General features: G+C 39.2%; 2 protein-coding genes and 1 pseudogene across 6 annotated transcripts; 1 reads left to right on the forward strand and 2 right to left on the reverse strand.

The window, feature by feature from the left end:
* Positions 1 to 2,769: 2,769 nt before the first annotated feature.
* Positions 2,770 to 7,318, reverse strand: LOC117556704 (annotated as a pseudogene).
* Positions 7,319 to 17,564: 10,246 nt separating this feature from the next.
* On the forward strand, positions 17,565 to 22,987 carry LOC117556712 (zinc finger and BTB domain-containing protein 20-like). Of its 2 annotated transcripts, XM_034232208.1 has the most exons (3): positions 17,565 to 17,699; positions 18,224 to 18,363; positions 18,499 to 22,987. In XM_034232208.1, the coding sequence occupies exons 1-3, from the start codon at positions 17,694 to 17,696 to the stop codon at positions 18,716 to 18,718; spliced, it is 366 nt and encodes a 121-aa protein (XP_034088099.1). In that variant the 5' UTR covers positions 17,565 to 17,693; the 3' UTR covers positions 18,719 to 22,987. The 2 variants fall into 2 exon arrangements, with proteins under 2 accessions (XP_034088099.1, XP_034088098.1); XM_034232207.1 differs by lacking the exon at positions 17,565 to 17,699 and having other exon boundaries at positions 17,932 to 18,363.
* Positions 22,988 to 34,079: 11,092 nt separating this feature from the next.
* On the reverse strand, positions 34,080 to 54,140 carry LOC117556698 (phosphatidate phosphatase LPIN1-like). Of its 4 annotated transcripts, none has more exons than XM_034232183.1 (24): positions 53,974 to 54,140; positions 51,551 to 51,745; positions 49,984 to 50,079; positions 47,142 to 47,238; positions 46,840 to 47,056; positions 45,162 to 45,236; positions 44,891 to 44,989; positions 44,564 to 44,672; positions 43,930 to 44,158; positions 43,418 to 43,570; positions 43,222 to 43,315; positions 42,543 to 42,757; positions 42,180 to 42,273; positions 41,687 to 41,756; positions 41,047 to 41,133; positions 40,146 to 40,238; positions 39,585 to 39,649; positions 39,351 to 39,489; positions 38,521 to 38,669; positions 38,233 to 38,319; positions 37,850 to 38,002; positions 37,456 to 37,570; positions 37,204 to 37,307; positions 34,080 to 37,085 (listed from the first exon to the last, which is right to left on the reverse strand). In XM_034232183.1, exons 2-24 carry the CDS (start codon positions 51,740 to 51,742, stop codon positions 36,917 to 36,919), a joined length of 2,901 nt encoding a protein of 966 aa, XP_034088074.1. In that variant the 5' UTR covers positions 51,743 to 51,745; positions 53,974 to 54,140; the 3' UTR covers positions 34,080 to 36,916. The 4 variants fall into 4 exon arrangements, with proteins under 4 accessions (XP_034088074.1, XP_034088073.1, XP_034088075.1 ...); XM_034232182.1 differs by having other exon boundaries at positions 51,551 to 51,751; XM_034232184.1 differs by lacking the exon at positions 45,162 to 45,236 and having other exon boundaries at positions 51,551 to 51,751.
* Between the last annotated feature and the right edge of the window lie 8,113 nt (positions 54,141 to 62,253).

The following is a 62,253-nucleotide window of genomic DNA, read 5'->3' on the forward strand; positions in this document are numbered from 1 at the left end:
TGATCAAAAATACTACCGAGGGAAGATATTTTCGTTTGGAGGGGAAGCTCGCGAGTGTGTGTGTGTATACGTGTGCGTGTGAGTGTGTGTGCTTGTGTAATTTTGCGTTTGTGTGTATTGTGTTTGTTTCCCGGGGAAAACACTCACGAGAAACACCGGCTGTTGTTTTGCCTGCCGTTCTCCGCTTGTAATTATGCCGAAGCTTCAAAGTTGTATTTATCATCTGAATTTGCCGAAACAAGTTTAATATTCTGAAAGCCAAGACTTTGTTTAATTGAAATCAGATGAAAACAAACTGTAACGGACCCTGCAGTGTTATCTATGATTACTATACTCTTACATTCATAATTTCAGCTGAGTGAGGGGGGGGGGGGGGGGGGGGGGGGGGCGGCGCTGCGGAAGAGCAGATTGCGAGTGAGAAATAAATAGGAAATAAAAGTTTCATATTCTGAAAGCCAAGACTTTGTTTGTTTAAAATCAAACAAAACACCCGAACCCCGAAAAAAATAGTTTTTTTTACGTAAATCCACGTTTATTTTGAGAGATTCTGCTCTGACAACTAAGCTAAACTTTTACCTGTTAAGATTGTGCACGGCACAACAGAAAGTTACAGTAATTTTCAATGGACTTTTTTCTGTGAAGAACCCAGAGAGGGTTATTTGGTTATTATTTATTTCATAAATAGTGTTATTTATTTAATTAATAGTGTTATTATTTATTTCCTGATTTTTTTTTGTGAAGATCCCGGAAAGGGTTATTAATATTTAGGTTATGTGTGGCTTTCTAGAAAACAATAAATGTTTACGTTTAGACACCCATGCGATCGTCACACTTTTTCTGTTACAAACTGACCCGGCCCCCATCAGAGAAGGGAAAAGTTATGTGGCCCTCACAGGAAAAAGTTTGGGGACCCCTGCCCTAAAGGTTTGATACAAAATAATAAGAAAAGCTTCACATGTGGCAAAAAGTGTAAAAGTGTTTTACTAATGAACAATTATGAAACTCCTGACAGGCCGACTGACTGCGAACGAGGAAACGCATAGGACACACTCCGCCATCTAGTGGACGTTTTATGAGTGTGTTCACATGCAATAAAAAGTTACATTTATCTGTTTGACCTGTAGTGTTGGAATTTAACAAAGTACATTTCCTCAACTTGGGGGCAAAATCAAACCAAAACCAGATAGACCAGAGAGACCAGAAAGCTGTTTAAATGACTTGACATTCATACATTTTCTTTTCTGTTCTGCCTTTAATAATAGAAAACAGGGACAAACAATTAATATTTGTTCCAGAACAAAAATCGCCACCTGGTAGAACCAGTGCTGCTCTATTTTCAATATACAATATGCCCCAAGGCCAACAAGATACTCTGACACTTTTGAATGTTCGCCAATCTAATTAGAATTACTGCTCCACTTCTGCTTGTCTGCTGCTACCGTGTGTGTTTTTTCAAGGGTGTTAATTGTACGGGATAAGGTTGTACAGTGTCATGCCAAATAATTGAAAATAGCAGTCAACACATATCATGACTACAATGTTCTGGATGTGAGAGTCAAATAGAGAGTGTGAGATGAAGATGATGTTACATTTGTAAAAATGGAACTGGGACAAGAGATAAACAGCTGGAGCTTTGTACTGGAAGTGTTACAAAAGGTTGGTAGAGTATGTAGTCAGCTGGGTATAGCACGATGCTTTTTTTAGCATCCTATGCAGTGTATTTTCTATCTGAGGTGCCATATGTAAATTTTTAGCATTGGATCTTATGATCTTTGAGGACTAATAAGGTACACTATTTTGTCATGACATTTCATCAATGTTTACTGTGGGTTTCAATTCAGAAAGTCAGTTGAAATGTATCAAATAAAGGCTTTTAGGACACGTTTTAATCATACATGCTTCTAGGGATGGCTCTGGTTATCAATTGGCTCGTCCCTTTCGTCCATCTGTGCAATTGTACAATATATTTCCTTGACGTATTGGTACAGAAATTCATGGTGCCCAGGGGATGAATCTGATGTTCTCCTAATTTTTACACTAATACCTAATATAGTTTAGAGTGATATATCCCTTATCTTTTGGGTGTATGACCATGCATGCACTTTGTTGTAGAAATAGTTATTTGCATCTCTAATGATTGCCTGACTACTCTTCTAGTGCCATCCTTAGGTCAACATTTCAATTTTCTATCAAATAAATAAATTTTAAGAATACTGTGCGCTACACAGATATATGCTTACTTGACTTAAGACTTCTAGGCATGTTTCTCCCTAGTTAATTTTGTTTTTCTATTCCCTTGTGCTGTTCTCAAAGGTCATACAGCATGTTCAGAGTACTCAACAACATCAAACACATTGAGTGTGTGTGTGTGTGTGTGTGTGTGTGTGTGTGTAGTGTGTGTGTGTGTGTGGCCTAGCATTACTATACTTGTGGGGACCTAAATCTGTTTACACAGTCACGTGTGGGGACTCGCCTCCCTTATGGGGACAAATTGGAGGTCCCCATAAGGGGAATCATTAATTTTAGGGTGAAGACTTGGTTAGGTTTAGGGTTAGGGTAAGGTTAAGCGTTAGGGTTAGGCATGTGTTGGTTATGGTTAAGGTTAGGATAAGTCTCCAGTAAATGCATGTAAGTCAATGTAATGTCCCCTGAAGTGATGTATACATGGTATGTGTGTGTGTGTATTCAGACACACATCTTTAAAAAATTGTCATGATTCCCATGAGAAGATGTCAAATAAATGAAATGTTTACCATCAAATAGTTTTACTGCGGAAACAAATAACCTTTATTTGTCCCACAGAGGGGAAATGTACATTGTTACAGCAGGTAGGTAAGAGCCAAAGATAGCTTAATATGTGAGTTGTACATGTCTGATGAACTTTGCGTGTGAAACGTAAGAACAAGTCTGGGCAATGTGAGCGCTAAAAACAACATTAAGCAATCAATCATTTTTAAAGTCGGATCTTTTGACATTTTCTTTATTTGTTTATTTGTCATACACTGTTGTTGTTACTGTAAAGGCTACTGGGCACTTCATATATCTAAGCTAGAAAGGTATGAATGTGGTAAGTCTAGAAAGACATGATCAGAACAATGTAAGTATGGCTACACTTGACTGCAATAAATACTTCTGCTTAGCAGGAAACAGACCGTATGCAAATCTTATCAGGATGTGTTAAATAATGCAATAAAAATTGCCTTACATCCTGCCTCTCCCTTGTGCTCTACATTTTATCAACAATGCCTCAATATAATTTAAAAAAGGACGAAGTTAACACAAAAAATGAATGCAAAAAAAGTCAGAGCTAAACACTGTGATAGCCGCTGTCTGTGATGATTGGCATTGACTGGTCAGCAGGGATCACAGGAAGAAACTGTGTTTGGAGCGTGGAGGGACACTGGACATTGTTAATGCAACCTGAAGCAAGGGGTCCTAAGAAGCCTTGAAGGATCTTGGGGAATGCTTCCTCTGGATATGTGTTTAAATGTTCCTCTTTCTCACCTCTTTTCTCCTCTGTAAACAAATGACCAGGCTGCTCCACCAGACTCTGAAATGGCTGGTAGTCGTTGTATACTGGAGGGAGGCTCTGCAAGCCTGCAGGCACACCGCCGTAGAAGGGGTTTTCATCACATATTATCACCCCTTCAGTTTTTTCAACTAGCTTTGTTGCATCATGGACGGCCTCATCAAAGCCCTCACCGTCAGATTTAACTCCGGACACATGATCGCATGACGCATTTGTGTCGGTTCCACTAGACACTGAGGACAAACTGGAGTCTTCAGCATGCGGAACACCCAAAGAATCTGTATTGTTCTGCTGGTATGACATGTCGATTGGCATAAGAGCTGAATCCCCTGGTGGTAACTTAAAAAGTGGACAAGCCAGTGCCTGTTGGTGAACACGGGGTACAATGTCACCCGAACTATGAAGGTATTCAGAGTCAGAAAGAATTTCAGCCTTGACATCAGAGCCATCGAAGTTGGGAAGTAGGCTGCAATAGGTTTGATTGTCAAAGCAATATGATCCAACACTTGTGTCATCAGCTCTGACACCACAGGGTTTGTAGGGAGAGGAGGGCAAACCAAGTCTTTGTTTGGTTCTGTGAGCAGATTGGTAGTCAAAGGTGACATCGGGCGTATATCAGGGAAGGCCAAAAAAAGGGCATCCTGAACTCTGGCTATAATGTCAGTGGGTTCTGCATTAGCATAACTAAGACAAGAAGAGCCCATGCTGATTCCATTGCTTTGCTGAGGGCTCCCACTGCTTATGTCTTTCATTGAACCCTCCGACCTGAATACAGAGAAATGGGTTACTTAAACTGCCAATATAACCATAGAAATCTTGAAGGAAATATTGCTATTGCAGCCACACTAACCATGTGCTGTCCTCTGGATCGGGGGGAGTCTACCCAGACAGAGGAGAGGATCGGCGGGGCAGGCTTCAAGACCTGAAACAAGGATGATAAAAGCAATTCGAAATATAGATATGGAACTTTTCTGATCGAGCTTTATCTGTTAACCTTGCAGCCAAATATACTTATTGGTTCCTTCACATTTTTAAACGTGAAATTAAAGCCATTTTGAAGCCTTTCAAGGTGAATTTTCAAGCTTTTTCAGCACCTTTCTGCTATTGTTAAATACAAATGTATATACAGTAAATACAGTATACTGATTAGTACACTTCTTTATGACTTAAAGTCCTGTGATTTAAACAACCACATTTTTTTGTGTGACATCATTCTAAAAAGGGTGGAAAATATCAATTCACCTGATACTACAATAATCCATTGAAAAACCTTTTCTTGCCATTTTTTTGGGGGTCAAACCATATTTGCAGCTGACTCAAATAAAAACTCTAATTCAAGCTTTTTTCCAACCTTGAAAACACCACATAAACTGATACTCCTATATTGCCATTGCCAAGATTTCCAGCACATGTAGATACATTGTACATTATTTTAAATAATGAGTAATTTAATATAATAATTGCAACTGCCATCAGATTTCAAAGAATGAGTAACGGATGGTAGTGTTTTCAGTTTTCAGATTTTGGCACAGATCACTTTGTAACTCACCTCTTGCTCACTTGAATGCATAAGCAGTAGTTTGGATTTGGACATTTAGCAACTATGTCCGACCACTTTGTTTTGAGCCTAAAATTGCACAAACAAATAAACACATCACAAACATGACACAACACAACACAACACGAGTACAGTGTAAGGCTTTCAAAAAACGTACAACAACACAATATCTTTTTTTCTGTATGACTTACTTTATATAACAGCCATACATAGCAGCGCTGATGAGGACAGCAGCAACACTGAGGCTGATGATGATGGCCACGGTTGGGAGAGCTGATGCTAGAATTGATTAGAGTTATTAGAGTTGCCGTATGTAGTTGTCAAATATGGCGGACCATCTCGCACATGCGCAGTGCAGATCGGGCAGGGGGGCAGATCGGGTAGTGACTGTGTCCTCGTACACAGCTTTGAAAAAACGTGTATGAAGTTTAGATATGACTGACTCCATATGTGTACAGATTACATGCAGCAGATAGATAAACTAAAGAGGCTCTTGTTCGCCTGTAAATCTGCCCTGGCCGTGTGTTTTTTGTGACAGTATACACAATGTGGGAAGATTTCAACTGTTAATACCCAGCAGCTGTAAGCATTATCACATCTTTAAAGTGTCTTATTATTCAAGACTTATTTCTGTTTCAGTGACTGCATCTCATTACAGAAATGCTAATGGGCCTAACATCCACCAGTAATGTTCACACACTCACATTCTGTACACACATGCACAAATATGGCAAATGTCCTGTGTTCTGTGCAACTAAAACAAAGAGTAAGACTTTATTTTGACTTGTTGTAACACGTTAAAGGCTGAAAGTACAATAGTAGAGCGCAGCATCTCTAACTGCCACTGGGTGTAGAGAATGTGGATGGTTGCAATTAGTGTGCTCGATATTATAGTGGAACAACACAGAAGAAAACACAGAGTAAGTAGAGGTCCAGTTTGGCTAATAAATCCATGAGATATCACACAAAAAGCACTGCACAGCTGTTCAAATGCCTTGCTTTTCATTTCAATGAGACCGCTGAGTTTGCAGTGGGGGCCCAAAGTGGACGGCTTCTTCGATAAATGTTTACCCTTTTTTTTGGAGTGCAATGCAATAAAACTCCGACGCACAATACCAAAATAGGGCATGCAAGAGCACATCCCTGGAAGAAGATTGTTAAAAGGAAAATAGCTGGTAGATCCTGGGGGAAAACCCAAGACAAGGAAGGCATTCTGTTTTCACAAAAAAAATAACAACAATGAATTCCGACATAAGCATCATAAGCATCATTCTATGACTTCACAGTCATAGAAATCTCAAAAATACGATTTTTCCTTTTTGACAAAAACCAACAAAGATCTAATGTAACAGATGTAGCTGCTGTGTGCTTGAGTAGCAGTTTGGTAGCACCCTTGCTGGAGTAATTAAGCTATTGTGGTTCAAGTGACTTTTTTGGTGGATGCGCTATAAATCATACCCATTCTTTCATACTTCAAACTGCATTTAAATACGTAAAATTGCATCATAACAACAATATGTTCATTATTTCGGAACATATTTCAATAAACATAAAATACAGGTTCCAGTTGAGATTGTGAAGGTTTAAGAGTCCAATATTTCAAATTACAAGTCAAATCCAGCCAGATAATCACATATTTCACCTAACAAAATAAATATGAATATGCTGAAGGTATCACATCTAAGAAATATGAGGTTTAATCAGGCTTATAAAGAAATGACAACACTTACGGGTTGTGAATTCCCACTCCTTACTGCTGTCGCTGAACTTGTTATACGTGACGCTTTCCACGCTGACTTCATATTTCGTATTTGGCTCCAAGGGTCCACCAAGTATCTAATAGTAATAGTCTCCACCAAGTTGACTTGGTTTGAAAGGTTTAGAACGTTGCTAAGGAGAAATAAGGAAGACACAAAAAGATAGCTTTTATAGTTCCTTTAACTAAACGGCAACCTGACATAATTCAAATACCACAGGAAAGTCTACTTCTCCAGGGAAAATGTTCACCTATACGGTCCATATGACATTGCTCCTACCTCTTCTTTGTCTCCTTTTTTATGGTAAGTCACTATAGAATTCAAGCTGTTACTGAACCATTCTGTGTGATCATAGTTTGTCTTCCACTTGACTTGAAAATTCCCATTGGATTCATTCACAGAGACGATTGTTGGGGTTTGGGCTTTACTGTTGAAGAATGGAGATAAGAAAAGTAAGGGTAGGTTATTTCCCATCCTCAACCCAGTTAACATTCATTCACTGCTTTTCTGAATCAGTATATTTCTGAGAAATACAGATTAGATTTATGGGAAATCTACTTACTGGTTTCTATGACGTCAATGATTTTGGACCCCATGATTTTGTTTCCTTTCCAGCTGTCGCATTATGAGTCTCCCCCGATACGAACTTCATTTGAATAGAGCAACAACACGGTCCAGCATCACACGGTTCGAACATGCACAGATGCTTTCTGTGGAATACAACATAACATAGATTATGTTCTGAACCTAAAATGGGTCCCTAAAAGTTGCATATTATACAGGATTTTATTTATCTATGAAAAATCTAAATAGCCAATTCTAAAGAATAGATTATTATTTTTGGACAAAAACATTTAAATCTGACAAGAAAGAGCAAGGTGAAGACCTGATCACAAGCTATATTAAGAAAGCCTCTTCCTGCATTAGAAAAGTAGGCAGTTTAAACCCACAAAGCTAATAGAATATTGATCAAGCATCAGGAAGAATAAACACTGACTTTGTAAAATATAATAAGCCGATTTAGTATGTATGATTGCTACAAAAACATTAAATAAAAGCTTCAAAGAATAAGAGTAAAACAGATGCTGAGGCAATATTTAAAAGATGTCACACTCATTTCACATTAGTCTGGAGCAGAGGTGGGAAGTGACGAAGTACATTTACTCAAGTCCTGTACTTAAGTACAATTTTGAGATACTTGTACTTTACTTGAGTATTCCCATATGGTACTTTGTACTTCTACCCCACTACGATTCAGAGGTAAATATTGTACTTTTACTCCACTACATTCATTTAATACCTTTAGTTACTTTGCAGATTTGGATTAATGATGTAAATATAATCAACACTTAACTCAAACTTTAGTTACACCTGGAGTAAATTCACATACCCTGCAGTATTCAAAGTGATTAACACTAGCTGCCCCTTTACCAGCTTTGATAACACTTTAGTGCATCAATAATTATAATCAAAACATAAAATATATATTATTCTAAAATGTACCTCTCTGCATATGAGTACTTTAAGTGTATGTTGATGATAATACTTTTCTACTTTTACTTGAGTGACATTTGATTGCAGGACTTTTACTTCTAACAGAGTAGTTCCTACACTCTGGTACTTTTTGTTTTACTCAAGTTCAAGAACTGAGTACTTCTCCCACCTCTGGTCAGGGGTCGTTAGTTTAATCAATAATAGGGTGTCCTTGAGGAAGAGGGTTGGGAACCACTGCTCTATGAATCTTGAATCGTAATCGGCACTATTGATATTGCTCAGAAACCGATAGTGTAAATAAATGAACTAGCTTTGTAGTAGAACCCTATTGTTTACATTGCAGGGGTGAACAATTAAAAATAACATCTCACTTGTCCCAGAAGTTATTCTTTAGAATCATATGGTATTCAGTGCAGTTTTGAGCTTCAAGTTGGCAAAACATACATTCATCGTAGTCGTTGGTACAGTTTAAGAGTCAGTCCTGAAACATACATAAACACCAATACATTAGTTATGAGAATTATGTATTGCATATAGAATATAAAACACTGTCCAATATACGTACCAGAGAGAGCTGTTGCAATATTCCCTAAAATGAACAGGACAGAAGGCATCCTGTCGCGAGCTCGCCTGAATCAAAACACAATAGCAGCGTTATTTTAATGATAGGATTATTGAAGTAACAACTTCTTAAAGTCCACATACCTGTTTGGCTCCATTTAGAAACGATGTATTCCACTTCTATTCAAAAACACTAAACCAACTCAGCAGCACCGACCCCATTTCGTGGGAACGTGCTGCGTGTTTGCATGTAATGAGTCTCAAAGGCTTCCTCATATGGAAAGCTGTTACGGGAAATGTTGCGCCATGATTCAGAGGAAATTCATCCCCACTCCCATTTCCTCGAAGAGTTGACAGTGAGCAACTCACTCTCTTCGGACGACATCTGATTTGTGTGGTAGAGGACTACTTTAAATGGAGCATTCATTGGTATTTGATGTGGTTTCACGAGGAGAAGTTAGTTTTAATGGTAGGATATTGGACAAACATTCACTCCGGTCTTTTACTAGGATCACAGCCGACTGTCTGCAGTTAGAGGACGGTCCGTGTACTTTTTGTCAGTTTGATTTTTTCGTTTTAAACAAAAGCCAAAAAACGGAAATACAGCCTTGTTCCGTTTTTTTCGTTTTTTATTTAAAACGAAAATACGGGAAACCAAAGCCGTTTTTCCGTTGTTGTTGTCTGAATAAAAAGACCGATAACGAGAAAACCTCATTAAAAAAAGGTAAGTGTACGTTTTGTTAGTTTGATTTTATCGTTTGAACCAAAAAATGAGAAAAATGAAAATACCAGCCTTTTTTTGTTTTAAATCAAAAAGAAAAAACGTGAAACCAAAGCCGTTTTCTTGTTTAGTTGTCTGAATCAAAAACGGATAACAAGATAAAAACGGTCTGATTTTGGTTTTTGATAACAACTTCATTCAATGTTCCGTTTTGTATGAAGAATGAAGAAAAGCAGTCCACTTGACCGGAAGTTAAAGAACATATTTCAAAATAAAAGACACGAGGCTATAATGGCAATGCTGTAAAAGACCCATAAGTCTGACGACCTTGGCCCCCCTGCTTCCGGCACCCATGCTGACGAGGATACGTTTATTTCTGCATTCACATGCAGATATGCGTTTATAGAGGATTAATACAAGTAGCAAGCTCTGGGCATATTGTATTCCTTGACTTCCGGTTTGTACTGTGTTGGCAAATCCAGTGTCCAGCTTGTCGCTGTGTGACAACGTCATGTTTGTTGCATACCTGCAAGATTTACCTGTGACAAATGTCAGCGATGTGAACAGAACTGTCACCCTACTTTCACCTGCACCAGCAGCAAGCGGGAGAACAATATATCATACAGTCGACCCCTAAAACAGTTCACACAGTAATGGAACAGTTGTTAAGCATTATTTGTCCAAACTAGTCTACATTATGAATTTGATGTTTGTCTAAACTGCTAAGAAGCTGACAGCTCAGTTAGAACAGAAAGACATGCAGGCCATAATCACTAGACGCTCAAAAGAGGAATGTGTGTGTAGGCTTACATGAACTGAATTGAAACATTGTCCATTAGTTGATTAATAAACAAGACATTCAAGTCAAAGTTTTAGGCATTTTCATTTGTAGCACGCTGTAAATATGGACTATGAATGAACACATGCAATGTGGAAACACACAAATAGGTTTATTCTCAATACTCATAACAGTATCAGACACAATGACTTTACTGAGAGTGAAGATGACATGAACATAGTTACTGTATGGTACTGAAGACAACATACAGTATATTGCATTTACCTCTTCCTCTAACTCTCTCTCCAATATTGGCCTCCATTGTTGTGCACAACAAAGTGTTCAAGCTCAGGTTTCTAAGTGATATCATTTTAACATGTGCATTCTGGGTGCAGGGTTAGTAGGGCTAACCCATATCTGTTCAATAGATGAAAGGCAACTTGAGTTTAATAATTGTGCCAAAAGTACCAGTTTGTGTCTTGGTAATTGCACAAAGCTGTAATAGGCCACAAATAATCAAATTTTTCTAAAAACACAGCAGCAAAACCTATTTATTCCACACAAAAATGAAGGCCCACCTGAAAAAAAATCGCTATTTTTAGCATTAAATAATGTACACTTAAACTGATATAGCTTTTTTGGTGGAGAAAATAAATGTTGCTTTTGCCCACGTCCTCAGCAGTACATGGCTCTGCTGTGCCGGGGCTCCTGTATGTTTCTCCACACGACTACTGTAGGTAGTACACTGATTATGGATATATACCACACACTACCCCACTTCAAAAGACCAGAACTATCCCGTGTGTAGTTTTAGTATTTGAATTACAATGACATTATTCTCAGACTTGCCATAGTTCTTGGTTGTACCACCTGCTGCTCTGCTCTGTACAGCTGAGTACTGGGGACCCACTGGGAGTCATGTGACTGGAGCAGGAGAGTAACACACGTCACACCTGCAGCCATGATGCTCCAGCTCAATGGGGGTCGAGTCTTTCAGCCCCACCTGTAAGAAGAGAAACAAAATAAATACGTATTCAGTTTGCTTTGTATTATTTCTTTTTGGGTAACATTTTGGTTTAATAACATTGTGCTATTTTAAGGAGTAAATAAGTCATATATTTGTTCCTAAATGTTTTCTATACTTACAACTTCTTATACATACTGATATGAATTGATTTACTTGTATACTATGAACGAAGAAAAATGACTCTTTAACAACAGAACAGGAACAAAACACAACTGTGACCTCTGTGCAGCACACACAGACCAGTCAGTCCACTTCTGGGGAGTAGCTAGTACCCTTGTGCTAGTTATATTAAAGTTGATGTTTTACTATTGGCTGTGTCTAACCTGTCTGAAATGAGCCAAATCCCCAGGAACATGTTGAGCCAGACGGTAACTAAGACAGTATCACTTCATCCTGACCTCACTGTGGGGCCTGTCCTCATGGACCTGTAGCATAACACCCCTGACACTAAAATACAAGTATGTTCATTAAGAATGCACATACTGTCCCTCCTCTGTCTTTCAATGTAGTCAAACTTGTTGAAGAAAAACAATAAGTTTAACAGTACAGAAATAAAAGCTTAATTACTCACCCTCCTAATTGTAGATGTAACTTCACAAGTACAACTTGAAACATTTTCTCCCGCTTGCTGCTGGGTGCAGGTGAAAGCAGGTCGACATTTTCTGTTTACATCGCTGACATTTGTCACAGGTAAATCTTGTAGGTATATCACAACAAACATGACGTTGTCACACAGCGACAAGCTGGAACACTGGATTGACCAAATAATTACACACTCTTATTTACATTTGACACGTTATTCAAAAACCGACAGCCTGTGTGTTGTTTGCAAAAACACTGCCACTGAAATACCACACTCAATTATCAAGCCCTGCACCCAGAATGCACATGTTCAAAGCCATGTAACCAATTAGATCACTTAGAAAACCTGAGCTTGAACACTTTGTTGTGCACAACAATGGAGGCCACTTTTGGAGGAGAGTTAGAGGAAGAGGTAAATGCATATATACTGTATTTTGTCTTCACTACCATACAGTAACTATATGTTCATGTCATCTTCACTCTCAGTAAAAGTCATTGTGTCTGATACTGTTATGAGTATTGAGAATAAACCTATTTGTGTGTTTCCACATTGCATGTGTTCATTCATAGTCCATATTTACAGCGTGCTACAAATGAAAATGCCTAAAACTTTGACTTGAATGTCTTGTTTATTAATCAACTAATGGACAATGTTTCAATTCAGTTCATGTAAGCCTACACACACATTCCTCTTTGAGCGTCGAGGTGATTATGGCCTGCATGTCTTTCTGTTCTAACTCAGCTGTCAGCTCCTTACTGTCCTAATGTGCACAATGTAGTGACTGTTTTTTTTGTCTTTTGTTTTCTTAGTTATGTTCTCTGTATTTTATATGTTTGTGTTATGTGTAACGTTGCTGGCCTTTCTTGGCCAGGTCAGCATTGCAAATGAGATTAATCTCAATGCTTTATCTGGTTAAATAAAGGTTAAATAAAAAATAAATAAAAATAAAAATTAGCAGTGTTTATACAAACATCAAATTCATAATGTTGGACAAATTAACACAACTGTTCCATTTACTGTGTGAACTGTTTTAGGGGTCGACTGTATGATATAGTCATTCTCCCCGCTTGCTGCTGGGTGCAGGTTGAAAAGTAGGCGATAGTTCTTATCTTATCTCTGCAGGTATGCAACAAACATGACGCTGTCACCAGTCTATGGTTGTCACACAACGGCAAGCTGGACAGACCGGAAACCGGAAGTCAGCTAAATAAAGCTATGCACAGTGCTTGCATACTTGTATTGATCTCTATAAATGCATATCTGCATGTGAATGCAGAGATAAACTATCCTCGTCAGACTTCTGGGTTCCAGGATTTAACTTTTACAGCATATCCTCGTGTCTTTCTATTTTGAAATATGTTCTTTAACTTCCGGTCCACCGGACTGCCTTTACTTCATTCTTCAATACAAACGGAAAATTGAATGAAGTTTGTTATCAAAAACCAAAATCAGACCGTTTTTTTTTAATTAGGTCTCTTGTTATCCTGTTTTTTGATTCAGACAACATAAACAGGAAAACGGCTTTGGTTTCCCGTTTTTTTCGTTTTTGATTTAAAACGAAACAAGGCTGGTATTTTCGTTTTTTGGTTTCAAACGTTAAATCAAACTAACAAAACGTACAGACTTTTTTTGGTCAGGTTTTCTCGTTATCCGTGTTTTATTCAGACAACAACAACGGAAAAACGGCTTTGGTTTTCCGTTTTTTTCGTTTTAAATCAAAAACGAAAAAACGGAAAAAGGCTGGTATTTTCGTTTTTTGGCTTTTGGTTTAAACGAAAATCAAACTGACAAAAAGTACACGGACCGAGGGACGATTAGTTCATAACCGATCACAGTGTTTTTTGTTTACATATGATAGGGACCATGAATATATTATGTTTAAATGTAATAAAACCACTATTATTCTAAATATATTCGTGCTCATTAATAGTTAACTTTTATTCTCACAGCTCCCATGTGATCCAGTGACTCCAAATCCGTTAGCAGATATCAGACACATCTCTTTTTCATTTTTGGCCCAAAGTCTATTTGATTTGAACAAAAAAAAAACACACTTTTTGTATTTAGACTATCTTTCCGAAAGCTATAATCTTGTGCCCCATAGACTCCAAATCAATGCTGGGATTAATATGGTAAGGTTTTTATTGCATAGGCTATTGCTTACACATTTACTGCATGGGTGAATGTATAGTTTTGTATGCTTCAGTTGCTAGTTTCGAAAATGGATAGTTTATTAAATTGACCAGATTGCTCCCACCTCAAACAGGAAAACACTCACTAATTGTTGTACCTTGAGAATGATTAGATTAGATACCCTAAAGGTTTGATACAAAATAATAAGAAAAGCTTCACATGTGGCAAAAAGTGTAAAGTGTTTTACTATATGAACAATTATGAAACTCCTGACAGGCCGACTGACTGCTAACGAGGAAACGCATAGGACACACTCCGCCATCTAGTGGACGTTTTATGAGTGTGTTCACATGCAATAAAAAGTTACATTTATCTGTTTGACCTGTAGTGTTGGAATTTAACAAAGTACATTTCCTCAACTTGGGGGCAAAATCAACCAAAACCAGATAGACCAGAGAGACCAGAAAGCTGTTTACATGACTTGACATTCATACATTTTCTTTTCTGTTCTGCCTTATAATAATAGAAAACAGGACAAACAATTAATATTTGTTCCAGAACAAAATCGCCACCTGGTAGAACCAGTGCTGCTCTATTTTCAATATACAATATGCCCAAGGCCCAACAAGATACTCTGACACTTTTGAATGTTCGCCAATCTAATTAGAATTACTGCTCCACTTTCTTGCTTGTCTGCTGCTACCGTGTGTGTTTTTTCAAGGGTGTTAATTGTAACGGGATAAGGTTGTACAGTGTCATGCCCAATAATTAAAATAGGCAGTCAACACATATCATGACTACAATGTTCTGGATGTGAGAGTCAAATAGAGAGTGTGAGATGAAGATGATGTTACATTGGTAAAAATGGAACTGGGACAAGAGATAAACAGCTGGAGCTTTGTACTGGAAGGTTACAAAAGGTTGGTAGAGTATGTAGTCAGCTGGGTATAGCACGATGCTTGTTTTAGCATCCTATGCAGTGTATTTTCTATCTGAGGTGCCATATGTACATTTTTAGCATTGGATCTTATGATCTTTGAGGACTAATAAGGTACACTATTGTGTCATGACATTTCATCAATGTTTACTGTGGGTTTCAATTCAGAAAGTCAGTTTGAAATGTATCAAATAAAGGCTTTTAGGACACGTTTTAATCATACATGCTTCTAGGGATGGCTCTGGTGATCAATTGGCTCGTCCCTTTCGTCCATCTGTGCAATTGTACAAATATATTTCCTTGACGTATTGGTACAGAAATTCATGGTGCCCAGGGGATGAATCTGATGTTCTCCTAATTTTTACACTAATACCTAATATAGTTTAGAGTGATATATCCCTTATCTTTGGGTGTATGACCATGCATGCACTTTGTTGTAGAAATAGTATTTGCATCTCTAATGATTGCCTGACTACTCTTCTAGTGCCATCCTTAGGTCAACATTTTCAATTTTCTATCAAATAAATAAATTGTAATAATACTGTGCGCTACACAGATATATGCTTACTTGACTTAAAGACTCTAGGCATGTTTCTCCCTAGTTAATTTGTGTTTTTCTATTCCCTTGTGCTGTTCTCAAAGGTCATACAGCATGTTCAGAGTACTCAACAACATCAACACATTGAGTTGTGTGTGTGTGTGTGTGTGTGTGGTGTGTGTGTGTGTGGGTGTGTGTGGTGTGTTGTGTGTGTGTGTGTGTGTGTGTGTGTGTGTGTGTGTGGTGTGTGTGTGTTGTGTGTATGCCAGAGAATGCTGGCTTCAGTTGCTTCACTAATAAAATATAATTAAATATAACCTTGAGTGTCAGTTCATGTGCTTTTGATATACAAAGTGCTGATTGTACAATGTCCCCATTGGGATTTTATAAGATTTGAATGTAAGGGCTGACCTATGATGTAGTGCTTGAAGAAAATAACGCCTCACACCTCAGTGTGCAACTAGTACAGTACGTGAGCTTTGTCACATATCACTCTATGAATGGTGTCACTCAAAGCCACCATTGTTGAGCACACATGTTTGGGTGTGCGTGTCAGTCATTATTGCTTAATAATAGTACATTATTTTTGTTTTACTGAGGGACAGGGGTGGGCAGTGACATCCACATGCGGAGCAGCAGGAATCAAACCCTGTATGTTGCGGTACAATTACGTATTCTTTACCACCTACATTATAACCCAGCATCTCACTACATGTTCAAATAGCTAAAGCACTATAATAGATACTAGTACAATGATAACACTATAGTGTGTTGCATTTACAACTATGGTCAACATAAAGCAAAAATAGTGGTTGTGAATTATATTCCATTTCAGTATTAAACATTAGAACTACATTGAGTTGAGTCTCTTAAATTATTTCATTTGAATGATACAGCATTTTAATTTGGTACCAAATTAGGTCAGTTGTGTGCTGAGTTATTATTTTGTTATATATATATATGCAACGTAATGCGTAATGGTTCACTATGTGATGTGTGCTGCAGTAGCATTTCCATTGCACAGTGCCAAGGAAAATGTACTACTGAGCAGTGGAGAGCGAACGTGTGGTGGTAACATTAGAGTACCGTAGAGATTAAGAGGCGTAACAAGCACATGGTGTGAAGGGTGGAGAAATGGCTTAGTATGGAGTTGTCAACAAAGTGTAGGCCAGGGGCCGGCTCCAAGTCCTGACGCTGGAGGAGCGTCATGTGTAGAAGTAAAGAACATAGAACTGTTTGGATCACAGATTTCTTCTTCAGTGCATCTGCAATGGCGTGTGTGTAACTCTAACAGTGCAGTGGCAGACTCCAGTGGTAAATCAAAGCTCACAATTTAAAGCTTTGATAACAGATTCAGTATTGTATGCTTTGTCAACAGTGGGTTGATGGATCTAAAGTTATCTAAAGATAATTAAGTCTTTTTTTTTTATTAAGTATGAATGACAGGCTCTGTTATGTTTCTATTTTTTTTCAAAACTAAATTAATTTTGATGTTTTTTTTAAATCGCTTCCCTGTTACTAACAAAAAACAACATTGGCCATTAAATATATATAAAAAAAGAGTTTTGCCCATTTTATACTAATGCACCAGTGATTACAATGGTCTGGCCTCCTAGAAGCAATTATATGCATTTTTTCTTGTTGTTCTGAGTTTGTATCTTTATGGGGGGTTTTGCACTAATTGTAAGTAGCTTTTATAAAAGCTACATGAAATGTATTGTTATGTAATATGCTGTGTAATGTAATCGTGATGTGATTGGAAATATTGGCTCTGTGTGCTACAGTTCTGTGGTTTCCTGTTGGTTTTCTGGGGGCCGGTCTCAGTCCCCCTCCATATTGGGTCATGGAGAATGTGACGTTAGACTCCATTACTCCTTATCGGCACCTGACCCTCCGCGTCACACTGAGCTTCCAATATGAAAGGCGTGTGATTATTTTCCGAATGAGACCGCGTGCGCATAGTAGACTGGGAGTATATAGCCTCCATAGAGGTTATTTTCCTCATTCAACTGCAAGCAATAGCTGAGAGCACACAGAGAGCCTTGCTGGAGGTTTGTTGCTCCTCTTCCCATATAACATGCAGGTAAGAAGACCTTCATTTATACCTGGTGTACATGTCTTTATTAATTGTATGACTTATCTGACTTTCACTAAAAAGTGTGCCAATAAATTGTCATGATTTTTTGGGGTGGGAAATATATATTTTTGAAATTAGTTATTTATTATACGTTTGTATACATTTATTGAAAGTTATGCTTATTGAAAACCTAAAAAAATGAATGTCTCCAAGTGATTTAAGGTGTTTTGAAAGACTACTAGTGTGCTTGTTCGATAAGTTGTGAGCAAGTTATGTTCATGTGGCAGAAATAAGAACATAAGGCTTTAAGTGGGATCATACAGTGCCTTCCAAAGTCTTAACACCTGTTTAAGCTATGAGTGGCCCGCCATGTTGCATGAGAAGTCAGAGACAGTAAAGCAGTCAGACAAAAAACTAAGTCTCATCACAACACAGGAAAGAATCAAGTTTATTTTAGCTTTTTCTGTGCCATTCTCCAGTTTAATGTTTTCATCTAAGCTGCAACAACCACTGCGCTCTGTACTCTGCAGGCGGCACCCTGTGCCTGGGGAGCCAGTATCCATGCAGCATCGCTGTTAACAAGTCTGAACCTCCAAAGAGAACAAGGTCAGTTCTGTGATGTCGTGCTCAGACCAAAACAGGACCCGGGTGAACTCTACCCGGCACACAGGTGAGCAACATAAACAGACAAACAAACACATCATGGCAAAACATATTATAAATTCATGTTATTTTGGATGTTATATGTCCAGATGTTCATGATTTTATGCAGCATTACACAAATCCTTATTCTTTGCGCCCCCAGGTGTGTCCTGGCAGCTTCTAGTCCAGTGTTGGCTTCTATCTTGCTCTCTACTGGCGCCCTGGTGGAACTGCAGGCTCTGTGTCTGTCTGACTCCGTACTGCCACTTCTTTACACTTCATTTATACCGGGGATCTGCCATACTCTCGCAGCCAGCACCAGCATCACAACCTGCTCACTGCTGCCTGCTACCTTCAGATGGATGGTCTGCAGGAGGCTCTAAAGGCTAGGCAACAGACTGAGGCAGAAGCCGGAAATAATGCAAATGTATCCACTGGAACCCTTATTAAGTATCTGCCAGAGGATCATCCGTATTCAGCCAATGTGGGCACATGCAATGACATAGATCCATGTAGAAGTAGCAGTAACAATGGTACAAATCACTGTAGCAGAAACAATACAAGCTCTTTGAGGAAGGTAAATACCTGTCATAGTATATATGAAAGCACTGAGAGCAGTGTCAACACAGGCAACTGCAGACAAGAACCTCAGGATTTGAGTCTAAGTATCCCTTGCATAGTTGAAGTGCTTCGGGAGTCAGGAGACGACAAAGAGGTGCAAAAGGATCAGTTTCATTCAGGTCATTCAGCTGGCTCTGTAAAGCCAAAGCCATGGCATGGGAGCACAGATGGGGAGCTAGAGAGGACAGTTGAGGACAGGAGGAGGTCGAATAAACTCTGCACTTCTGAGGAGAAAGAGGAGGAGACAAGTAGAAAAGAGAAGAAACAGGGACTGTGTTTGACATTTCCAAGTAAAGCAGAAGACACGCAAACTAACAGAAAAGAAGACACAACTCAGATACGTCACTCTCCCCTGCTTCATTTCTCAACCTCCCATCTTAAGGACAACGTTTCGCCCTCACAGTGCTCCTCATCATCCTCTTCCTCATCACCACCTCCATGCTCTGGGTGTGTGCCTGTTATCCGTCACAGCAGTCGAGCAGCTATGCTCCAGCTGGAAGAAGAGGCACCAATGCCCCCTTACCATCTAGTATTCCAGGCCTCAGCCGGCTCCAGCAGGGCCCCTTACTCTCGGTCAGGAAGCACAGACAGTGACAACATCGATGAGGGTATTACCTCCACACACGGGAATCTTCATGGGGCACAAAATCAGGCTTACATAAACAATAAAGACCACATTGGGGCACAGAGTTGGGATTACAAGGAAACTTCAGATCAGTCTGACACCCTCAAACAGGATTACAACATTAGCAATACATATCATTTAACAGGACAGAATAGTGAACAGATGAGCATTACAGATCCTAATGATCCTCATTGTGTTTCAGTTAATACAAAATACATTAAACGTATTAGGGATGATTCACAGAACATGGATTGCAGCAATTTCACCAGAGAGTTAAAGTATAACATGTGTGATACTTTCGAGGATTTCCCCTCCAAACATCAGCGAATGGATTGCTCTGATTACCAAAATGTCTGGATGGCCAATGCAGCAGAGGAACAATCCATTCAGTCACAAGATCTGAGGAATAAAGTCCCACTTCCTGTACTGGACTCAGACACAGGAAGTGATTCCCTCTGGGAAGATGTGTGTACCCAGGAAGATGTGAACGAGGAACACAGTCAGGAGGAATGTGAGACAGTCAACAGAAACACAGCCAAGATGGACAAGAGATACAATGTCCTTCAGCTTGTCTCCCGGACACATCAATCATGTTTGGATGATGTCACTGGCGGTCTCTCCAGCTTTGATTGTCCCACATCTGTAGAACCACAAAATATGCGAGGCATTGATATCAAAGAGCCGCCCTTCACCTTAACAATGCCTGCTGCTCAGAACATGTCTGACCCAACATACAGTGTTGTGGGGCCTTCATACCATGGACACCTTGAGTATCACTGCCTACCAGAGGAGGAAAGACACTTATCACACCAATACTCTGCTCGCAAACACTCCCACCATCCCGATCATTCATACCCGTCCAGTGATGAGGAGGAGGCTGGGACTTTTGCCAGTCAAGGCTACAAGTCTCTGAGGCAGCACTTTGCAACAAGGACTACTGACCAGATTCTACTGCTAGACATTAGCGCCAAACCTGCCGAGTTCCTATTTGCTAATGCATTACGCCAAAAGGAAACATTTGGAAACGGGTTTAGGAAGAATAATAGAGAGCAATTAAGTGAAGCAACATCTGTAGCAGGTGTTGACTCTAAATATTGGGCTGGAGAAACAAGTGTTAAAAAAAGTAAATCTGTTGGTAAAGACCGAAGCAGGCCAAAGATTGAGGTTATACATAAATCTGCGGTTGAAAAGAGGGTTTCCAAACATAAAGATGGTGATAACAAGACTCCTGCCATAACAATTTGCTCACCTCCTAATGGGCAAGACTCGATGTCATCAATATTGTCTGTCTGTATACCTTCTTCCCGGTCAGCCAGTATGCCAACAACTATATCTGCTCGAGTATCTAACCCTGTTCAGCACCCTTTCCAGTGCTCTCTGTGCGAGCGCTCCTTCAGTCAGCGCGGCTCACTAAACAGACATGTGCGGAGCCACCTTGGAGTCCGGCCCTTCCCCTGCCCCCGCTGCCCTATGACTTTTTCCCGCCAGTACCGTGTCACAGAGCACATGCGTGTTCACCAGCGCTGTGTCCTCCTGAGTGACTTTTGAAGGCACCCTGCTTCTTAGAGGACAGGCCTCAAAAGGGAAATGTCTTTTCCTGTATGTAGGCCCGTATGGAGCCCACACTTTTACTTATACTTATTTTGCAAATGTAAGGATATCTTTGCCCTCCAAAGGCTAACGATGAGAGTAAACAGTGGTCATGTGCAGTGAAATAACATTGTTCATACTAAGTAATGGGAAAAGGGGAATTTAAAATACTTTTTGACACAACATGTCATGTTATGAAGAACAACCAATCTCAACCAGCAGATAAATGCAGTAAATATCAGTCATTTGTAAATATGGAGGAGCACCTTCACTTTAGTGCAGGGCTACCCAGAGGTTTAAGATCGAGTGTCCAGTTTTTACTCTATATTAATTTATGAGCACCTTTGCTAAAATGTCACACGATCATTAATATCCTCTGATCTCGTGTCTGGAAGAGCTAAGGGTGTATGGTTAGCTGGCTATGTTCGCTGAGCGACATCAGAACCTGCATCAGCACCCTTGAATATGGAACAAGAGTAGCCGTCCAACGCATGACTGACATGCCTTGCCTTTTTCATAACCAGGCGATAAAATACAGGCCCCGTGTTTGGCCCCAGGAGTGATGTGTAGACCGGTTCTTTTCAAAGTATCATGCACTTTGAGTTGGTACATCAAATCAAATAAAATCAAATCAAGTTTTATTTATATAGCACATTTATAAACGATTTTTGGTCGAGCCAAAGTGCGGTACATAAAATAAAAATAGCCTACAGTAGAGACACTTTACAGCAAATACAACAGCACAGATTGTTACATGGAAATATATCGAACCTTTACAGTTCTTTCTGCATAATCTGACGTTGGTTTTTCTGTGACAGTCCGCGACAGTACATTCATGTTTGTCTGCTAGTGTTCCCGACCCATAAAAGTTATCTTCAATGCATAACTGTTAGAACATTATTTGTTTGTCCATTATTACACTGTCAATATCCCAAAGATAGCTGCTAGATTGTGACCATAGCAGGTACAGAGCAATTTCTCTGCAATGCGAAAACAATGTTACAATGTGAGTGAGTGTGTGTGTGTGTGTGTGTGTGTGTGTGTGTGTGTGTGTGTGTGTGTGTGTGTGTGTGTGTGTGTGTGTGTGTGTGTGTGTGTGTGTGTGTGTGTGTGTGTGGTGTGTGTGTGTGTGTGAGTAGGTAGGTGGTAGTGCATGTGATTACAATAGTTTACGATATGTTATCCTGTTTTTGCCAACTTTTTATCTTTTGTCAATGCTAATTATTTATCAGATTTACATTACATTTACATTTGACTTTGAGTTCAACAGTGTGTGTATTTACATTGCACTATGTTGTAATTAATCATGAGGTTTTGTTTTATAGACAGCTACTATTTATTTATAACTTACAGGTTGAAAAGTTACAAAGCCTTTTGTTATTGCGTGTCACATGCGTCTTGAATGTAACTCATACTCCCTGTTTACACCAAGTGGAGGATGTCAGACCTATTACCTAATTCTCCTTCAGATTTTGCATTTTATGCAGGTCCTTTTAACCTTTGTTTCATGGGAGCCAAAGTGTGTGTAATACAGAAGGGATTCTTACTGTTCATATATTTCATCGGTGTGTCTGATGAATGTGTCTTTATGATAAATGGTGTTTGGTTTTACAAAAAAGCTACATACACTATCTAATGTCGCTGCAACATTATGAACGTTTTATGGCATGTATGTTTTATGTGTTAATTTATTCTGTATTTAAACTGTGAAATACTCATTTTCTGATATGCGGACATTAATAATTGTTTATGCTTCTAACCCTAGTGTACACACACTCTTAAAACATATATATATATATATATATATATATATATATATATATATATATATATTATATGTAACATATATAAAGAGATTTTCATTTGTTTTGGTGAAATTAACCATTATTTAAATGAAAATGAAAATGTTTTAAGCAAACTTAAAGTGACAGCTACACAGGAAGGGTACAGACAATTTATGATTTGAATCACACTTGCCTTCATATAACTTAATTTATGAGTGTAATGTCTTACATGCTGTCCTCTGTAAGTGCTGACTGGGGGTACTTAAAGCTGCTGCTGCTGAAACGTGAGCTGACATTGTGAGAAACATCGTCAAGGACAGCCTTGTGGTTCTGTGCAGCTTCTGTCTTGTTCATGCCAAAATCTTCTGTAAGGGATGTGTTAAGATAATTAAAAAAATAGAGAACAGTTTACAAGTGGCGACATGTTTATGGCTTGAGTTGTTGACATACATTTTCATTTTCAGATGTTACCACTGTGTTGTTGTTTGAATAAAAACTCTCTCTATAAACTTGACATCTCTTTGTGTTACTCTCTGGTAACAATGCAATCCTATAGCTGCCAAACATGAATAAATACTCACTTTCTATTGAGCCGTCATGTCTGCGGCTCTAAAATGATTAAGCATTAATGAAGAATTAAGGTTTCAATCAAAGACTTTTAAACCTTTGCTTCTGTGAGAAACCTTGAATAGTGATAAGTATGCAATACTTTTTCTAATATGATGAGTCTTTTTTTTTAATATATACACTATTAGAATTTCTGAAATATTTGGATACAAAGCATATAAAGTCATGTTGGAGAAGAATAACAGCTTCTCAACACAAAATATGTTCTAAATAATGGCATACAACTGATACATCAAGTATCAGTAAATGGTCTATAAACCATTGATAAAGATAACTAGACACATCATATCAAATGTGGTACAAATGAGCAAATATTGACCATTGATTTATGTGTTTTTTGAGAAACTAAAACAGCCCACACAAACTTTCTTTAACCATCTCAGAGAGACATTGGTTTGACTCAGACCTTTGTCCTGTGGCATACAAGTGCAAATACAATGTGCTGACAGGCAGAACCCAGAGTTAGTATCAGTTAATTGCCTGAGCAGTGAAAGTAAAACATCAATGCTATCACCCTGTTGAATCTGGTGGCAAATGTTCAAACAAATGAAATACAATGCTCACAGGGTGGTGGAAGTAGTAATATATCACACAAATACATATACTCACATGTCTGTATTTCATTCTATATAGCCAACAAAGAATTAGAAATGCTATTTTGCAATCGTAAATCCTATTGTGCAGTTCTTATTGCTTCTCTCTGACATGTATCCTGCTTCAGACGTTCCTCTTATTCTTGTTATTCCACTGGTGCTTCAGCCTGTGCAGCAGTCATCACTATCATAGCCTAAAGAGAAGAGAAAGAAGAGAACTGTAACGGTGGCCTACTCATGTTGGGGCAATTCTGTTTAGGCTCATTAAATATTGTAAGACATTCTCAGCACAGTGTGTAATGTGTACAAAAGTACTTCTAATGTATTTTCTTTTTACCTCACTCTTTGTGGAACGCAGGGCGGACACGGCCAGACATGACATTACTATCAAAGTCACTGCACCCACAATACTGTAGAACAGGAAGATTATGTCCACATACAGTTCCATGTCCTGGAAAAAGCACACGTACACACATGAGAAACACATTAAGAAACACACAACTGAATCAAGTTGCGCACCAGATTAAAATGCATTAAATCTTAAAATGTTTACACATTTATAGCAATATAGATGTGTGTGTGTAGTGCTAGATCGTATACCTCCTGGGTTTTAGGCAGCGGAAGTGACGTAATCGTGGATGAGAAGTCGGCAACTTTTGTATTAAAAGTTTAATGTTTACCCTAAATAGAGGAGAGTTCCGCTCACGCACGTCTTGTCACAAATATGAGGTTCATTAATGAATAATGAGATCATACTCTCTATAACAACATTAAAATGTGTGAAATATACTTACATTTCAATAATAATGGTTTGATTATTAAATAATAACTTACAGTTCTTATTTGTGTTGCATTTGTGGCAGTGCTTGAATTGGAATGAAAAAGGTGCCAGTACTCTAAAATCAGCAACTTTTTCAAGTCAATTTTATATATACAGCCCACAAACAAGAATTTGGCTACTATAATGCTGGTGGGTTTGTCTCTTTACTACTGTATATTTTAGAAAGGTTCACTGTACTTAACATTTTTTATGATAGGCAGCGGATATGGCTAAAGCTCAGTAAGGTCAATATTAACTGAAAATATAGCAATCAAAGTCTAGATCTTCTGCTGAAGACACATGAAGCAGAGACCTTTCAGGTGAGAGCCCCTCTGGTGGTGTTCAACATTAATGACAAGGAAACAAAGCTCTGGTCAGAAGCATTTTTTATAAAAAGCTTTAACAAAATTAAGTATTTCTGTACATTTTGAATGCAATCTAACTTTCCAACTCAGAAAACGAAAAAGTGCCAAAAGTCTTCTCACATGGCTGAGCTGCTTTGCAATATACTTCACCACTGAAGAATACAAATATGTATAAAGTAAACTATGATGCAATCTAACTTTCCAACTCAGAAAAATGATAAAGAGCATGAACAAAGAACATGTAAAAACAAATGCAAAATTTGCACAATCTAAAATGAGAAACTGTAACTGCAAGTAACAAAGTCTGAGCCATGGTAAAGAGTTACATTGAACACCAAGCTGATCAGATAACTCCCTGGTTGGTCTGAAGTCCTTCTATCTCCAGGATCTGTACAAATCGGCACATTATGCCAAAAGTCTTCTCACTGGGTGAGCTGCTTTGCAATATACTTCACATTGTTAGAAAAGGCTCCAGAAGGCCTTGGGGACATCAGTATCAGGGGCTGGAGCTGGACAGGCTCTTTCATCAGCACTTCTCCTTCCCTTTGCCAGCCAGGACCTCACATACTGTTCCGGATTGAACTGTCCTAGTGATGGTCCATTACATTTAATGAAAACCAGGCTGGACAGTCGGCTGACAGAGAGAGCATTCCTTTTTGCAGTAAGGATATCGTTCATGCAGCTGAATGCCCGCTCACACTCACTAGTGGAGACAGCGATGGTTCGGACTGCTTTCAGTAGAGGCTCCATGGCAGCAGGTGTACGGGATGCCCTGGTTTCCTTGTATTCGCGAAAGCCCTGAACAGTCTCTCTTCTGTCCACTTTCAGCACTTCGCACAAACGTAGCACCTCTACGTCCCCATACTGTACGTCTAACTCCTCTTCAGGCCAACTTCCAGGATGGATAACTTTCATGTCCTGGATTAGCTGATTGTCCCGGGCCTCCCGGCCATGTAATGGGATTTCTCTTGTGCTGACATGAGAGGAGGTTGTGGAAGTCATTCTGTGTCTCAGATTCTCTACCATACTGCGGAAAAACTGACCTGCATGAATCTGTACAAGCCTGCCATTCTCACGCAGGGCAACACCCTAGAAGGACTTCTCAGCTAGAGCTGTATGAACTGTAGTCATGTGTGGGCCAGGCATGGTGACCATGGATTCAAAAACTCGTATTTCTCGAGTTAAGAGCCTATCTGCTGTAGGCAGTGTCATCTCTCTTTTTTGGAGTTGCCGAGAGAGGTCGCTGAGCTCTGTGAGCGCATCGTACATCAGTCCCAGATTGCTGACAAACGTTGCAGATGTGAGCACATCATCCAGGCCCTTGTACTTTGCTCTGTCTCTGGAATCCCTGCTCGTGTCGTTTGCAGCATTTGTGAAGTGATCATGAAGCACTCGGTAGTTTTCCCAGACTGCTCTGACGCTCCTTTCACTTGAAGCCACCCAGCGGATGGACAAAACACGCCCTATCACCAGGAGACGCTGTCCGACTGCTTGCGCACACTGCGCTAACTGCCTCTGATTTTTGGGGGAGGCATGGAACAAGGAATAGAGTTTGTCAAAAAAGATCTGGAAATGATTGAGCCCTGAGACCTCCTTGACCACATCCCCAACTGCCAGCTCTAGACGATGATTGGAGCAGTGCCACACAAACAGGCTTGGGAATTTACTACACAACTGGGTAGCAACGCCTGTTCTCTTCCCTAGCATGACTGAAGCCCCATCACATGCAAAAGAAACGAAACACTGACCTAAAAAGTCCTCGTTAAAATCTCTTCCAAGACACTCCATTAACGCCTTTGTGATGTCATCAGCCGTTGTTCCATCCAACTCGATCAGCTCCCAAAAAAACGTTTCGGGCTCAGCATCAGCTAATGCTGAGCGTAGACACACAACAAGCACCGTTTTACCACTAATAGTGGTAGATTCATCGACCAAAACACAGAGTTTTCTTTGGTTTTCTGTAATGTCTTTTGCCATTTTTTTCTTCAGCTCATGAGCTATGTGGTCGATGATTTCGCCACAGGTTTTATTGGAGTGCAAAACCCTGCCCACGTTCAGCCCATTCAGTTTCTGTACATTCAAATCAATTGGCATGTCTGTGAATGGCCCGCTATGTTTGCCAATTGTATATGCCGTTCGAAAAACTCTGATAGTGGTGTCTAATTCAGATTTATGCATAGACTGCACTTGATGTTGAATAGTTTCACGTGAAGCAGATGTAAGGATGTCAGCAGCTTTTACATGGGCTTGTGATTCTTTATGTTCTTTGATTTTTTTTCTCAGGCTAGCTTGTTGTTTGCCCTTGTCAACACCGAAATGAGACACTGCACACTCACCCCATTCAGTTGACAGTTTCAGTCCTTGTCCAGTGTGTATTCCCAAAGATTTGACATCTCTGCATATCCGACATCCTAGCTTCTTATCTTTAAGAAGGAGCCATGCATTGGTCTTGCAAAAATATTGCACCTGGTCCGTTGTCCAGCAGTCAGGTGCATCGCTTTGCCCGGTGTTGGTGGTGGCAGTTGCGCCAGCAGCAGCTAACGTTAGAGGCTCTGGAGGAGGCGGCGGAGCTAGTGCTAATGCTAATGCACTAGAACTTGGAGCAGGAGGATCAACCAAAGAAAGCTCCCCATCAGACACAATTTCCAACACAGGCACAGCATTCTCTGTATTTGAAGTTTCTTCCGGCGACAACCGCTGTCTTTTTGCACTTTTATTAATCCACGCTAACATTTTAGAAATGCTAATTTGTGACGTGACTTGCTTTCCTTCTCTCGGGGGCGTGCCTGCTCTGTTCTATCACTCTACATAGACACCCACTGGGTGGGAGTTGCACTGCATAAACACAACACACGTGCATCTAGGTATGTAAATTGTAAAGCATTAAAACATGGTTTTACTAACAGTTTTCAGTATGTTGTTACTTCGGCATTATTATTATTATTATTATTTTGAAACGTGTATTACTATTAAATCACGGTCAAATAGGTTAATTTTGACATAGTCGTTTCCACCACAGTATTTACATGGAGAAGATAAGCCCCGCCCCCTCTCCAGCACGTTCTGTTTGAATGACAGGAGTAAACAGCTGACAGCCGCTGTGAAACTCCAGCGGTTAGAGCGATGAGAATGTCCGTTCGGCACCTCATGACGCATCTACTGAGTACCGGGCGGCTGTATATATATATATGGATGTATAATAAGAACGGCGGGAGAGTGTTGAGTACTGGCACGGTGCATGAGTACCGGAGTACCGCCAGCATGCCGGTACTGAGCAAGAAGTGCCGGTACTCCATGGGTCAGAACCAGAAGTACCGGTACTGCGTACCGGTGAGTACCGGCCCAATTCCAGCACTGATTTGTGGATAAAACCCAAAGAACATTTAGGATATATAAATACTGGTCAGATATCCACCAGATCTTTTAGTGATTTTTGTCTCTCTTGGAGAAATGAAATTGCAACATCAAATACAAAAGTTAATCTGAAACAAACTCAAATACCATAATGAAATCAATCCACAAATTATGGTTGTTATTATAACTTAAATGTTATACCACAAATACACAACCGAAAATAATACATTTAATATGCTCGTCTCTTGTCCTGGGTGGCAGATTACGTCACTTCCGCCGCCTAAAACCCAGGAGGGGATCTAGCCGCTGCTGCACTAGCTAATGCTACATTAGCAAAAGGTGCAGCGGGCTTCAAACACGTTCCCCTCAACTGGTTTCAACCAAGCACTTAATTCAATGTTTTCAAACCAAATATGGTTGATAGCAATATAAATGCAGGCCTAGTGTTCATTATAATTGTAGTGCTAATGTTGATTCCTTTTTCAATGTAATGTTAATAATTGCCTTAAAATTCAGATAAAAAAAGGACACCCCAATATTCAAAACTACCAATAATGACAAAAATAATAATTACCGCAAAAGATGAACTTGAATATGTATCATTCTCGTGGTTATACTGGTGTCTGTGGTCGTAGGTGCTAGCTATCGTGGGCACAATGTGCAGGGTAGTCCAACACGCCAGCAGTATGCTCACAATACTGAGAGCCAGCGATATGGTTACCTGTATATAAACACAACCAGAGGGAGAAAGAGGAGGAAGAAACACATGTTGGCAGTATATGGACAACATGAAGGAAAATCAATGATATCAATTCTTATTAATCGTTCAAAAAGACTACCATATCAGATATAAATGATCTTTCTAAGCATTTTTGGGGTCAATATCATTTGTCTGTTATATTTTGTATAGGCACAGGAAAATAGAAAGTTCTGTTTTGTTTAAAAATACAAAATACATCTTACTGTTTTCTTGGTTGGAATGTGCTCTGTCACAATATACAGAGTCCCACATATGGCGAACTACAAGAAAGAGAACAAAATACATATTTTATTTTCCATCTCTTTAAGGATAGGCTATGCATTAGATTTGAATTAGAAAAACTAAGACAAAGCTTATTTTCGAGGCTTAAATATTAAAGTGAATACAAATTACTCTCAGCCTGTGATCAATTCTTAAACAAATGTCAATAATTGCTGGTTTCTTTATTTTACTAGTTTGCTTCGTCAGTAAAGGAATCCATAAAGCCCTATGATTCATCGATTGGATCTCTTATCTTGCTACAAACCAGTGTTCCCAGTATGAAGTCAGGCTGGATGGCTGTCCTCATGGAGTATTCTGGTTTGGTCGTGAGGGAAACATTGAACAAGGACAAGCCCAAGACCAGCACCATGATCTAAGAGAGAATAAAAAACAACTTCAAGCATGACCCCTGTTTTATTTTTGATCTGTTTTAGCATCAGTAGTGACCCTCAAATGTTAGTCCTTTGGAAAGTACTTGTGTATAGAAATATTTGACAGAGCATAGTGTGAGCATTAGGGAGTGTGTGTGTGTGTGTGTGTGTGTGTGTGTGTGTGTGTGTGTGTGTGTGTGTGTGTGTGTGTGTGTGTGTGTGTGTGTGTGTGTGTGTGTGTGTGTGTGTGTGTGTGTGTGTGTGTGTCTCACGCCAACAGTCTTTGGTTGCCTCTTAATGAAGCGGTGTAAAGGTTTGCTGCCCCCCACTGTGGTGCTTTGAAGACCTGCATTAGTTCCTCCTGGTTCACTCACACGAAACAGCTCCACAGACATCTTACGGACAAACTGAGAGAACGAGTGAAAATCTTTACAGATATCAATTATGATGGACACGTTTATTCTGGTTCTTATCCATGCTTTGGGAAAATGCTGATAATAGATTTGCCCTCCCTCACGAATGTACTTTGTAAAGTTTCAGTTTATCCTTTTTTGTCAAGATAAGTGCTATAAATCCAAGATTTACTAACGCTTGTTTTCGTCACTTGATAAGCATAGCTGAAATGTGTGTTTCTTTCACAAAATATTGACACACTGTATTTTGTACTTATCATAGGAACCAGCAAACCATGAAGTTCTCAATTCTGAATCAATGAGGACGGTTATTTAAATGTTTTATTTACATTTTAAAATATATTTATGTCTGCCTTTTTAGGTTGAAATGATTTCTTCCTCTTTCCACAAAAAGTAGAACAAAATGTTTGTGTGTAGTACATTCTAATCTACACTGAATGTCAACATCACAGTGTACTCACACATGGTATTAATTTAACATGCAACAATGGCCCTATGAAGCTCTGACAGCAGAACATATAATGGCTGATTCTCATGAAATATCTGTGTCATGTTCAACTTTAAAATGGACTAAATAATACAAATTAACTCTCCAGATCAAGAATGAAGTTCCCACGGAAAAAACACCTACTGAGTTAATGACGCAACAGCAAAACAAGTCGTAAAATGTTTGGGATTAAAGCCAACTGCCAGCTGCAAACATCAACAAGTCATAAATCCTGATGTTGACAACAAGCAATCATGCACTGAGTAGACTGCCAAGGAAAAAGTTGCCGCTGAAGTTGCAGAGATTGAAAAGTACGAGTTAAAAGTATTACGATGTTAAAGTGTCAAATCTCATCAAAACTGTTAGAAACAAAATATATACTTGAGAACAAAAGTAGTCAGACCTTGTGTCGTCCTTTGGTCGGTTGTGCAGCTCAGTGCTGGCTCTTGTAAAGATGCACATCGTGTTCACATCTGGATCAGCGTAAAGGGGAGTGGTGGAAGATCGGTTCATTTTGAACACGAACATTCCTCTGTCAGATGGGCTTGTTTTAACTCATGACTAAGAGTTTAGTTGTTCAATGCCCTATATCAAGATTTATTTCATTTATCATTTATAAGATTAACTTTCTTAACTGACACCATTCAAAAAGAAAAAGCACAAATCACTTCGCTGATCGGTCATTTCAGTGTGGTTCAGTTAAAAAAATTGTAAACAATTACTATGTTGTCCCTTAGATTTTTTCTAAGCTAAACTATTACATAATAAAGGCAGATCAGTATCTTCTGAACAGATCACAAGACTAAGAAGTATATCCCAGAGCCGACAGAGGTCTTTGCCTCTGGCCCGAAGACCAGGGTGAGACAAATATGTCTCAAAATGATTATGCAGTTGAGTGAACTTTTCCTTATTTTCTTAGTCTATCCACACATGAAAATTGGACGCCTCGAGAAGTGTTTGTAGGTTACACAATTCTGACAAAAACAAAGTAAACTTTGTGCACGTGTGTTTACCCTGCACTACAACACTGTTGTAAACATCTGTCCTTCTTTATTTGCTAAAATAACTGATGCTGTACTTTTTGTTGGCAGAGAAGTCTCTTATTTTAATTTTAAACTTAATTTTCAATTTAGTGTTTACTTTTACACACAAACTCAATGTATCTGTAATGCTAATGTGAGAAGTTAACTGCTATTGGAGGCATTTTGACATGCTGTTTCCTAGAGTAAACATCACTAGGAATGTGGTTAATTGTTTTGTGGGCCAAAATCTTCTTTTAAGAAACAAAGAAACAACAGCATGAACAACGCTTTCCTAACATGCAACAAAATGGTTGAATCCTAAAAAGGATCTGAACTTCCTTTCACTGATGGGGGGGGGCTCGGTTCACATAGGGTCATTAGGGGCCTGAAATGGAGAAGCAAAAGGAATGTGATGAAATAGTTTAAGGGAGAGAAGGAAAAAAAAAAGGAGGAGATGTCACAGATGTGTACTTTCGTCCAGCTCCATCCATTAAAGGGAAATACAAAGGACAGAGAAGGAAAAGAAGAAGTGGGGGGTGGGAGAAGACAGGAGACCATTACAATCAACACTTTACATTAAAGCACTCATGAAGTTTTTTCAATTAAAAGTTTTAAAAAACAAGTTATTTTACCACTGCAATGCTATTTAAAAGTCTATTGTTGCACACATTAATAAATTAATAATGATAAATTATTACCGAATGACGAGTAAAACATCTAGTAAGATTGCATCGAGATATACAGTTTAATTACAACAGATGGTTCATAGTTAATAATTAGATTGAACTACCTACGTAAACATTATTTGTATAGCTAATTAAAGTTGCAACTGATTACTTTAATACCTAAATAAATGGCATACTTTGTAAAGCCTCTATACATGTTAATTAGATGAACACTTATCAATGTTTACAAATGTGGAAACCATCTATAAACATTATGCATTACGATGTTTTACAAATTATTTTTTGAAGGTTTACATAATGCATGCAGCAAGGTTGACAGTGTGCAGAGCTCTTAATAATGTGTCTTCTAAACCAGTGGTTCTCAACTGGTGTTTTCAGCATACAATATTAATTAATGTACAGTGCATATATCCTTTATATCCCTTTTTCTAAAGTATGCTTTAAAAAAAGGTTTAATGAGATGATTTTTAGAAATACTAACATATAAACTACGCATTCTGGTACACTCTGAGAAGAAAATAAATAAATCTATACTACCCGACATATTAATAATATTTTATGCCATTGTTTGTTTTTCACTTTGTTCTGACAGCTGAACTTGTCTGTGTGAATTGTGGGTAGGGTAGATAGCCCCCATTGTTCTGTGACCTGTCAATCATCAAACCGGGGGTCATATTTCAATTATGTGTTCATTTGTATCTGAAGTTGTACCCATGGATGTATAAAGAATAGTTCTACCGCAAAGTTATTCTCCGTGGGGACTTCCGGCAACAATCTTGATTTTGATTGGCCAGAAGACTCGAAAAAACATCAGCAAAGATGTTTTAGTGAGAAGTTGATCACTACGTAGTACGTGATAGAAGTTTTCAAAACCGTTTATGGTGTCCAGTACTTCCAGTCCAACGCCGACTGCATGCACAGCGTTAGATAATCAGGCCTTCAAAATAAATGTTTTGACTTTTTTTCAAAAAGAATTGTCTTCACTCATACATCTGCGACCCACTCGAAACGGGTCCGCGACCCGCTTTTGGGTTGCGACCCACCAGTTGAGAACCACTGTTCTAAAGTGATCAGAATGGAATTGTTGTTATGTCTTATTAAATTAACCTGGTAAATTGTATTAACATGAATTCAAGATCACTCATTACTAAGGATTAGTATTCCTAGGTAGTAATACCACGGTTTAAACATGCTTCATTACATATACTTTTATATTTGTTCTGCAATATGTGCAACACTTCAATAAAAAAAACATGCTTCCTTAAAAGAAAAGCTTTGCACATGAACAAAAGCTTTGTCAACAAAGTCATCACAAGTGAAACGTACTTAATATGCAGAACTGTTAAAAGGAAGTGAAACACAGTGTAGCAATCACCTTTGAGTTTATTGAAAAATGTGTCCACTGTACAGATTTATTCAAACTATGTTATCGATAGTAGCTTGCACGCTGCTTCACGGTGCCCTGAACATAATCTTTACACGGGAAAGCAAACCGGATCGACATCCAAGTCAACACAGAGACAGATATCTGGTCAAGAGTTCATACGATCTTTCACAGAAAGAATCAGGTGAAAATCATCAAAACAGATGATTTACTTAAAAAAAAATGGGAAGAGCATTGTGTTCATTAAGAGGAAAAATCAATTCTTACTTCCATATGAAATTGTACAGTAAGTATATCTCTGTGCTTGAATTAAAGGCATGACGATTTTACGATTATCAAATTAAATGACCTCACACGGATCAGAGTGATTGTTTGGCTTAAATAATCACAAGTTATCGTGTCTGTGAATGTTTGACATACTTATAACAATAACAGGGCATATACTTCCCTATAAAAATCTGGTGACAATCATCATAACATCCACATAAATTCACATCTTTGAATCACAACAGCATGCATCCTCTGTGTCTTTTCTCTGGTACAACTTACACTGGATTCCCAAAAGGCATTTGAACATCAAACATCTTAGATGAAAGGTCATTAGTTTCTCTTGTTGTCGATCCCAGCACAGCATTAGACATATCTATCCTATGCACCAAGATTATATAGCAGTATAACAGACAATCAATCCTAGTTCAGTCTTCTGTCATTTTGATTTCATTTCTTTTTTTCAATATAGGACACATTACTATCTGACTACAAATTAAATGATGAAATTGTTATTGAAATCTGGTGAATTGCTTTAAATCTGGAGAGTTGTAGCATATTCTATCCTTACAAGAAGATGTAAGACATTCAGAGCTGCTTTTAACTACCTAATATTTACGTTTTAATACAAACGGAGACTTTTCGGGGGTTGAAAGTATCTTCATTATGCTACACAAAGTACAAGTTTGGCTGTCATCCCTCTTGATACCCATGATGCATTAGATGAATTGACAAATAACACATGATTACCAGCTGACATGACACCCGAAAGGAGACAAGAAAGTCGCCTATTGTCCTTCCTAAAATACTGCATGTTGTTCTCTTGCTGAAGTGGTCACATGATGAAACTGCCCCCTCTCAGTGCAACGAGAGGTGGCTGGTTTAAAAACAGATTCATAATAAAACATACAATAGCTGTGAGTACTAAATGAGAACCAGTAACAAAGTATATTAGACAATAAATCAGCTCTCAAAAGTTTAGCAGAGCTTAAATATTCACTTCATATGTTCACATAAAATAATGTTATTCATGTTACAGTGGTTTCCCCCATTTTAAGTTAGACATGTGGTAAAAATAAACGCATCCATTTTGAATAAATCCAATACAATAAGTGTTATTTGATCAACGGACGGCAACATAAACACATGATTACAAATGAAAAGAAAATGACTGAAATAAATGTGTCGAGTCAAACCTCAACCATTTCACCATGCGTTTCTCCTTTACAGATAAGTGCTCCACATAACAAGTATGCTGTTCTGTGCATTAACAACTTCACAAAACTTAAAATCAGCAGTCATTGCATTGATGAGCATTAGTTATTATAATAACATACACTCTGAGTTATGTATAGACTACATTCTAGTATATCACCTGTGTTAACTTGCACATATAAAAACAGACATAAAGTACACACATAGGTATTTTGCATTGACCTGCATTGAGTATTGAAGTTAGAACATTTTTCACAGTAGCACGGTCCACACACACATTTATCTGGACCTACAAAAGTGTTCGGCACACAAGGGAATACTGGAAACACTTTCTGTGCTGTTTTTGCATGTACTGGATGTTTTCACTGTAATGTATTGTGGTATTTCTGAAGTCAAGTGTCCTGTATTTTTTGTAGTTGAGGTCAGAAAAGATAACTACAGTCACTATACTAGACCAGGTAAAACTGCAACCAGGTGTCTGTTTACTATTTGGTAAATATATTGCATGATGGGTAAAAAAAGCCACTGTTCATTAAAAGATTAAAATGAGTAATGCACCAACAGGCTGAATTGTATATGTCATTTATATTTTGTTAACACTTTTGGAGGCTTCTTGTTTAAAATCTCTGTTTGGTTACAGCAACATTTCTGCAAAAGTAGTTGCCTATTTAATTAACAAAGCGCCATTCTTATTACTTAATATTTCAGGGGATAAAAGTAGGGATGACTCGATATTGATACTAGAATATACAAGCCATTTGGTGAAAGATAACGATATCTATCATCATTGTCACCCATAGTATTGTGGCAGCTTGTTTTAACCTCCAGTGTGAATTAATAGTAGTATGGGATGAAGTAGAGAATGGGAACCAGCATTATGTACTTGTGCTCTGCAATGTAATGCAATGGAATGCATTTACATGATTTACTTTTGTGTGCTGCTTGCGTGTGTCTATGAGTCAGTGCACCTTCATATTTTTAATACGTGAGTCTGTGTTGTGCACTTATCTGGGAAAATAATCAGTTAAATACCCCCTAGCAGCTAGCAACTGAAATTCATCGAGGATTTTTTTTATGTTATTGAAAATGACCCCTTAGGTTTTCTTGTGTTGTCACTGTTGAATGATGGCAAGGTGGATTGTTTATGTTGGATATAGAAATCACAATAACTGACTTGAATCAGTAGTTACCTATCTTCTAAGTCTTTGATCCTTGAAGAAGCCATGAAGCTTGATTCATTCATCAGGAACAGCTCTTGGATAAGTGCTTCATTTCCTGTGGACATGAGCTACACAATGAACCCTGAAACCACTGACCACAGCGTGAAGGGGGTTCCTCAGCTTGCCTCAAGGGGCTGTGGCTCTTCACCTTGCTCGTCAGTGCCTTCAGGAAGTTCTTTGTTCCAGTAGCACTGGTCGAAGGTGTCAGAGCGGAGAAGGTCTGCTCCCTCATTTGGAGCTAGGAGCGGAAAGTCATGATCGACCATCTCGCACAGACGCACATAACTGAGAGGGAGAGACACAGACGATTCCAACCTTTAACCAGACAGTCAAACATCTGTACATGTGTGTCCATAGTCAGATCATATGATGGAAATCAAGTGAAACAAAGAGCATAGCTTACGAGGAGATATTGGTTTTGGCATGCTCCTGTATCAGCTCCCCCTTGGGATTGACAGTGAAAATCCTGTTCAGAGGAACGCCCACCTCCTTATAGGAATACACATCCTGAAATCACAAAGCATCACTACCAAGGGTAAGTGTTGGCAACAAATTGTGACAATTCTGAAATATTTTATTTTATATAATGCATAGAAATAATTACTATTACAAATGATTCCCTTTGAATAAAGAGCAGAAAAGTGAACCCTCTCACCGTAGCTCTGTTTCCAAAAGCAGCGTAGAAAGGCTCAGTGTTGGGGTAGAACAGTTGCTTTATGTCTGAGAGACACTCAATCTTAAACTTCTCTGGTTTCTTCTCAATCACCTCCCTACACAATATGACAGTAAACACATTTTACACAAACGATGTGTTAGCCAATAGATGAAGAAGACTGAGTGAAATGCATGAAAAACCCTAAAGTTCTAGTTACAATATGTGCACATGACGGTTTGTGCGTATATATATATATACATGCTGCTGGTGAAAAACAATCTTTTTAAATACAAAATTATAGTTACTATTATTCATTGCTGAGGCTATTTTTGTATGGCTCAAGCCCATATGAATCCTGATTGCTAAATGTTTGTACATGTGGTGTGTGTCTGACCTGTGCAAAGCAGAGAAAAGGCTGCTGGGGCTGAGCAGCACCGGGCCCATAGGCAGCATGGTTCCCCTCTCATTGACCCAGTGCAGGTAGCCTCGTGTCATGTCAGCCATACCAATGGCCCTCGCCGAACAGAACATGAATTTATATCCATTCCTGTGACAGAGAGAGAGACAAAGACACACATTTACCAATTTCAACAGTTGTGTATTCAGGTTTAAAAAGGATTCACTACTAAGATGCTATTATATGTCTGTTAAAGCAAAAATAACTAAACACATATATCAGATATTTGTAATGTAGAAGCTTACATTTGTATTGTAAAATGTCCTTAGCTTAACAACATCACTATGTAAGCAGTGTGGAGATTGTAAAGCAGCACTCACTGGCTGACTTTGTGGTAGAACCGAGCGATACCCTGGTGGGTCCAGTCTTTACCTAGAGTAGGGAGGATGTGACCCAGCGTGTCTGACCTACAGAGAGGCAACGTCACAACATTAATACAGATACACTTCTTTACTGCAAGTAGAGACACATCACCGACACTAAATCTGTGTAAAGCCTGACATCTAGTGGTGAAAAGTTTAAACTGAACTTCCTTCTGTCACAGGCTGCTTTGTTAATTTCCTATTGGATTATAACAACGACAGGGAGACAGTCTTGCTTTCCATTACCTGGTGATGGTTCCATCTATATCGGAGATAACTATCTTGTCATCCCAGCTCCACAGATAGATTGTGCCATGGCAGCGACATGTGCCCTGATACTGAGTGGTCACACTGAACACCACTTCATTGGCTCCCTCTTTCAGCTGCAGGCTAGCCTGTAAACACACACACACACACACACACACACACACACACACACACACACACACACACACACACACACACACACACACACACACACACACACACACACACACACACACACACACACACACACACACACACACACACACACACACACACACACACACACACACACACACACACACACACACACACACACACACACATTATTACACAAAGAGGCAAGCAATGACACATTAAAATTAAGAAAGTTAATTTGATATACAGTGTTAAGCTTGTTATATAGTGTAGATAGGAAACACATGCAATGACACAAAAATCATCAGGAATTCTGATTCAATTTCTTTAAACAAAATATTAGAATACCATTTTTCATTTTAAGATACAATAAATCTGAGTCTGAGATTATGGGCTTTCCCTCAGACCATTTGTTTCCCCATTCACTGAGCCTCCGATTAAACTGTTTGGAGCCCCATGGGATAGAGAGTGTAACCCAAAAAGCAACATGTTTTCACTCTTTTTAAAAAACATTTTAAGTTTGATGTTTGGTATGTAAGCGTAGGTAATGTATGTACTTTGTACACATTCATGCCATATAGTGCAATATGTAATAAGTCACTACAGAGCTTTAGAGCGTGTGTGCATACTTTATCCACAGTAAGGTTAATAAAACCAACTGTAGTAATGCATACCAGCTGCTCTGAGTTGAGCCGAAGAGTCTTCTTGTAAAAGACGCTGCCAGGACTCATGAGGGGCTCCGGCTGGCAGGATCCTGATGCCTGATTGGACGATCTGTTGTCTTCATCACTAGAGGATGACTCATCCTTTGTGCTGAAGACAAACAATTGTAATGAGAATATGAAAACTGATGAGAATGAAACGTTGTAAGAGACATGTTGTTTTTATGCTAAAAAAGGGTCTGTCACCTGTTCATTGAGGGCATGGTGAGTGAGCTCTCTCCACTGTCTCCCCCCCCATCCGTCACTGATTCCTGAAGTGCAGAAAGGTCAAAGGTCACTTAATCGCCTGAAATATTGTTGCTTTTGTTGAGGAACAAACATGGCCCCCAACATTTCCATTTGTCCCTTTCCCTCCACTGACTAGATTTACTGTGTAGATAATAAAGGCTTACAACCACTAAAAATGTGTGTAGTTCCAGTAATCCAAAATTCGATTGACAGATAGCAAATAAGCTTGACTCGGACAAGATACGTCTCAGGATAGTTTGTTTGACTCTTTACTTCAGCAAAAAGGTATCAAATACAAACACATATTTTCGCAGGTCAAAAAATATGTTGCTCTGTGCTTCTTTCTCCTTCTCACACACACACAATCACCAGCAGCTGCCGTCGTCTATGCCGTCAATTTCACATGGCTGGTTCGAATAAATGATATGATAGCACTAACAACAGAGGATTCTAATATTCAAATATATCAAACTATACATTTTAACATATGGCTCCTACAATGTGGATCCTGGAACTTACTGATTTGGAGTCGCTGTTCCGGCTCCTCCATGAGAACCACCAGCGTCCTCCTTTCTTTGGCATCTTCTCCTTCATGATGTTCTCCACTGAGGCCTGAAGAAAACCATGCATATACAACTCAAAACTGACTGGAAATGTAACTCAAAACTGACAGAAATAATGGAATCAAAGTGAAGCAGGAACTACAGGTACACTCATAAATACATGAACAGATAGCTCACAAGAAAATAATAAAGCAACACATTGCAAACGACAATGAACTGCAACTAAATCACCAAATAAAGGCAGTTACAGGTGGGAATTCAAAGGCACATAAACAAAGGAGGCAAAGTAAAGAGAGATGTCTGAAGATTGTGCCCGGATAGCAGTGGGGAAAAGTGCCACAAGACACAGGAGACAGACGGACAGACAGACCAACAGACGGACAGACCGACAGACGGACAGACCGACCGACCGACAGACAGACAGACAGACCGACGGACAGACCGACAGACAGACAGACCGACGGACAGACCGACAGACAGAACGACAGACGGACAGACGGACAGACAGACAGACAGACAGACAGACAGACCTACCGACAGACAGACAGATCGACAGACAGACAAACCGACAGGACAGACAGACCGACGGACAGACGGACCGACAGACAGACCGACGGACAGACCGACAGACAGACCGACAGACAGACCGACGGACAGACCGACAGACAGACCGACAGACAGACAGATCGACAGACAGACCGACAGACAGACGGACGGACGGACGGACGGACAGACAGACAGACCTACCGACAGACAGACAGATCGACAGACAGACAGACCGACAGACAGACAGATAGACAGACACACACACACACACATACACATGCCCTGACCAACTCCCAAGAAAAGTATCATACAGGTTGGGAAGGACTGGAGCCAAAAAGACCAGGGAGGCAGTATGAGAAGAGGCCAAAAGCAGAAAACACGTAACTCAAACACCAACACTTAGCACACAGAAAAATCGGATGAATGATGGAAGGGAAATAAAAGTGTAAATAAAAGAAAAAAATAAGGAGGGGGATAAAGACATTACATTATTATTGTGTTAGAAAAACAGTAAGATTTAAAGGCAAATGTCACTTTTGTTAGCGCTCCTCTGTGTGTTTATAAAAAGCCGATTCCAATTATATCATAGGGAATATCCATCAAAAAGTTCTCTTTATCCAACACAGTAAGTGTAAATAATCAATTTGTTTCATAAAAGGAAGCCTGGACACTGGCAAAAGACAACACTGAAGTGACACATCAGATAGGGAAAATGTATAATTATTATTTGCTAAATGATGTAAGTGTAGAGTAAAAAGTGATGCAGGGTCGCAGAACACTTACACCACACCATCTAACAATATAACAATGATGTAATCAAAGAAAAATATTTTAAAACAATTATGACTAAGCTGTATAACTTTACACTGAAAGACAATTATGTTGCAACTCCTAATGGTTAATTTCAATCCTACAATATACAAGTATTGTGTCTGACTGTGGTGGTCTTACCTGGGGCAGTGGTTTCTGATAAACCTGCATGGCCAGCATGACAGGAGCTGCTGTGTTCCAGTTGTAGTACCTAAAAGCAATGGCCGAGAGCTATAAGTGGTCTTTAAAAACTCAAATTTATATCTGACAAAAACAGGTGTCATATTTATTTCTAAATGAGGGATTATTACCCTAATTAGCTTTCTTGATGAACGTTTATGAGATGCCAGTGAGCCGATTGAGGTAACTTTGGCTAGAGGGAGACTTACTATTTCTCCAGGTTTCTAGTATGTGTGCTAAGTTATGCTAACCAGCTGCTAGCAATAACTTCATATCTAAGGTATATACATTAAAGATTGCATAGATCCTCTTTGAACCTTCAGGAAAGAAAGCCAATATGCACATCTCACAAAAAGCCCAACTATTCATTTGGAAGCTCAATTTGTAGAGCAGCATAGGGCAGACAAAATGTGTATTAACCTTCCATAATGAATATATTGGTAGTGGTACATACTTGTTTCCTATCTTGACAACCAGGTTGGGGTCATCGATAAGAGAAGGGTTTTCCGAAAACTGCTTGTAGGAAATTGCTCTCTCCTGGAACTGATCTGTGACATAAAGCACACACACACACACACACACACACACACACACACACACACACACACACACACACACACACACACACACACACACACACACACACACACACACACACACACACACACACACACACACACACACACACACACACACACACACACACACACACACACACACACACACACGTGTTTAAAAACAAAGAACAGGGAAATAAGTTTAAATTGAACTAAGTGTTTGTCCTTTGTCCTTCCCTCTTGCACATTCCTTGTCCTACCTCTTGTGATCTCTCTGTTGTCAGTGAGTCCTCCACACAAAGAGATGGAAACATGAGGCAGGTCCCCTATGTGGTCGGACAAACTGTCAACACCGCTGTCCATCCCACTGCTGCCCATCCCACTGCTGCCCTCTGAGTGGGGGGACTGATTTGCGCTCCGTACTCCCATCATCATCAACTCAGAGTCGCCTCTCATGGAGCTGCTGCCACCGTCACTGAGGAGAGAGAAATACATACGCTCTCAAACAGATACATCTGTAACATCTGGTGTTGTGATCATGACTGCATCTTGGGCCATAAAAGAAATATGTTTGACAATATTTCATAATGTCTCTAAATGTAGCACATGAGGTAGATCGGCATATTTGAAATACAGTAACAAATAACTAGATATTAAGAACTTGCCTGATCATGCACTTTGGGGTTGTACCCAAATGGTTATGGCTGCTTTGTTTGGATAAAAGTGTCAGCTAGATAAATGTAATGCTGTGGTGGTTAGCTATTGCCATAAATCCTTATAAAATATTGAACAAGTTATTGATTACATTTGTAAAGCAGGACAAAGAATCCTGCCTAGGAATTCAGTGGGTGTATTACCAAACATAAGTAAGTTATTTTACTGCTATCAAAGCTATCTGCACATGAAATGTTCGGTGCATGATTATGTTTGTTACTGAACCTTTTAGGGAAGTAGAGAGCAGCTACTTCAGGCTGCAGCTCTGTGATGTCATCCAGGTAAATGCCATCAGCGCCAAGGTGTTGGCTTCTTTTTTCTAATAAAATACAAAATTACACATCACCATCAGCATGATAATGAAGCATATAGAAATGTTTAAGTACAAGAAAATCCTTTGTACTGTTTGAGATACTGGTACCTTTCCTCTTTGATGGTGAATCAGTTGATCTGATGGGACTTTCTCCAGCCCCACCTTCTTCAAGATGATCAATGAGAATCCTGGGAGACACTGAGCCGGCTGATAAACCCTCAATCTCCGCACAAGACTGCCCAACATTTTCCACCTCTCCAACTACAGGAAAGAAAAAGAAAGTGAAAAGCTTGTATAAAACAAGCTCATGGGTCACTGATACATAAGGTTCATTTGAGAACTGTCCACAAGGATTTGGGAAATTCTACAATCCTTTTCTCATTTGATTCATTCAGAAGTGACATTTGCAAAAAAAAACAGTAACTTAAAAAAGTAAAACACCACTGGAGGTCAGTAAAGGGCCACTTTTTCAAGACTGACAGAGAGGTTTAAAGTATTTAATAAAGGTTTTTAAAGGTAGCTAGATAATACCATTTACCTAATTATGGATTAGTTTAAACTGTAATGTTCTAGGCTTGCAGATAATACCATTCTGTCTTCCAGATTATGACCATGCTCACCTCCAGGCCTGTCCACAGTCGCCATAGTTAGTTCGGCCCTGACTCCACTTTTGCTTTCTTCGGTGTCCTTGTCCTCACTGTGAGCAGCAGACTCCCCTGGCTGGGGAGCGTAGAGAATGAGGGAGGGGGGTCCCGTGTCAAGGATGGTTCTAAAATGAGTGCTGGAAGACACCGGGATGGAGACCACTGGGGGAGGGTGCTGCTTCTGGTGGTCAGTCAGGAAGGCCGGCTATGAAAGAAAGAGAAAGGGGTGACTTTACACTCTTTTTATGTGTGTGTGCTCAAGTATGTTCTGTTTTTATATTTACTTATCTCCATTATTACATTTTGGGAACCTAATATATGTTTTCTCTTTTAAGATGAGAAGGTTAATCCCACTCTCATGTGTTACTGAAGCCAGCAGACTGTTAGCTTATGAAGACATTTTGGGAGAAACAGCTGAAATGATTCTGTCTAAAGGTAAAACAAAAGACTTACAAGCACCTTTAAAGCACACTAATAAATTACACGATATCTCGTTTGTTAAATCCGTACTTTACAAAAACAAAGGCATGTAGTAACATTTTTATGAAATCAATGAGCTTTGAGAATACCCCATGGCTTATAGCCTTGCGAGTCCTGAAGTATTTTTTACCTGGGCAGCTTGCGGCAGCTCCCCCCACGTCCACAAAATCTCAGGGTTTTTCTGATTGGTTAGCTCTGAGTCGCTCTTCGGTGTTGATGACCTAGAATCGTCGAGGCCACTGGAAAAGTAGATTAACACCAGTTTGTACCCCGTAGTTTAACAGATATACCATCTTTAAAATATATATTACATTTTAGAATACTAAGATTAAGTAAAGCAGAAATTATAATTACAATTATTTAAATACGTTTTACTTCCTGCAAACATTAAGCTTTACATCCATTCGTGAATAATTGTATTAGCAGCATTCAGAGAGCGGAACATTGAAGGTGATACCTAACGTGGGGGGGGAAGTGAGAGGTCTCCTGAGGACAAGAGATGGACAGACCACAGGCTGAAGGGATGGAGAGCGTCTCCACCGTCTTGATCCCATGACTGCAGAAAGATAAAAACACAGAAAGAAGACAGTACATTTTAATTATTATCAAACTGAAAACATTGAGGATGCTTTGTAGAAATGTGACCCGAATGAAATAAAAGGAAGGGAAAAAAAGTTAGACAAAATAAGAAGATAAGTTAATCATCAAGTGTAGTGAGTAAGTAATACCTCTGTGAACGGATCCAGTCAGTGCTGGGGTGTGTGAGCGTGTTGGCTATAGACCCCTGATCACCGTACACAGGTCTGAACACAAACACACACACATGCATTGAGATGACATTCTTATGCAAACACGCATGTCAAAGCCTGTGCACACACCATACTATAAAAACACAGTGTAAGTGCAAGTCCAAATAAAGTCAAACAGGGGATTTGCTTATGCTCATAAAAATGTCATGAAACGTTTGTTTGAGCAAAACCAAACAGAGTACAGTATGAGGCATCACATGAGGTAAACACACATTCTTTCATCTCCTCAATGGTTTCTAGAGAGCTCCTGCCCTAGTGGTGACCTTCTTTAAAAAAAAATATTTATTTCAAAGACACACAAAGCACTGTGGGAACAGGAAGAATCCCGGGAGCGCAACCCACAAACTGAGCTGGCTTTCAAAGGTTTCACACACATACATAAACTCTAACATGTGCACACATGCAGACACACCCATTCATTGCATCTCCCTCAACTGTTCTTAAGAGTTTTATTTGAGAAATTGGAATGATTTTACAGAATTTAGAAAGATCGGAAGAGGCTCGGAAAACATAATTCTCAATTGTCTTTGATAATTTCTAAGGAAATATTTGGTATCTCTTTTTTCCCCATTGTCTGAGGTGGGTTGGTCTCACTTGGAGAAAGAAGATTTCACATACTTGCCCCAATAAGGATTTAGTCATATTTTAATCAGAATTCAATAACAGTTTTTTAGGTCACTATAGATCAAATCTGAACAAACCACGCAACCCAGTGAAGAAGTATGGCTACGCTTTCGAGTGTTAAATTGTCCAAAGATGTTCCTTTTTCAACTTTAATTGTTGCTCTTTAACAATAAGCATTGCTATTTTGAGAAGGCTAATCTTTGTAACAAGTACAATTCTAAGATGCTTATTGTCAGCAGGTGTTTTATCTACCATATTCACATATCAGTTTACCATGTTAGCATACTGACCTTTGAAAATAAGCACAACACACACATATAGCTGAATCTGGAAGCCATTGTTATTGCAGGCACCAATATTTTGTTACAAACCTGGATCTGATGATGGCGCTAGATCACCAAAGTCATTACAGCTCATCCTTAAGGGGGCATGATTGTTGTTGTTGAATACCATGGCATCAATCCAAAAGCTGTGGAGATAATTACAGACTAACCCAAAGAGGGGGACACTGCCATCTACATTTATTTTACTATATTTATTTGTTTGCCTGTCCTTGTTTGTCTACCCTCCCTCATACTGTAAAGCGTCTTTGAGTTGTGAAAAGCGCTATATAAATAAAATGTATTATTATTATTATTACATTGCTATATATGGAAACATTCCAATTTCTTCTGTTTCATGCGCTGAAATGCACATGCCCTCTTTTAAATTGCTGGAAAACCCACTCACACTCATTCATGCATGAAACACATAACAACACAGTCTTTATGCTTAACACAACTATTGGCAGTGGTTCATCTACTTAACAACCATCATTGTGAATGTTGAGAAGAGCCCATTGAGGTTGTTTACTACAGCAATGGAACAGAGTGACTGTTGTTTTAATAACTCCTCTCTCAAACATTAACAGCTAAATTGTTCAAACTGAAACACACAATCCAACAACATATCATTTACACACACATACACACACCTGCCGTCACCCTCTCTCTCCTCGTCAGAGCTCAGGTCAATAGTAAACATGTCCTGGTCCTCAGAGAACTCTTCATCACTCTCCTCTCTCCTCCCTCCTCCTCCACCTGCCTCTGGTCGTGCCTTCTTCCTCCTCTTCCTTCTCTTCTTTATCATCCCCCCATCACTTTGCAGCATTCCCAGGCTCTGGACAGGAAGTGAACCGCAGGGGATGGTGTCTATGCCATGTGAGAGAGTGCAATGAAAACTGTTAGCACATACGCATTTACACAAATTACCAAATGTATTTTTAAGAGGGCCTACCATGGTGACGGAAAGTGCCCCTCCCCAGCTGGGACTCCATTAACTCTGCACCAGTCGACACGATGGGTGAGGTCGCAAGGTAGGATGGGACTATTTCCTGTAAACACAGAAACATGACATGATAATATGAGGTAATCTATAGTGTAAACATCCATAATTCCCTTCAAACTCTGATTTAAATCAACTATATTTTATTTAAAACAAAGGGAATTTGGAGTGAAATCATTGGGAAGAAGGTAGAAGATATAGTGGGGTAGAAGATAAAGAGTATGCTCTATAGCTGTAGTAAGCAGCAGGGGTGTTTTGAGCTACTAACAATGAATATGCTAACCATTTCAAGCAGGTATAATGTTTACCATCATTTGTTTACCATCTATGCAATTGATGTTCACCAGCAACGATGTTGTCACATTAAAACACAATAGTCTGTTTGTGCACAATTTCTATGTAAGCCATGATATATCCATGTAATGTTTGTTGAGATATTTTTTTTGATATACTTTATTAATCCCCGTGGGGAAATTGTTTCTCTGCATTTGACCCATCCTGTGTTAGGAGCAGTGTGCTGCCATTTTGAACGGCACCCGGGGACATTTTATCACCGGGGGGAGATATTAAGAACAGAGTGGTGGGACAACCGACACATAACGCCATTATTGGAACCGTGCAACTATCTTTAAAACAAATCCAAATGCATATTATTTATACCACAAAAACATACGTATTGTGGAATTGAAGTCTTACTGTTTAATTAAACAGATCCCCCACCGATACAAATCCACATCATCTGGTTTGATGTTGAGGTTGAGCTCAGATTAGTTACATCTCATAGAGACAGAGAGCCAAATAGTAACAGGGAAAGATAAAGAGATGATATGGTCTGCAGACTGACACATGTCTTGCAGTTCACGTGTCATGACACAGTCCAACACAGTCAAAGTCAATGTGAGGGTGAGTAAAGGAACAGTGGTCAGGATGTGCAATATGCCAGGTCACAACTCATCTATTCAGAGCAATATATGCTGGGAACATACACAATCTTGCAGGATGGGACATGTAAGAATTCGGTTTTGTATATCTTTGGAGACAAATGCATCTACCAAAACAGCTTTGTGCACAGCAGAACTAATGAAATCAAACACCTTTAATCGTCTTTTTTCACCTGAAAAGGATTTCAACTCAATAAAATCAAGGTTCATTACAACATGTGGATTGTATTACCACAGGTATTCAGAGATCCTGATGTTCTAGCCTGATGATTACATCTTCCTGGAACATTTGGTAAATGTTTCCCTTGCAGGATCTTATTGCCATACACAAGCCCTAACAAGTCCTCCAATTTAGTAAAGAGCAAGTTGGATAGAAGACTCCCAGGAGACTTGGCTTGATGCCAAATAGTTGCCGTATAAATGCAGTGAATCTTTTTCCATTCATAAAAGTGAGATATATCAAAAACACTGATGGAAGATAATAAATGTAAAACTGAAACTGACAATCATCAAGCTGCTATATCTGACTGAAAAGTGTTTCATTCCTTGCATGTTTATCTGTGCTTTAATACTCTACATTACATGTTGTATGTGCGGTTTGTCCTGTTCCTATTTCACACTCTCTGTGTGCCGAACCGCCTCGTCTGTCTGGCACTCAGATCAGTGACCGGCAGTTTCAGAGTGCAGTCTCAGTGCAACAGACTGTACAGAGGTGAATTTGCCCGAGTTATAAATAGACCCCTGGTTTTCCACTTTCCAGAGGAAATGTTGGGTCAAGGCGAGATTATGCCCAAACAGTGGGATATAGATGGCCAAAGAGACAGACATTCAATTAAAAGTACTTTATTTTCCCATAAAGGACGAAGGAATTCAAATATTCTTGCAGGACCCCCTCTTTAGAGCACCCATGTCAGACCAAAGTAATCCCTCAGATCAGGTTTGAGTTCTTCTCAGAATAATTCTGGGGAACATTGCCAGCTCCCATCATGCTCACCACTCATTCTTGTTTCCTTCAGACGAGTGAAATAACAACATCCACTGCTCTGTGTGAAATATCTTCCTCCCCAGTATCTGTTTATGCTGTCTGTCTGTCCTGATGGTTTATTTCCAGGGAACTAAAGTCATGCATGCAGACAGGATGCAACACAGGGACAGATCTTCATATTTCTGCTGGTGGAGTCTTTCTCCGCTTTTGTACAAAACAGAATCTCAGATCAGCAGATCGTTGTCCGGAAATTCTAAAATAGATGAATGTCTGTTCACATTATTTTGTGTTTCCATATATATTATATTTTTGTGGTACTATAACACATTTTTCCATTTAATTTTTGTTCTTTTCTTGAAATGCCTTTCATCCACTTAGTACATTGTTATTTGCACTGTATGAGTGAGACTTATGATCTTATTATAGCCTTTCTGCAATTTAATTTGTGGAGTACTGTGTGTTATCAAGGCCAAGACACTCTAGGGTTCATACAATTGGTATCTTTAGGACAATTCTGTTTTGCTTATTTATGGCCAAACATCACATTGCATAATGACGACAGATCAGTCACTATTTAAATACTTTTACGTCTCCATTAGCAGCTGCCCGCACAACTCAGTCTCATGTTTCATTTCAGACTACAGTAAAGAAGGGGCACGGTTGTGCCCCCTCTGGGCGTGTCTGTGCAGAAAACTATAGATCTAGATCTGATACTGACAACACTATGTTGTGTATTTGCAGATTCACCAGTAAGTGGTGCTTCTAAGCTTCTTAGCTTCTAAGACCTTCATGTCAGTACGTTATGTTCCATCCTATATTTGTGTGTGTTTACTGACTCATAGAAACGACTCTGTCAATCATCACTTACCATCGTGTTTTCAGTTTCTTTGACAAAGAAGGCCTCTCCATTCTCTCCCAGCTTCATGTGCAAACTCACCGGCTCTCCGTTAATTTCGATGTCAACCTGCAGGAGAGAATCATGATGTTTAAGCATGTCTAAAACCCTTTTATCATGAATAAATCCTTTATTTGTGATATTGTGTTAACATTTAGTAAGTGAACGTTTTGTAAATGAATATCCGTGTTATCTTACAGATAGCATGTGTTTGTGTGAAATCCGTCACTTTTAACTTTCCAATAGCAATACTCAGACCGTAGAATGTCATCAGAATTTTGCTGCAACGTTTTTACCAAATGAAAATGTCTGAACACTGATTAAAACTTATGTTATGACCTTCTGTCCTCACAACTTTTTCCGCCTTTGCTTCAAAACTGTAGTCAGGATCAGTAGCGTGGCGTGGGGAAAAATGTAGGGGAAGCCCATTTTTTGGGTCGGGGGGTGGTCAATAACGTAACCAGATGAGTGATTACAGCGCCCGGTATCATTTTACACACATTTGTATCACACAGATGCAGGACTTGCACACGCCTGTTATCTAACCGACAGGTCCGCACGCACTCTCCAGCTGAAACTCTCTCCTTATTAATTTAAGCATTTTACTTATTAATGTATGCAGACAATCACACAATCTATGTGATTTTTGGATTTACCGTGCCTCTCAATTGCCCGTGACAGGTTGGCAAGGTCGATGAATCCTGAAGTTGCCCAAGGATTGTTCAGGGAGCACGAATCCTTGTCAAAAAGAAGACATGGCCAGCAAATTAGACGCTGAAGTTTAGCGCTTCCAGTTAGCCACTCCGTGCGGACATAATTGTCCTCATTGAACATCCGATTCTCTCCCTTTTTCCTCTGTGTACACACAGCTCGAGTGCGGGCATTGGCCTGTCATCTGATTTAATTTTTAGTTGCTGCTGTAGCGGAAGTTTAGTAAAGTTATGTTTGATTAAGTACGCCAAATCTCCACCCTCCATAATGCTTCATTTGCTTGATCATTTCTAACGGCGGTGATGACAGTTACAGTATTAAAACTGATGTTGATGTGATTTGATTGGATGGCAGTGTCCAATCAAATCGCCAGCCGCCAGCCGCCTCTGAAGGGAAGCAAGAGGCGGCTAGCTTCCCTTGGCATGGCCCTGACCAATCACAGGTTGGCAGGGGCATCACGTGGGCCTCATCTGATTGGTCAATCCCTCCATTTTTTTTCACCAAGGGAAGCTAGATTCGGCTGGCCTCCTCTCGCAACAGTGAGTGCAATCTACTGTTTCACCATAACATCTAGAGGGGCGCTGTTTGTTTCACTCTTTGTAAAATACTCAATGAGAATGGGGGAGAGCCGGGCCGGCAGCAACACACAGCAAAGGAGAATTATCGAAACAAAACAAAGTGTTTTTATTTATTTATTTAAATTATAACTACAATCCGAAAAAACAGTGGAAGCCTGGCTTCCCTTGGCCTCCGGGAGAAAACGCCACTGGTCAGGATACAAGTGTGACTAACGAGAAAGTGTGATGTAGGCAGCACCCTGTAATCTCACCAGTTTCTCACTGGACCGCAGCACACCCATCTTGCCGAAGCGGACGTGGAAGGGGGAGCACTTCAGGGTGCCATCGGGCTGCCGGACCACGATGACATCTATACATCCTGACAGGGTTGCAGGGTTGAGTCCCCTGTAAAGCTCCTTGACCTGCACAAACACCTGACCCGCCAACTGACCCACATAGTTCATGGTCTGTAGCTGGAGACAGGCAGGAATACAAGAGAGAGAAATGTATGGTTAATTACTTTCTCACAAAAAATGTTGTACTTCTTTGTTCATGAAACCTTAATTGTAAGGCCTTTAACGTATGCACATGATAGTGCATGGACCTATTAGCTGTAGGAGTTTGACAGATGGGATGTTTTATGTAACCACAAGGTCTCCCTGCCACATTGAAAAACATTATTGATCCACTAAGTCCAATTACTGCCTGCATAAGCCAGCCAACTTTGCAATCTCTTCTGGAACCATAAACAATGACAGCATACTGGTGACGTAGCTGAGTATGGGGTTTGTTTGTGGTTTTGACTGGTGTTGGTATGTTGGTGCATGGATTTGACACATCACGAATAACAAAGCCTGAAAAAATTACCTGAACAAAGAAAGACTTTAAGTGTATTTAAAAGAAAAAGGTCATGTCTAACTAAATTGTATGTACAGCAGCTAATGGTCCTTTTGGGGGTTAACATCTTTTCATAGAGTACAATGCACAATGATGAGATAAAGAGACAGAGTAGACACAACCATTAAGAAAGAGAGAGGTAGAAGAGAATGGGAAAAAAGACAGGGGGAGAGAGCCATAAATAAGTAAGTGAGAGTTAAGAAAAGGGAAGCAGAGGAAGAAGGGAGACTGGGGGAAATGGATAATGTTAGCTTATTTTAACAGGAAATTGGGGGGAGATATAGAAACAAAAACAAAAATGTCATCACTGTCTTATCTGTGTAACAAACTGCCCTTCAAAATCTCCACCCGACACCTGCGTGTGCTTACTCGTCACAAAACACACACACATTAAGTGCAAGCCAAAGTGACAGATGGCTCAATATTTTTGGCAGACCATGTGAGAACATCATGTAACGAGTTTGGTTTGTTTACATTGAAGAAAAGTGAGACACTCAACTATGACTTGTTTTGATCAGCCTGTGATAATAAAAACTATTTTATTAAACAAATGAATACACTGTGTTCAGACTGAGTTTCATTGTACCTCTGCTTGAATCAAATGAAATATGTCCTTGAGATCAAGAAATATATCTTCTAACTCAAATGTAATGTTGCTTTTCCTAGGGACAATTTCTCTAAACTGGCACTGTTTCTGGACAAGTATTTTAATGCTTTGAAATTAAAAAGAAAAGTTACCCGAATGGCTTGACACGTACAAATATGACTGTTATTTTTGTTTGTCATTCGAGTGAAATGACCCTTTAATCTCCTAGTGTGCTTGTTGCTCAATAACTGGGAGTGGGACTGTTTGACCATTAATACATAATTGTTTGACCCCATGGTATTTATTTTATTTCTCTCACAATCACACTCGAACATACACTCATTCATGGACATACCACAAACCTGATATCACTGTCAACATTGACCACGTGCACATACCCACACACACAACCACACGCATACGCATGTATACACACACACACACACACACACACACACACACACACACACACACACACACACACATATAACCAAAGCCTCTCCCACTTTTCCAGGAAAACTTTTCGTATTAGCCAATCACAATGCTTCCTTATTATATAACAGCCAATCACGAGACAACTCGTAAGTCATTCAACGTAATGTAGTGCGATTTCTGTATTAATTATTATTGCAGTAAAATAAATGCTGTTTTATCTGGGGCGATTAGGAAACAACAACAAGGTTATTCTTTATTTTTTTCAATATAATCCTCCAATGTCACTCTCACTGCAGCAGCACAGATAATGAGATCAGCACATATAAACAGAGAGGGATTTACAGACAGATTATGATAAATATTCAATTAGCCTATCAATTTAATGCGACTGAAGCAGCAGGCAAACACTGGGATTACAAGCCAATGGCTACAAGAACAATCAGAGATCATTTAAAAATATATATTTCTACTCATGTATAACCATATCGTCTATAAATAGGGAAATGTGACATGAACGCGCCTACGCTGAGGCTGAACACATGTGGTTCATGAAGCGATAGTCATGCGTGGCCTGGGAGCAAACATGTAAACATCTGCACACGGGGTGAGGCTCTGCTCCGGAGCTTCATTCAAACACTCGCACACTGTAAATACTGCAAACCCTTCATTTAACCGACTAGGAAAAAAACACTGAATGCATAGTAAACAATGATGCGTTTTAATTTCCTAACGCCACGTTACTGTACAGTGCAGTGAAGCATACAGTAGCCTACTTACATTATTTATTGATCTCGCTCTTCACTTCGAAATCTTTCCGCCATCCAATTGTTCGACCAAAACGTGCTCTGCAGGGTTAATCCGTTACATGATAGCCTGCAGATTCATTATTGTCTGTAAAGGCTTTCCTCACATTTGATCTTGACTCTGCTCGAGGCTGCTATGCTTTTTAACCGCAGTTAAAAACAGTCCTCCCACATGTACAGGGGCTGCACGAACAGAGCGATCTGATTGGCTGAGCCGGTGCTGATGTCACAGCACCGGCTCAGCCAATTAGACTGAATATTTCCCCTAATATGTATTATCACAGTAAGATTTACTATGGCTATAGTGTCTTGGTAGTGTTGTTGATGTTCTATGATGTATTTAACCCTGCGTTAATATTTGTTTTCTATTATTTTAACTTGTTTTACGTTTAACTTATAATGAATGGCTTTATTACTGAACAGAAAGTCTACCATAACCCTTTATTATTAGGTTGGCCTCACAAGTTCTATAAGAAATTATATTCTCTATCGTTTTCATGTGCACAACACACAATAAATAACATGTAAAAACCAAGTACAAATGAAAACATACACCATATAAAGTAGGCCTATATTAAAAGTTTGCATAAGACACAATGTTAGGAGCCACATAGTTGGCTAAATTCTAAAAAAGCACTTGCAGAAAATTATATGTAAGTGTTTGGCATATATTTCTTCCTATGTATAACCGATAAAAGACCACAGTTAGAACAAATCTTGTTCTTATTCTAAAGAAATACAAGTCAAGTATTTGGGGCAGATGAGACAAGAATAGCAGTGACATTAGGAAGACTTGAGGGCATGTGTAGTTGTCTCAGTTTTCAAAATGTAAATCTACCCACCTTTATCCCAAATTATCCAGATGCTACATTGTACCCCCATCTACTGTATGTGGAATAACATGGTTTCAGTAAGTTTGATTTGAGCCACAATTAAAATATTAGATACAAAAAAATTGTTTTGGCAGTTATGTCGTGTTTGCTTTCTTGCATTCAATTCAATTCAATTCAAAACCTTTATTTATCCAGGTAAAATCCCATTGAGATCAATGATCTATTTTTCAAGGGAGACCTGCAGCAGTAGGTTCCACAAGAAGACATAAAAACATAAACAACAGAACAACAAAGGACATCATACAGCAAAATGTACAGGGATTACAATTTACATATTTAACCACATGTACAGGTACCAACAGCATCTGATTTTGTAGCATCCAACCGAGCTTTAAAAACATGTAGTGGTACGAGCTTGGTAATTTTCCATTCTTTTTGCAGACTGTTCCATGTTAGTGGAGCTGCACATCTAAAAGCTTTCTTCCCTAAGACAGTCCTAGCACTTGGCACATTTAATAAAACCACAGCATGCGATCTCAGGCAATAAGTACTTCCAATTAGCAGAGAGATCAGGGAGCAGATATAAGATGGTAGTTTATCCAACATGGCTTTGTAAATGAAAAAGTACCAGTGACTGAGCCTCCGTAAGTGATGGCATAACCGCCTTATGCCTTTAGCTAAGAAGATTGATACAACGCACCTGAAATGAGAGTAAGACTGATCTTATTATATAACTCATGGCAAGAGGGCTCAAATTGTCAAGTTATTCCTATCAGAGAGACATTTAAATGTTATTTGGCACATAATGCATCTACTTATAGCAAATAATAACAATGTAGTGTTATAGTGAAATGTATAATAGAATAGTACTGTATACAATACTATTCTATTATACATTTCACTATAACACTACAATACTATAGTAAAAAGCCAACAGTCATTAGTGTATGGCCTCCCTATGCCAGCTGATTACAAATGTCAGAGTTACAGACTAAGAGAAGCCTGAGAAGAATATATAGCCTTTACTAGAGTACTGCTGGTATATGTACTCGTACATATATAAATATGCCCTTTACTGAAATAGACACAGTCACTGTAATACAGAAACAGAAAGACATGAAGATCTGTGTGACATCAGTATGGTGCCAAGAGGCAAACCAGACTTAATTAAATGTATAAAATAATATGAAAATGTTCACCTACAAATAGGTTCAAGGTTCTTTATTTCAAGGTATCATGCTGAAAAAACTAACAATGCTCTTGAGCATAGTCTGTGCACGGAAAGCCTTTTATCAGTGTATCCCTTTAGCTTTATTTAATGCATGGCTTCAAACCAAAAGTCCATCAGAATTACTTTCAAATCAAGGATTTCTTCTGTATAGATTATATAGACACACAAAATGAATAAAATGACTCTAGAACTTGAACAAAATGTGTGTCAATATTATATTAAAGTAAAGGCGGCTGTGGCTCAGTGGATAGAGTGCTGGACTTTGAATCAGGGTGTACCAAGTTCGAGTCCCACTGCATGTCGTCGTGTCCCTCGGCAAGACACTTCACCCCAAGCTGCTCCTGTGTGGATTGTCCACAGTACTGAATGTATGTAAGTCACTTTGGATAAAAGCGTTTAACAAATTATATGTAAAGTGTTATTCTTAATTGTTGTTATGCATTCATGACTTCTCTGATCAGATTATAGTACAGTTATGTAAGGTGCTAAGAGTCGAGCCAGGACAAAGTTCCAGCTTTAGACAAACAAACACAACAGTTTGTCTCCCCGGTACAGTCTCACAGTGTCCACTCTGCTGTTTCTCAATCATTCTGAGAGCCAACCAAACCAGTTACAAGCAAATACAACTTCTCCCGCTTCTCTTTGTTATTATTGTAATTCTTAGAGAGTTGTTATTCAACACATTTACACACACACACACACACAACACACACACACACACACACACACACACACACACACACACACACCACACACACACACACACACACACACACACACACACACACACACACACACACACACACAAATTAGGGCTACATAGTAACTTTCTCGACATGTAAGAGCAGAAGGCAACATTTATTTCGAGGAATGTGAGAGAATGGTTTTAGTGTGTGTGTGTGTGTGTGTGTGTGTGTGTGTGTGTGTGTGCGTGTGTGTACATTTGCACTGCGTAACTGTTGATCATGTGATGTGACTATTCGCTTTAGCGTTGCTCATGAACTCAAACACACACACACATATACACGCACGCACGCACACACACACACACACACACACACACACACACACACACACACACACACACACACACACATACACACATACACACACACACACACACACACACACACACACACACACACACACACCACTCCCCCTATGCTAGCCAGAGAGGGAACAAGGACACACGTGTTGGGTTTTCTAAGAACTGAGTCATTCATCCGGGAGTAACAGAAAGCCAACTAGAGGGGGAGAGGGGGGGGGGGGGGGGGGGGGGGGAGAGGGGGACACATTCAGAGAATATGGAGATAGGCGAGTGGGCTAGAGAAAGAATTTGCAGGAATGTCAATATTTGTGTGGTTGTGTGACAAAGACGGAAAGTTCAGGTGTGACAGAGGAACTGGTTACTTAATTGATTTACAGAGGTTACGTAAACACAGTAATAACTATACAAAGTCATCTTTTAATTTGTATCGTCTAAGGTCAATTATGATAGACTGGAGTTAGATGAGGAGATGGTTTCTAGCTTATTTTGTTGTATGGTATGGTTAGCTTGTATTAGCACAAGGACTGGAGATAGGTGGATAGCTTGCTTTCTCATTTCAATGACCAGTGACAAAGTCAACCTAACAGCACCTCTTAAACTCACTAATTAACATAATGTTTCGTTTGTTTAATCCATACAAAAAACAAAGTTTGTCTAGCTGTTTCCCCTTGTTTTCATATTTCATGCTAAGCTAAATAGCTCTGGCTGAAGCTACTCAGTTCACCTACAGGTGTCAATATTCTCATGTGACAAGATCATTTCTATAATAATTATTATAGTTATATAGTATAGTATAATTAAAGAGCTTTTATTTTAACAGGGCTATCATTGAATCAAACAGAAGCATATTCAAGAAATTACATTGTAAACACTGATAAACGCTTTGGGTAATTTCAGGAATTTCCTTCATTAGAACTCATTTGGTTGTTTGTTTAGGGATAGGTTAGTATTTGCTCTCTGCATACATGCATGTGTAACCGCGGCTGCGCACACGGCCTAAAGTTTAGCTGTTCTACTGATCAAATTAGCCCTTTAACTCAAATTGATCTAACAGCAAAAACTCCACAGATTCAATTTAAAGAGACACGATATAGTTGGCAGTCAACAAAAAGGTTCAAGACAAGGATTTACTCCCAAGAGTATGACATTTATTATCAATATCAGACAAATTTAAAAACAATACTTTAACCAGTAAAAAAGAACAACAATTTATTATGAATTCATCTACTATGCTATTTAAAATGGTATCCAGCGTATAAAAACCGACTAAATGAGCGCAGACAGTTACTGTTGGGAGGGGGAAGCAAGCAGGTCAAATCTAAATATTACTCACCGCCACTCACATATGAAGGGCCGTGTAGGCCAAAATTCAAACTCACCTCGCACACACACTACTGAAAACATCTGGCCTTGCATACACACTACTGGAATACTCTCACATTCACTACTGAACACCTCACACACACACTACTGAAAACATCTGGCCTTGCACACACACTACTGAAATACTCTCACATTCACTATTGAACACCTCACACACACACTACTGAAAATTAAGCCTCACACATATTACTGAAAATGAACAACACACAACGCAACGGAAAATTAACCTCACGCACACACTACTGAAAACCTCTGGCCGTGCACACACACTACTGAAATACTCTCACATTCACTACTGAACACCTCACACACACTACTGAAAACATCTGGCTTGCACACATACTACTGAAATACTCTCACATTCACTACTGAACACCTCACCACACACACTACTGAAAACATCTGGCCTTGCACACATACTACTGAAATACTCTCACACACACACGCTACTGAAAATGAACGTCATACACACACTATTGAAATCCTCTCACATTCATTACTGAACACCTCGCACACACACACTACTGAAAATTAACCTCACACACACACACTCCGGAAAAACATTTTACTGAAAGGTTCTCAGTAGGGAATCTGCATGTGTTTCACCTATGTGTGTGTGAGGGGATTCTTGCTGTAACGGAAGTCATTATAATGTAACGGAAAGTCATTCTAATGTAACGGAAGTCATCTGCTCGTGGTCTCTTTGGTAGCCCCGTTAGCTTCATTAGCTCCAGGCTGCTACTCGGACGTGTTTGTTGTGTTGGTGCCTGGTGGAGTATTCTTCATTGAAATATCGCACTTATCTTATGGCTCTGCGGTTCAAACAGACCGTCCATGAATGCAGTTTATTCGGTAAGTGAAATTCAAGCACTTTATTACTTACTTGTCTTTTTATTCAGCTAACAAGCGAGACGAAGCTACATCTGTGCTAACGATGCTATCCGTAGCATACAAGTTAAACATAATAGAGAAGTGTAAAACATTAAGAAGGATTATACTGTAAAACATAAGGCTTCTCGGTGAGTTGGTAACAATAAGGTCATGCTTGTACATTAGTTAGTTTGCTAGTAGTTAGGTAACTGTATGCATTGTTATTGTTAATTTAAAATAGCTATGCTCGACGATGCAGACAGCTAGCGTCACATTAGTGTTGAAGAGCAGAGTACTGTATGAGATTAACCCATAGATTAACCTCACTATAAGATCTGTGTATCTGAAAAATATGAATCTCACATTTCCAGTTGGTTCCAGAAATAACGTTGACGTAGATATTGCAATATGGTTTGTTGAGCTGGAGTTGATTATTGAAGCTTACTGGTTAACGTTCATCATATTAAACGAACGAACCCAAACGTTGTTGTTTTTATTAATATTATTACCAATACTTACTTAGCATTTTATTATCATTACACTGGAGAAACCGACTTATTGTGGCAGCAGAACGTGAACATGTAACTTAATGCCTGCATTTGAGGACGAAAAATAGCTCCGTCAATGCTTTAGGGACAAGGAAATGATTTGTTTAAATATTAGATATGACGTTATGTGTGCTTCTGTGACAATGAAGCTTATTCATTGCATTACATTTGTTGAAGATGTTTGTCTTTTACCCTTACGTGTGTGTTACAAATGAATGTGAATATGGCATCGGACAAATATTTAAATTGACTGTCTCATGAAAAACGATTCTAAAATAAAAAGGACCCCAACTATACAATAATGCACAATCCAACTGATAAGATACAGTAAGGGCTGTGATATCCAGCACTTTTTTTAAGGATAACAAAAAGATTATCACATGACATTTGCATGTAAAAAAAAGTCTGTGACCAACACATTGTTACTTTACATATATATATATATATATATATATATATATATATATATATATATGTTTGTTTAAAGTTTCCAGGTGATGCAGACAGACCACGAGAGACAGACCTATTCCTAACATCAGTGAACTTCAGCATGGACTCAAAGGTACAAAGACTCCTTTCATACTGTACAAAGAATCGAGAAACGTTCTGGTTTAAATAGATAAAGTAACAACTATAATCAGCTTTCATATTTCAATGTATTTAAGGCAATTATTATTTTACATTGTGAGAATTGCTACCATTTGTCTTTACATATTGTCTGTAAAAGACGTGGTAAAAGTGGTTCTTGCAGTGAGATAACCGAGCAGTTGAATATTATTTAATAATACGATATTTTAATGTTGATTAACTGCAGACTTCATTCATAATCTGATTATCTTTGTAGTACAAAGTGATGAATTAAAAAAATACATTAAAATTTAAAAAATACATAATTTCTACAGCCGCTAAATAAACAAACCTCTTTCATAAATAACACACTTGTTCTGCAATAATGTCATATGTTTCTTGTCATTTCTGTTAGGAAAGGACATACCTGAAGGACACAACTGCCTCACTGTTTTCTCAGAGGGGCAAGAAGAAAATGAAAAGCTGATTTCAGATTAAAGACCAATACAGGACATTCACTAAGAAACTACACTTTTATTGTGAACACAAAGGTGGAACTAAAAAAACTCAAACATACAGATTATAAATGGTAAAAGTTGAAGCGTTTGTTTGAACAGTTTGCAGGAACTTGCTTTCAAGCAGAACTTGAAAATGTACATAAATAGCTGACGTTAGTAATGCTAACTAGCGAGCTAGCTGTGTAGATCTGCTGCACTATTTACTACAGCCCGGCTGTCCGCAGCCGACTTTATAACAGTATTAAGTGAAAACCATTCAAAATATTTTACAGAGATTGTGTCGATGTTATCATAAATTATAGTTTATTTATTACTTATATAAGTGGAGTAAAGTAACTATATTTGAACGATTGGCTTACAGTACACAGTTGTGTTTAATACAAGTGGCGCTTTCACACTGCGGTACTTTTCCCACAAAGGTTCATGTGAACTTAGTTCATGTGAACTCTTTAGTTCGCATGAACTAAGTACAGATCGCGTTCACACTGGAAAAAGTCCCTGGGGGAGGATTAGGCAAATGAAGCCGCTGACGTCACTTGTTCTTCTTCTGCTTTGGGTTTACTGGCAGGCCGCAAACCACTTCACGGCGTATACTGCCACCCGGAGTCCCCGGAGTTAGGGACTGGCTTAAGTAGAAGCTGCTGGGAGTCCCAGCAGCTTCTACTTAAGCCTTCCGAGTAAATCGCCAGAACGCCGACACCTCCTCATCTCCACCGCTCCCATGTTTTATTTTGTGTTGCCATAAGTTAGTCTCTCTGCGTTTCTGCTTTGGGCTAATGCTAATGCTAATGCGAGGATAATAAAATGGCGGGCCTTCACAAAACTTTTTGGGAGTTTTGCGGGGCGTGGTTTGCAATCCTTCCAGCCAATCAGAAATATAGCTCTTTTCTCACAAAAGAGCCGCTCGAAAGTCCCTGCTCTCTAGCAGGGACTTTCGAGGGGGTTTAAAAAGGTTCACATGAACTAATTTTAGTTACCGGCTCTTTTTGGTGTGAACGCGATAAAAGAGTTCACATGAACTAAGAGAACCTTTGTGGGAAAAGTACCGCAGTGTGAATGCGCCTATTGTTACCCTGAACTTTTGCAAAAAAACTGCTTTTATTTTGAACTAAGGTAGTGCAACAATAGCCTATTTGTAATAATCCCTTATCCAAATCCCATAAAAACACAAGACAACCAGCAATTAGACAATACCATGTGTCGTATTTTTGTCGGATGAATGCAAGCTGATATTGTCACTTTTTTAAAAACCTAAA

The sequence above is a fragment of the Gymnodraco acuticeps genome, unplaced genomic scaffold (genome assembly GCF_902827175.1).
Source record: "Gymnodraco acuticeps unplaced genomic scaffold, fGymAcu1.1, whole genome shotgun sequence".
NCBI classification, from domain to species: domain Eukaryota; kingdom Metazoa; phylum Chordata; class Actinopteri; order Perciformes; family Bathydraconidae; genus Gymnodraco; species Gymnodraco acuticeps.

Coding starts and splice junctions, on each gene's coding strand:
- LOC117556712 (XM_034232207.1), top strand. CDS start 18,694: ATGGATGGTCTGCAGGAGGCTCTAAAGGCTAGGCAACAGACTGAGGCA.
- LOC117556698 (XM_034232183.1), bottom strand. CDS start 51,742: ATGAACTATGTGGGTCAGTTGGCGGGTCAGGTGTTTGTGCAGGTCAAG. Junction 42,758..43,221: donor GCTCTCTACTTCCCTAAAAG/GTTCAGTAACAA, acceptor CTCTCTCCTCAG/TGACGGTGGCAGCAGCTCCA. Junction 37,571..37,849: donor CTTTTCTCTGCTTTGCACAG/GTCAGACACACA, acceptor CATATTGTGTAG/GGAGGTGATTGAGAAGAAAC.